At 46.3% G+C, this 60,948-nt stretch overlaps 2 protein-coding genes across 4 annotated transcripts; both read left to right on the top strand.

Annotated features, from left to right (window-relative positions):
- The first annotated feature begins 2,897 nt into the window (after nucleotides 1-2,897).
- Nucleotides 2,898-18,153, top strand: Ceacam20 (CEA cell adhesion molecule 20). Of its 3 annotated transcripts, XM_071604210.1 has the most exons (12): nucleotides 2,898-3,264; nucleotides 5,495-5,572; nucleotides 6,088-6,366; nucleotides 6,791-7,072; nucleotides 8,494-8,772; nucleotides 12,369-12,644; nucleotides 14,297-14,411; nucleotides 14,614-14,699; nucleotides 15,307-15,368; nucleotides 15,940-15,975; nucleotides 16,380-16,502; nucleotides 17,616-18,153. In XM_071604210.1, the coding sequence occupies exons 1-12, from the start codon at nucleotides 3,213-3,215 to the stop codon at nucleotides 17,667-17,669; spliced, it is 1,722 nt and encodes a 573-aa protein (XP_071460311.1). In that variant the 5' UTR covers nucleotides 2,898-3,212; the 3' UTR covers nucleotides 17,670-18,153. The 3 variants fall into 3 exon arrangements, with proteins under 3 accessions (XP_071460311.1, XP_071460312.1, XP_071460313.1); XM_071604211.1 differs by lacking the exon at nucleotides 15,940-15,975; XM_071604212.1 differs by lacking the exons at nucleotides 15,307-15,368; nucleotides 15,940-15,975.
- Nucleotides 18,154-24,575: 6,422 nt separating this feature from the next.
- Znf180 (zinc finger protein 180) lies at nucleotides 24,576-59,394 on the top strand. Its single transcript, XM_071604588.1, has 10 exons — nucleotides 24,576-24,817; nucleotides 27,150-27,230; nucleotides 35,693-35,767; nucleotides 39,904-40,030; nucleotides 41,612-49,609; nucleotides 50,284-50,364; nucleotides 55,668-55,957; nucleotides 56,102-56,198; nucleotides 56,379-56,437; nucleotides 59,145-59,394. The coding sequence occupies exons 2-5, from the start codon at nucleotides 27,180-27,182 to the stop codon at nucleotides 43,351-43,353; spliced, it is 1,995 nt and encodes a 664-aa protein (XP_071460689.1). The 5' UTR covers nucleotides 24,576-24,817; nucleotides 27,150-27,179; the 3' UTR covers nucleotides 43,354-49,609; nucleotides 50,284-50,364; nucleotides 55,668-55,957; nucleotides 56,102-56,198; nucleotides 56,379-56,437; nucleotides 59,145-59,394.
- The last annotated feature ends 1,554 nt before the right edge of the window (nucleotides 59,395-60,948 follow it).

Consider the following 60,948-nt stretch of genomic DNA (forward strand, 5'->3'; position numbering starts at 1 on the left):
GCTGACAGGAGGTTGGGGGTGAGTTGGGGAGGGGCATGGAGTGAGATGCGGGGCTGCTTCTAGGTTAGCGAGTGAGGGCAGTGACTCGGGGTTGAGAGCCAGCTGTCCCCCCCACAGCTGGGGTGCCTGTGGCCTTCCTGGGCCGTCATGGCCAGAACAGAAAGTCCCCTTCTTGGATAGGGCTGGCCGGGGACTCCTGGCCTTCAGCCGGGGCAGTCAGCTGCCCTAGGAGCAGCCGTGGACAGACACCCTGTCCAGAGGCGCCCTCTCCTCGCCCAACCAAAAACAGGAGCGTTCTTGGCCCAGGCTGCCTGTGTTGACCAACTTGAGGTTACTGTGGAGTAAGGATTGGAATCACCCCCAGTCTCTTTCCTTAAAAAGAAAAAAAAAATAATTGTTAACCCTTTCAGCTTGGCAGGCCCCTTCCACACCACCCGCCACCCACCAGCCGCCACCCGCCAGCCGCCACCCGCTACCCGCCAGCCGGCCCAGCACGTTAGGATGCGGGCTCACCTCTCCACGCCTGTCCCTTCCCTTTTCTTTCTCTTCCTTTCCTCCTCCTTCCGTCCTTCCTCCTGGGGATGGAACCCACGAGGGCTCTACCACTGAGCTACACCCCAGTCCTTCCAGTTGTCTCGCCCAGTCACGGAGGCTGGCCTCAACCTTGCCCTCCTCCTGCCTCAGCCACCTGAGTTGCTGGGATGACAGCTGTGCACCTGGGCCTGGCCCACGTCTCACTATTCCTTCACCCTCCATGTGGGACCCACCTGAAGCTGTGGCCCACGTGACCCCAGGTTGAAGTGACATTCAGAAATTCACCATTCAAATAGGAATTCTGACCTTCACTCGCATTTCTCAGAGGACCTGCCAGAGTCCCTGCACGGTCCTGGCTGCGTGGGGGGGTCGTCCTCATGTAACTGATTTTTCTCTCTCACGTCCTGATTCCTGGGGGCCTCTCACTTCCTACACGAAACTGTCCCTGTCCTTACCTGTGGCAAATGTGCTGGTGTGTCTCAGGCACCTAAAACGGCACCCAGCACACAGTAGGGCCACACACATCTCTGCTGAGCTGATTGGGTTGGGAAGGCAGCCCCAGGCGGGGAAGGGGTGTTGGGAGGCCACTTGGGTCCCCCGAGGGAAGACACGATTTGGAGCCAGGCCGTGTGGCTGGGACTTGGCAGGTGACGGGGGAGGTGGGAAGGACCGAGGTTATTCATTTTTACCTGTTGAAAATAAAGCAGCAGCTGTCCTGCAGGGAGGTCCCCAAAGTCCCTCCTATACACTTCTTTGGGACAGGAAAAGATGGAATCTGCCCTGGGGGTTGGGTGGGTGGGCATGTAGGGAGGAAAAAACCCTGGTCCTGCATGAAAGGGTCACTTTGGGAGGTCCATTCCAGCGGCCACTCTGTCCTCTGGGTGGGGAGGAGGGTCAGAGGAGGTGGGACCCCAGCCCAGGGGGACCGTGCGGAGGGGAAGGCGGCAGCCAGGAGGTAGACGGGGTGGGGACCCTTGGATGCTGGGCGAGGGGTGAGGCCAGAGAAATTTTAGAGGTGTTCTCAGCACAGGGGGCACTGAGCTGGGGGCATGTCGGGTGACATGGCCCCAGGATTCACTGACCCAGGTGTGCAGAGAAGGTGGGGCTGGAGGGAGCCCGGGGCACCTGGGGAATTCGGTACCACCACGATTGGGCCTTCGACAGTGCCACATGGGCCGAGAGCCGGGGGGCCAGAACCCTTTGTCCTAGAGACTTGGTGACTTCTCAAGTCACCTTGCCTCCGTGAGCCTCAGTACACTAACTCAACTTAAACCCCGAGATGGATGGTGACATCGCTCACCCTGTTCCACTTCTCAGTTTTCCACCGCGTGTGTGGAAACCAGAGCTTCTCCGTGTTGACTGGGGGTGGGGTCTGCAGAGCCCCGGGTCCCTACAGCGGGGAAGCCTGCTGTCGCGCAAGGGGCTGATCAAGGCGGCGGTGCCTGCTGGGGCCAGCTGAGGGCCGTGGCTTGGAGCCTGGTTCTTCTCCACCGTCGAGTGGCGGGTGCAGCTCTTGATGGCAGGCCTGGCCCTCGGGCCTGCCCACCAGAACTCCCACGGGGCCAGAGGGGCTCCACATGGGGTGCCCCTGGGGTGCCCATAGGGTGCTGTCTTTCTGTGGTCCAGCCCGTCAGAGCCACTGCTGCAGCGCCCGGGGACGAGGGCCAGCCTCAGCATCTTCTCCACATCCCATACCATGTCCTCCTGGTCCCCCTGGCTCAGGTTGGTTGCCGGCTGACTCTGTCCCTGCAGGGCTGGGTCCTGCCTGGCTGTTCCGGGACAGGCTCACCAGGCGCTGCTGCCCGGGCAGCCTGGGGGACAGCGCTGCAGACACTGCTCTTGGCCTGGGGGCTGGGGGCCCGGAGCAGGGCTGGCCCAGGATTCTGGCGACAGCCTTCATCGGGGTTGCGGACCCCCCTCTTCCCGTTATACCCCCATCAGAGAAGGAGAGTCTGTTGGCAAGGTCACTCCTCTCAGTGGGAGGGACTCAACTGCCTCCCAAGGGCCCGCTCCTCCTGCCTCGGCCCCGAAGGCTGGGATTCCAACATCTGAACCTGGCGGACACACAGACACTGTAGCTCAGTTGTAGAGCATTCCCAGGTTTAATACCCTGTTCAGCAAAATAAATAAATAAAAAAGAAAGAAAAAAGTGACTCTCCTGTACCAAACCTTCAGATGTTCTCCAGGTCCTCGCGGAAGCCCTCCCCGGGGCTTTCCCAGCCCTGGCCAGTTGCTTCCTGTCTGAGTTGAGAGCCGTGGGTACGAGCAGGACCTATGTCACACGCACAGTCTCAGCTCATCTGATCTTTACAGGCTGCTCCCTGTGAGCCTGGCATCCAGCCCAGCTGAGCCCTGAGTGCCTGGCCATGATTGTTTTTATTGTTGTTGGCCGTCGTGATCTCAGTTCCTGGTCCTGGGGATCCTGGAATCCTGCTTGCGTGCTGGGGACAGAAGGAAAGTGAGCCCTGGGGTGTGGGAGGGCAGAGGTGAGGCCAAAGTTCCCTCCCCGCCCCCACCCATCTGCCCGGGAGCCACTGTCAGCGCAGTTCTGGGGAGTTTGCCACAGAGCAGGAGGGACGGGAGGGCAGCTGGTGGGCTGCGGCTGGAGTGACCAGCTGTCTGTGGAAGGAGCCAAGGAGACAGAGGGCCTGGCACCCTGGAGCCAGGGCCGGGGACCCATGGGGCCTGCTGACTCCCGGAGCCACCCGTGGAGGGGAATCCTGCTCTCAGGTGAGCCCTGCGTCCCCAGGTGGGGTGGTGGGTGAGGGGCTCCGCGCGTCTGTCTGCCAGGTGTGTGTGTGTGTGTGTGTGTGCGTGTACGTGTGTGTGCGTGTGCGTGTGTGTGTGCGTGTGCGTGTGTGTGTGTGGGTGTGTGTGTGTGTGTGCGTGTGTGTGTGCATGTGCATGTGTGTGCGTGTGCGTGTGTGTGTGCGTGCATGTGCAGAAAGAGAGACAGAGGCAGAGAAAGGCCCGAGGTATGTAGTGGGAGCGGGAGAGACTGGACAGGGAGAGCCACAGAAGCAGAGAGGGACAGAGAAAAAGGGAAAATCAAGTAGAAAGTGAACCAGAGGCAAGGCCAGGGAGAGCTGGGCAGAGAGGGGCAGCCAGAGCAGAGACAGCAGGAAGACAGGGGGCGGGGAGGGGGTACAGAGGGAGGAGGGAGACAGACAGAGAGACCCACAGAAAGCCCTGGAGCACAGACAGGCGGACAGAGTGAGGGGCCCATCCCAGGCTTCAGGACACGGCCCAGGTGCGAAATTCATGCCGAAAGAACATCTGAGATGAGGGAGAAACGAGACTCTCTGGACAGGAAAAGCATTTTGGAGGTGAAGAACTGATTTTGCAGTGGGTCATGGGAAGAGCCGGGACGTTGCCCACCTTGCTGTGTGACTCTGAGGCCAGCTCCTCCCTCTCTGGGCTGGAGGCTTGCTGGCCGACTGGAAGCCCGCGGGGACTTGGGGTCCTGGGGAAGCTGAGAGCGAGCAGCAGGGCCTATGAGTTTCTCTCAAGGCTCGCCTCCTCCTGATGGGGCGGAAGTCAGGACTGTTGGAGACGGAAACAGGAGGGGAGGCCAGGGGAGCGCGTTCCCCAGAGGGAGGCTCCCATCTCAGGCAGGTCTGAGGACGAGGGCCACCGTAGATGTTCTCACGTCTTTTCGTTTGTCCTTGTGACTGTCACGTGAGATGGGAACGATCGGTACCCTCATTTTACAAAAGGAGAAACCGAGACTCAGAGAACATCACTTGTCCAGAAAGATGACAAAGCTGTGATTGAAACCCAGACAGTTTCATTGAGCCAGGGACCTTAACCTCCAATGGCATCAGAGGCAGAAAAAGGCCAGCTCCATCACTACTACCATCGAAAGAAACCGAGGCCGGGGCGCAGTGGCACAGCCTGTAATCCCAGCAGATTGGGAGGCTGAGGCAGGAGGATCTCGGGTTCAAAGCCAGCCTCTGCAACTTAGGGAGGTCCTAAGGAGCTTAGTGAGACCCTGTCTCTAAATAAAAAATAAAAAGGGCTGGGGATGTGGCTCGGGATTTGAGCACCCCAGATTCAATCTCTGGTACCTAAATAAAGAAAGATAGAAAGAAAGATAGAAATAAACTGAGGCTCACAGAGAGCAAGCCCTTGCCCACATCCGTCGAGCCGGTAAGCACCAGAGGCCATATTTGATGCCAGCCGTCCTGGGAGCCCACGCCCGACATCACCAGATGCTGGGAAAAGGGGCAGTGCTCAAGCCAAACTGGGGTCTTTTGAGGGTGGCGAGGGGCTTGGGGACAGCCCCTGTTCACTGGGCTGTGGAGAGGGACGGGGTGTCACACAAGCGCAGCCTGCCACGCCCCAGCCCCCGGCCAGCCTCCATGACTCTGTGCAGATGGGCCACATGCAGAACTGGGAACAACTGCGACCTTGTTCCTTGTCCCTCCCCATCCCCTAGAAGATGGGGAGTGTCCTGGGGGCGCGTCCGAGGAGGTGGCGAAGGTGAATCCCTCCCACTGGAGGTGAGAGTGGAAATTCTCGATCAGGGGCTGCCCTCTGTCCCTAACCTGGGTTCACAGACTAGGGTGTCTTCAGGGCGTGGCAGGCCAGGCTCAAGGTCAGCTTCTGCCACTTACTCTCACGGTCTTAGCCAGAGACATCCCTTCTCTGAGCACCTGCTTTCCTCTCTGTGGAATGGGGAGGACCCCCGTGCACCTCCAGGGAGTAAGGGCAGTGGAAGGGAACACAGTGACCGTGGGGGAGCCCCGGGACAGCTTGCCGAGATTTATTACCCCCCACCCCTCACCCGGGAGGCAGATGATATTTTGCCCATTTTACGGTGGAGGAAATGGAGATTCTGAGAAGAGACAAGCGTGTCCCCAGTTACAGCCCCAGGAAGTGGTGGGCAGGACAAGCTTCTTGGGATGGAACGCCGAATCTGTGACCTCGGCCTCCCTCAATGCCTCCTCTTCCCCTCCAGCCTCACTTCTGACAGCGTGGAGTCCTCCCGCGGCAGCCCAGCTCACCCCCAGTGCCATCCTGCCTGACACCACCTCAAGTGAGCAGGGTGTTGTTCTGTGTTTGGGACCCCACTGGCCACCCCAGGCCCATGGCAGATTCAGAGGTGTGGGCAGAGAACAAGGCTGTCCTCCTGATCTCGGCCTCCACAGAGATCAACCGTCTGGGTTCCGCACCCAAAGTCCCAATCGGATGAGTGTGAGGGGCCCAGGTAGCTGTGTTGGGGACAGGAGCAACGGGGTGGACTGTGGCCATTACGGCTGCAGGAGAGGAGTGTTGGCTGAGAGGGGCTAGGGGGCCCTCAGTGGTGTTGGGACGAGCTTGCTTGTCTTTGCAGCTGATATTGACGGATCCCCTCTCACGTCCTAGATGCTCTGCTTTATTTGCACAATGTCTGAGAGGGGATATAGATCCCGTACCTAGAACCCGGAGAGCCCAGCTCCGTGTGTCTCCTGGCCGTCCTGATCCATCCCTGGATCCCTCTCTGGCTACCCCTCGTTCTCCCCCGTCTGAGTCTCCGCCTCCACCTCCGTCTCTTGCTTGCTTCCTCTGCAGAATCCCCGGACAAGCCCACCATCTCAGTCACTCAGAGCACAGCCACAGAGTACAAGGACAGGGTGACTTTCTACTGTGACACCACGGAACTCCACGTCACCATCCGCTGGGTCTTCCAGAATCAGTCCCTGGTGTTGAACGAGCGCATGCAGCTGTCCGCGGATGGCAAGACGATCACCATCCTCACGGTCCAGCGGGAAGACTCTGGGACTTACCAGTGTGAAGCCTGGGATGCCCTTGAGTTCCAGAGCAGCGATGCCATCTTCCTGGAGGTCAACTGTGAGTCTCCTTCTGTCCCCCATCCCCAGTCCCTTGTCGACACTCAGTTCCTGGGTGCCTCATCCAATCTCACAACCCTAAATCCCAACCAAATGCAGAACTGTCTGTCTTTGAACTTGAACTTGGAACGGTTTGACATCTCTGCTCAGAGGCTACTGGAAACTCCAACGAAATGGCCCTAAACTTGAGCTCCCAAACCTCACGGTCTTGCCTGGGTCGGGCGTGGCAGGGAGCCTCAGCTGGCCCGAGCTGGGCCTTCCAGTCCTGCTTCACCCGGGGACGGAGCTGACGTTAACCCGGAGCCCACACCTCCTTTGCCCATGAGCGGGAGGAGGGAACGGGGTCTTTACGGATCCCGAGTCCCCCTGCAAGAGAGCTGTGGCCGACGCCGTTGTAACGGCTGTCATTGTTCTTGTCCTCCCAGATGGTCCCGACCTTATCGAAATCAAGTTGGATTCAGGTATTCCCAGCGGGGAGGCGGTCGAGGTTCTAGAAGGCTCCACCGTGAACTTCCAGGCGGAAGCGCAGTCCCACCCAGACCCTACCTATTCCTGGATTTTCCCCAACAATTCCACCCTGTCTTCCACCACGGGGACACTGACCATCGACGCCGTGTCCAGGGAGCACGAGGGCATGTTCAGGTGCTTGGTGTACAACAGTGCCACCCTCCTGACCCGCCTGGGTGCTCTTCGAGTCCACGTCCTCGGTGAGTCCCCTTCCCTGGTCCCCCTCTTTGTTCTTCTCAGAATCAGAGGCCCTCCACGTCAGAGGCCACCGGGAGGTCTCATCTGGGGCCCTTGGCCACTCTGTGTGAGAGAGATGCTTGGCTGGGTCTCAGGTGGCCCAGAAAACGTGCCGTGTCCTAGAGAAAGAGTCAGTGATCGCAGTGAGGTCCTCAGGGGGGCTGAGAAAACAGTTAACACCGAGCCCCACCAATACCCCAGAGTTGGAGGGGGACCCGAGAGCAGGCACGTCCCACTTGTCTGGTGGCTGAGTCGCACTCCCACCTCAGGGAAGGACCCGGACCCTGGCTGGGCACGTCCCCCAGGAGACCCTGTTGGCTCTCCATGGCTGTCCACGGCTGGATTCTGTGGAAGAGGGGTTGATTGTCAATGTGTAACACTAACACAACATTCCCTACACACACAGCCCCCCAATAACCACGTGTGCATGCACACTTACCGATACGACACACACCACAGACACACAACTCATATACAACACATGAAACAATGCTGTAGGCACACAGAACGCACACAACACGCACATGTAGAGCATGCACAAGATATGCGTGTGCAACACACTCGATACTCTGCATTACATAACCAAGACACGCAACACTCACACACTGCACACAGACCCACAACCCTCCATACACTCGCACATATTCACAATACTTTAACAACACACAAGACATACAAATTTCATGTACGTGTATACAACGAGCAATACCACGAACACACAACACACTCTCCCGTGAAACGTGAACACACATAACACACAACACACTCAGGATCCACCCAACGTTGCAGACACTTAAGATACATAACGCAGAAAACGTACTGCGTACTGCACCAAATATACACACAGGCCATTCACACCCAGCAAAGCATAAACACAGAATGTACAACACACACCCATAACACAAACGATACCGCAGACACAGCACCCACGATTGCACGCAGAACATATGCACATGTGTAACACAGGCTCACACACGAGGTGTCCTTCCATCCCACCCACACACCTCACTCACAACACACACAACACACACAGCAGGCACAAAACACACATTCACAGACACACAAACGTGCACCACACACAATATTTATATGACACACTTGACCACAGGAGACATTCACGTGCCACATGTACCACACAGTTTGATCCAGAACACACGCACACACACACTACCCACAACACGCACACACACACATACACGCACACATGCACCCACAAGCACACACACACTACCCACAACACGCACACACACACACATACACACACAAGCACACACACACTACCCACAACACGCACATACACACACCCCGGGGATCCCCTGTGGGCCCCGTGTGCGGGGGCGGGGAAGCTTCCTTGAATCTGACCCGTGTCTCCGCGTGTTTCCAGAAAACCTGACCAAGCCTCAGGTGGAGGCCCCGAGCCTGGACCTCGTGGAGACCGTCGGCCCAGTGAACCTGACCTGCCAGACCGCCCATCAGAGGGTGGCGGTCCAGTGGTTCGTGAGTGATCAGCCCCTCCTGCCCAGCGAGCACCTGGCCCTGTCAGATGACAACATGACCCTGGTCATCCACAGCCCCCGGCGGGACGACACGGGGCCCTACGCATGTGAGATCTGGCACTGGGGCAGCCGGGCTCGCAGTGACCCCCTCACGCTGACCATCAACTGTGAGTGGCCCGGGGTGGTGACCGCGTCCCCTCCCTCCAGGTTCTTGTTTCCGCTCACTCACCACGTGCTCCATGCCAGCCGTGAGCCTGGGCGGGGACAAGACAGCCTGCCTGTCCTGGGGGACTTTATGTCTCAGGCAGTGGCTGAGGGACAAGAACCTCAGGGGCAGGGACGGCCCGTGAGGGGGACCGTGCTTGGTGTGTTGGAGGAACTGCAGGAGGCAGGGGAGTGATCGAGGGGGGAGGGGAGGAGGTGGCCAGTGACGGGGTGAGGGCCAGGTGGCGCGGTGACCGGGTGAGGACCAGGAGGTGCTGGCCCCATGGGCCATAGCGGGAGCCCCAGGAGCTCTGAGCAGAGGAAGCGTCGCGGGAGAGCAGGGCGCTGACCCTCCAGAGCTCGGCTCTTGTGCTGCGAAGAGGAAGGTGGAGGGTCAGACCCAAGTCACCAAGAGCCCTTGGCTAGGGGTGAAGGGAGGAGAAAACAAAGCCCACGGAAAGGGGCGCTTCAGCCCAAGCACTGCAAGGAAGGGTGGGGCCGTCTCCAGGCAGAGGACGGCGGAGGGGACAGTGCTATCCCCAACTTCGTCACTGTGTATGTTAACTTGAAAACTGGGGTGGCCCGTCAGCAACCCTCACCAATCGGGTGTTCACCTCCCCCGTCACGGTGGGTGGGGAGCTTCTGACCTGTGTTGGTCTTCTCTGGAACTGTCACCGTGGCCATCCTACCTGGGGGGCTTCATCTACCCGTCAATTCCATGTAATGGGGGTACTGGGGTCAGTAGCTGGTCAGAAGTTAGTGGCCCGAGCTACTAAAGGAATCTTTGTCCCCCGACAAATGGAGACCCCTTGAGCCATGGCCCCTGGCCTCAAGTCCACATCCGGGGGCCCTGTCCGAGGCAGTCCCACGAATCCTTTTCTCTTGACGCATTTCCGATTAGCTCCTTTTGCTTCTCTTTCTTTTCTACAAATTAACTACCACTTTGCTTTCCTGTTTACTCTGGAGGGAGTGTAAAGACCCTCGAGTGATTCAAAGAGCCGGTGACCTGGCCTGCATCTCACGGCTCATTGCTCGCTGCTACAACCCAAGGACAGGACCAGACAGGTGTTGACAGGGACCCGCTGGCCCGTTTGCGACAAGGCAGGGGCAGAAGCAGGAGAGATGGAGGTTCCCGACAGGGGCTTTGTGTTTCCGTCCTTGGCAGAGCAGCCCTGGGGTGGGGTTCAGTGGGAGGCACAGGCCGGGGTGTTATTGGGGAAAATGTTCCTGGCAGGGGCCATGGAGGCCGGGAAGCCATCGGATTGAGAGGCCAGCGGAGGGGGGAGGGAGGGAGGGTGGGATGGCAGCGCTGACGGCAGCAGAGGCTGGGGGTCACCCCTCAGGTCCCCCAGGAAGGGGTGCCTCCCCCGCGCCCCGAGATGCTGGCAGGTGCAGCTCCTGGCAGGATGAGGGTGGATGTCAGCCTGCAGCTGCGCCCTGGGTCCGTCACACTGTTCCCACTGGAGGTCTTCCAGGTGCCTTATGGTGGCCACAGTCGTCCAGTGAGGGGAGACGGGGCTGGGACAGAGCCACCACCGCTGTGGGGTAACAAGAAGCCGTCAGTGGATTCAGGGCAGGGAACTCACAGGTCTGCTGCTGGGAGATGAGACGTGGCACGGAAGGGAAGCGTCCCCAGCGGCTCCAGGGCTGGGGATGTGGCGCAGGGTCGAGCCCTGGCCTGGCCCACACAGACGGGGGTCTATGGCGGGCAGGCGGGCAGGAAGGCGAGCGGCCTCCAGGCCTGTTTGTTTAAGCTACCTAAGGATGGAGAAGCCAAGAACTGGTATGGAAATATTGGGGAGAAGAGGTTTCAGCAGGGAGACAAAGTTGGGGTCCACTTTTTCTATTTTTTTGGTACGAGGATTGAACCCAGAGGCGCTCAACCCCTGAGCCACATCCACAGCCCCCTTTTATATTTTATTTAGAGACAGGGTCTCGTTTAGTGCCTTGCTAAGTTGCTGAGGCTGACTTTGAACTTGCCTCCGTCTCCTGAGCCGCTGGGATCGTAGGCGTGCGCCGCTGTGTGCCTGGCTTTGGGGTTCACTTTTCCACCTGTTGAGCAGCAGGGGTTAAGAACATGTCTTCTCTGTTGCTCCTTCTCCATTCGTTCCTACTTTAATCGTGAAGCAAAAATATTTATTTTGTGTCCTCTGGGCCAGGCAACAGGGCGGGCAGTCAGTCATCACGATTCCCAGTGTCACGGCCTCCCGGGGATGGGAGGTGGGTAAAGCAGGCAAACGAAATACCGAACAATCAATGCTGCTATGTGGGGAAAGAGGGGGGGTTTGGGAGCCCAAAGGAAGCCCCAGACGAGGGATGTGGGAAGGCCATTGTGAGAGCTGAGGTCCCCCGTGCAACTGGAGGATGAGCAGGGGTCAGCAACGCAGCGAGACAGGCCTGGTGGCGTCTCTGGTAGGATCTTGCTCCGGGATGACAGCAGGAAATGTGGAAAGGTGGGTGACGGGGTTGGAGAGGTCTAGGAGGGTCATTCACGTTATGAATGACCTCATCAGCCCTGGACTTTGTCCCAAGGACACTGTGGGGGGGGTCATGGAAGGTTCTGAGCCGAGAAGCCATGGCATCAAGTTTGTGCCCAGGAAGACCCCTCTGGGGGCTGGGTGGAGGTGGAGCCTGGGATGCAGAGTCCAGGAGGGGCTGGGCACAGCGAGGGAAGCAGGTCGGGTCCTGGGGTTCAGATGGGGAGGAAAGAACAGATTCAAAGGATGCTGGGGAGGAGCATGGGCAGGGCTTTCTTCTCCTAGAATATCCCAACAAGACACCGTGCACACGTCTTTCCAGAAGACGGGAAATGCATTCTTTCATGAATTTGAGCAAGGCTTGGCTTCCAGACTCCTTTAGTTGGGATGGAAATCCAACTGCGACTTCATGTACATAGGAGAGCTCGGAGCCAGCGGTTCCCCGCTGGAGTGGTGAAGAAAATTTGCCACATATTTATGTCATTGGGAATCCACAGTATTGGTGCTTGGGGGCTGCGTGCCCAGAGAGCAGAGGCTCTCTGAAGCCTGGTGCCTTGTGAGGTTCCTTGGAGAGAATTCTCCTGTGTAATGGCAATTTCCATCCCATGGTGGGGACCAGTATCTGCTTGTCACACAGCTCAGGACAAAGGGGGAGCATTTCCCTCCTCTTCCACTAAGATTCCGTTCTTTCTTTCTTCCCCCCACTTTTTTTTTTTTTGGTGGTACTAGGGATTGCACACAGGGACGCTCTAACACTGAACTACACCCTGGCTCTTTATTTTATTTTTATTTCGAGACAGGGTCTTGTTAAGTTGTTGAGGCTGGCCTCAAACTCATGATCCTCCAGCCCCAGCCTCCCTAGCTGCTGGGATTACAGATGAACCCCTATCTCCATGTGCCTCCTCCCTACAGTTGATTCTTTTCAACTTAGACAGCCGCTGTCTCCGCTGTCTCCGGGCTGCAGACTGGAATTCCCTCAGTTCCAGCTGAGCAGGGGCTGGGGCGGGGGAAGCACCATTTACAATGTGGAAGAGGGAAGGGGAGAATGGGGTCATTTGGCAGACGTGTGGCTTTGCCTGCAGATGGCCCTGACGGAGTGGAAATCACCAGCGGGTCTCCGCCTGCTGTGGTGGGCACCGTCCAAGGGAAGCTCAACTCCAGCCTGACCCTGCAGTGCCGGGCCGCGTCCCAGCCAGAGGCGGAATACCGCTGGGTCCTGGAACACCACTCAGGGGTGTACACAGGGGAGCAGCTAGTCATCGGGGCTCTGACCCGGGAGCACGAGGGCATCTGCAGCTGCACAGCCTCGAACTCTCTGACCGGCCTGGCCCGCTCTGCCTCTGTGCTGATCCAAGTAGGTGAGTCTCTCCGGTGCGTCTTTCCTTGGGATCCGGGTGGCCTCTGCCTTGCTGGCTCCAGCCACCTACCCTGTGACAGCGAATGTACTGCAAGTTCCCGGCCGGTCGGGAGCTTTGAATCCCAAACCCTCTGTTTCTTGCTGTGTGCCCTGGTCAACTCTGCAGCCTGCTCTGAGCCTCAGTTTTCTTACCTGCAAGTGGGTTTGTGACACCCACCTATCAGAGGTATTTAGAAAGACAACGCATCAGGAGATAGCCCGTGGGAGAGGTAGAGGGATGGTGGAGAGGATCAGGAATCACGTTAATAACAACTGGACTTGTCAAGAACTGTCTTGAGGTCTTGAGAAGGCAGCATAGTGTTGCTAGCTACTGAGATTCACGTCCTGGCTCCAGTACTTACTAGCTGTGTGATCTTGGGCAACTTACTTAACATCTCTGGGTCTCTGATTTATTATCGGTAAAACAAACAATAATTGGACCTATTTCTTAGGGTTGTTGAAGATTAATTAATATTTATAAAGTCCTTATGTTTGTACTTGATATGTTGTTTTTGTTAAACAAATAAAATTATTCTCTATTGAGCCTGTGCTACATGCCTGAACCAAACCTTTCCATATACAGTATCAAAAAATACTTGTTAGGTGCTCTCTGCCAGCCAGTATGAGGCCAGCCTGTTAGCACCTCCATTGTTCAAAGGGACAGACTTAGAGACTCAACCCTGTTGCTGGTGTTTGATTTTTACTTTTTGTACCAGAGATTGAACCCAAGGCCCTTAACCACTGAGCCACATCCCCAGCCCCCAGCCCCCAATTTTTTGTATTTTATTTAGAGATGGGGTCGGGCTGAGTTGCTCAGGGTCTTGCTAAGTTGCTGAGGCTGGCTTTGAATTCTCGATCCTCCTGCCTCAACCTCCCAAGCCGCTGGAATGAAGGCATGAGCCACTGCGGCTTGTGGCTGGGGTTTGAAACCAGACTGGCCGCCTCACAGCGGTGTTCTTTGGTTGCCCACTAAGCTGAGGACCCCATGCAGCTCCCAAATGACCTCCTTTAATCTCCAGTGCAACCCTTTGGTCCTGTGAGTGGACAACAGGCTCAGAAGAGGACCAGGGAGTTAGAGGTTTGATTGACACTCATGGGAAAGTTCCAGATTTTGAGAGAGAGAGCTCATAGAAAGGCTCATGGTGCTTAGTGCTGCTAGATAGCAACGTCTTTCATTGTTGTCATCATTTTTTCATCGGGCACCTCTGATGTGTCAGGCAGTGGATGGTGCTTCTGTGCACCATCCATTTCATCCCCTCAAAAAATATGTGCAAAAATGTGTAGGGTCAGCAATTGACATCCTTGTTTCACATAAAGAAATGGAGACTCAGAATAAAGCTCCGAACCCCCAAGGCATCTCAGGAAGACCCCTTCAGAGCAGAGCCCCTTCCTCATGCCCCTCACCCTCGGCCCTCCCAATCCTGGTGGCTGCATTTGGGCCTAGCTGAGATTTGGACTCAGGTCACTTGACTCCAGAAACAGTGCAGCTGCCCCCTCGTGACTGAAAAGCAAGTATTTGTCAAACGTCGGTGAAGATGAAGCCGCAAGCTTAGGGCTGGGGCTGGGGATGGGGCGAGGGTGTGTCAAGCCTGGGTTTTGGTTTTCTCTCCCTAGATCCGGAGTCCTCCCTGTCGGCAGGGGCCATCGCTGGCATTGTTATTGGGATCCTGGTTGCCATTGCTCTGGTCATAGGCCTGGGCTATTTCTTCTACAGCAGAAAAGCCAGATGGTAAGACTGGGAAGGGGACGGGGCGTGGCCCGCAGGGCCACCTGGTGGGAGGTTTGCGGACCACGGTGCTGAGCCGCGTGCGCGGCCCCTGGGGACTTTAGAGCCCGGGTCGTCGTCTGAGAATGGACGTGGGATATGGATGGAGCTCGTGGAGAGGAGCAAGAGCCAGCGGTGCGGGATGACAAGGGATCTGGCGTTTCAGGTCCTCAAAGGGATCAGCGGATGGCCCCAGCCCCGAGGCCACACCACCCACCTCCGCGCGGGAGCAGGCGACACGGCCCAGTTTCGGTAAGTGACGTCGTGGCCCATGCGTGGGGGCGGGGAAGAGCAGGAGCCGCGAGCTCTGGCCTCTCGTCCCCGCTCTGCCACCGAGGGACTGGGCACAGGCAAGTCCTGACCTCCCCGAGCCTCAGTGTCCCCAGCACTCGCAGGGCGACACCCAGCCCTTTCTCCTTCCTGGGTCTCAGGGAATCTGGTTCATTGCTGTCAAAGCCGGAGCCAGGCGAGCTCCGTGCTCCCTGCTGATCCCAAATCCAGGCTCACGCTCCGCCTGGACCCCGAGCCTCGAGTGCCCTCTGCTGGCGACACCTTTGCCCTCTGTGGATCTGGGTTTCTGGAAAGATGTGCCAGGCCCCCTAGAGATTGCCGGGTCCAGCTCCACTGATAGAGAGGACACCTGGGACAAGCAGAGACCAGGGCGGGGACTTAAGATTTCTGTCCCCACGGTGTCATGGAGCAGCCTTGTGTGACCCAGAACTTGGTTTCCAGGACGTTCCCTGGTCAAGCTCCCCAGAGATGTAAGGGGGAGAACTGAGGAGGTGGGTCCTGGACAGACAGCCCCTTCCTGTCCAGCTCTTCTAACTCCAGGTCTGGGCTGGGATTTTACTTCCTCTAGACAAACCAAGGCCTGTGTATGACAATATACCCGAGCCCCAGGGACAGATCGGAGCCAAAAAGGTGGGTGTGCTCCAAAGGGACCTCAATGACCCTCTGACTTTCCATCCCTTCCCAGACCAGCAGGGCGGTCGCAATTCTCTGAGGGCGGGGGGCTGGTGTGATCTCTGGCGGACCCCCAGGGCCAGCTTGGGTCTCTGCATCTCCTCCTCTGCCTTCTCCGAGGCTCTCAAGACCTTCTCTGCCTGTTCATCTCTTCTTCTTGTCTTCTTGCTCTTTAATATGACAGTGCCCAGACTTGGTCCCTCTGGGAATCAGAAGGGACATAACTACCTCCCCCTCCCCCTTTCCTATCCTAGGGATTGAACTCAGGGGTGTCTGCCACTGAACCACCTCCCCAGCCCTTTTTATATTTTATTTTGAATCAAGGTCTTGCTAAGACTGGCCTCTTGCTGAGGCTGCCCTTGAACTTGAGATCCTCCTGCCTCAGCCTCCCAAGAGGCTGGGATTACAGGCCTGTGCCACCTCAAAGGAATTTAACTACCTTTGAGGCCAAATCTATTTCTGAGAATTTCCGGGTGTGGCCCCCATCCCAAGCCCTGTGATCTCTCCTTACTACTTTATTTTCCCCTAGAAGGTGCCATCAGGTCTCCCAGAGCAGTCCTATGAGGTATGTGGGCCCAGGAAAGACATCTGAGAATTTTCTGTGTGTCAGGCCTGAGAAGCCGTCTTCTCTGAACCATCTGTGGTCCATTGCAGGGTCATGGATGGGGAGAAACGAGCCCTGGTCTCACAGGGAGCTGGGTCAGACTGGCCCCTCTTGGTTCCTTCTACCTCCAGGGCTTGGGATGGGTTGCCGTGGGGGGGGGGGTGCTGGATTCTACATGCTGGGGCTGGAAGTGGGAGAAAGGACAGAGTCTGGGCCAGCAGAGGCCTGGTCCTAACCCTTCTTCCTCCTCTGACTCTCTGTGAGAAGCTGGGTGGACCCCGTCCTCTCTCTGGGTCTCTGAGGAGCGTAGTTGGTATCTTCCAGGAAAACGACGTCTGCTGATAGATTTCTCTGCTCACTTGCAGAAGGAGCCACCTTCAGCAACCCCCAGGGACCAGTCTCCCAGCCCCAGGAAGCCACCACCCAAACTTCCGATGCACGCATTGGTCCCTCCCCTACCAAGCGAAGACACAGACGACAGCTATGAGGTATCTGGTGCCCCTCTTCAGACACGTGGAGAGTGGTCACCCTCCGCGTCCTTCCCCTACTGAAGGGTCTGACGGGGTGAACAGATTCCCCTCTGAAAAGCCTTTCACTCCCGTCCACCGGTTCCCATCGTCCGTTTCTGATTGATCCCATCCATCCCTTTTCAGCGTGGCCCGTGTACTCCATCGGGGCTTCCACAGAACTCCTTTTCACTCGTCCATTTCCTTTCTATCCATTTAACTTTCCCCCGTGTCCCTCCGTACCCCCACCCCTTACCCCCATTCCACTTAGTGTTACTCCAGTCCACTGGACCCTGCTCCTTCTCTCCTGTCCTTCTCCACGTCTTGGATTCCATCCCACTCCTCTGCGTCCCCTCCACCCTTTCCTATTTCATTCCTTTCCGTTCAGTCCACTCCTTTCTGTGACACTGAAGGTGCTGGCCAAGGCTCAGGTCTCATCTGGGGCTCGACTGGGGGACGGTCTGCGTCCCAGCTCACGTGGCTACTGGTAGCCTCAGTTCCTTGCAGGCGGTCCGAACAAGGGCCGCAGTTTCTTACTGACTGTTGGCTAGAGACCACCCTCAATCTTTTGCCACATGTCATTTTCCATAGGGAGCTCACGACTTTGCATCTGGCTTTTTCAAAGCCAAGATGGAAGATGTGATCTTATGTCAAGGATCACATGGGCTGGGCTAAGCTGTGGCTCAGTGGTAGAGCACTGGCCTAGCAAGAGCGAGGCCCTGGGTTCGATCCTCAGCACCACATTATATATATATGGAATCACATGGCAAAATCATCACATCCTGTCACCTTTGCCATACTGTATTGCTTAGTAGCGGGTCACAGGTGCTGCCCTGGAGGGGAGGAATTCACAGCGGCACAGATGTCAAGAGGTCGGCATTATGGGGTCGACTTAGAATGTGTCTGCCACAGTGGGGAAGAGTGTGGGCCGTTCCAGAAACACAGAGGTAACAGGGTGACTGTAGTGAGAAGAGACCTTTGGAGTTTCCAAGGATGGGAGAGGAGCGTCCAGGCTGCTTGGGCCCCAGACCACAGCCAACTAGGCCAGAAATTCACAGCAGGCAAGGGGACCTCACTGTTCTCTCTGTTTAACAGACACTTGTGAATCCGGAGCCCGACATTTACTGCCGAATCAACCCGTCGGTCTAACGGAAGCAGACCTCTTTTCTTCAGAAGTCCTGGAGAAACCACCCTCACTCATGCCTTCAGTGACCTCAGGGACACCTTGTTCCAACATCGAGCCCAGCCATCCCCGTCGCCTCTGCAGACCTTGCAATGTTCTACTCCAGTGTGTGGGTCGGGCCTCAGAACCTGGCCCTCACCAAATCTCAGGCTTTGGACTCATGTTTTCCTAAAAGCCTCAGGGACAGGGGAAGGTGACGGCCCTGGAACTGGAAGTGGAGGGCCGGGCTCGAGGCTCAGCAGCTGCGGGTACCACGGTTGGCTCTTGAGGCTGAGCCAACGCTGTTGGTGAACCCAGCAGCGGGGGAGCAGCATGAGCCCACGGCAGCCAGGGATGTGAGGGGACATCTGCAAGGGCTGGACAGGCGGTGGCCTTTCGAATCATTATAGAGGATCAGGACAAGGAGCTCCTAGGAAATGACGGGAAGAAAACGTGGAATGAAACAAGGGATTGAGGCTCCTGGGGGAGGGGGAGGGGAGGCAGGAGATTCTGAGATTTCTTAGGGGTGCAGGGACGGAGAGGGTGAGGGGGAGACGAGTGAGGAGGGGAGGAGAATTCTGAACTTTGTTGCCAGAGCAACTGCGTGACGGGCAGGTCACTGGGGAGGGTCAATGTGGGACAGGGAGGGAAGAGAAAGCTTGGATCAGCTAAATTGAGAATCAGGGAATCAGGTAGGCGATGGTTCCTGAAAGTCTGGGGCCATCAGGGCTGGAGACACACATCGAGAGTTGTCAGTAGGATTTAAACTTACGGGGTCCCTAAAAACACCTAAAGGGATTCAGAGGACCCAGTTCTTATGCCCCTGGTTGCAGCTTTTACAGAAAAAGGATAGAGAGAGAAACCAGCAAAGGGGAAAGGCACAGAGGACCCCGTGCACAGATTTCCAAGTGTTTGTGGTCACTGGAGTCACGTGGGAATCCCCAGCAAGATGTGTGACAACATGTGGTAAGCGTTGGCCACCAGGGAGGCTCACCCAAACCTGGGCCAAGTCCCATCAGCACCTGTGCCTGGGTGACTGGCCATCACAGCCTTCGCATGCAGTCCCTTGACAGACCTGCAGGGCGGAGCTCCAGGGCTCAGCAGGCAAGACACCCTGACCACGTAGAACCCGGCAGGGCCAGTGCTCAGGAGCCGGCCACAGGCTGATGGTGAACACGGCCTTCCTTGGGAATGCACAGGCCTGGTACATTACGCCAGAGAGACGGGAGGAAGACAAGAGGATCCGCTGGCGGCTGAGTCGAGGTCCATTCAAGGCTGTAGGAGAGATCAGCTAAAGGACTGGGGAGGAAGAAAACCAAGAATGTGAAGTCTTGGAAATTAAGAAGGCGTTCCCTGAGTGGGTTTAATCTTTGGAGCTGTAAGACTATAATAATAATATTAATTCAGATTAAAAACCTCATTATTAGATGTGATTCGGAACATCAGTGTCAAGATCTTAATTTTTTATTTAGGTACTAGGAATTGAACCCAGGGGTGCTCTACTATTGAACTACATCCTGACCCTTTTTTTTTTTTTTTTAAAAGACATTTATTTTTTAGTTGTAGTTGGACACAATACCTTTATCTTATTTATTTATTTTATGTGGTGCTGAGGATCGAACCCAGGGCCTCACACATGCTAGATGAGCGCTGTGCCACTGAGCCACAATCCCAGCTCTCCCTGACCCTTTAAAAATTTTTGAGACAGAGTCTTGCTAAATTGTGTAGGCTGAGCTGGGCACAGTGGCACATGCCTGTAATCCCAGTGACTCGGGAGGCGGAGGCAGGAGGATCAAGAGTTCAAAGCTAGCCTCAGCAAAAGCAAGGTACTGAGCAACTCAGTGAAACTCTGTGTCTAAATAAAATACAAAATTGGGCTGAGGATGTGGCTCAGTGGTTGAGTGCCCCTGAGGTCAATCCCCAGTAACCTTCCTCGCCTGAAAAAAAAAAATGTGGAGGCTGGCCTTGAACTTGTGATCCTCCTGCCTCAGCCTCCCTAGTAGCTGGGATTATAGGTGTGCACCACTGCTCCTGGCCAGTGTTACAATCTTAAATGCTGAAACCCTGGGAATTCCTCCCCCAATATCCAGCGGACAGGTCACATTTTCCCTGTATCCTCACGCAACTCTTCACTTTGTCTTTCTAGCACATGGGTTCATGCCCTTCTTGCTCTTCAGTGAATGTTAACTCTCACCCAAATCCTGGCCTCAACACCTCAGTATGAAATTTGGGTCTCAGCCAATCTCCAAAGAGCCAATAGGGAAATCTTTGGGGCAGACGGGCATTTGTTTAGAATGGGTTCATGATCCTCCTGTAACATTCAGGTGAAACCAGGATTTGGATTCCTGGAAGTAAACATTATCACTTTGTGAAAGGGAGAAAAATAAAGAGACCAAACAAAAGACAAAGTCGGTTTTAAATTAAATATTACTAATGGTTTATTATCTTAAGTGGAAACATTGGCAAGAAAAATAACTGAAAAGAAAAAAAGGAAGATGAGCTAACAAAGCATCCTGTTACGATTCTGTCCTCTTTGGACTGGTGGCTCCGTCTGGGAGATCAGCTTCCTTTCCCACAGCCAGCAACACAGCATGTCTGTCTGTGTCTTAACTCTCTCCGTCAGACTTGGAGAGTTTCTTCTTATATCTTGTATTTATCTTCCTGAATTTATTTGCAGGCGTTTTTTTTTTTCTATGATGAATAAACACAAACCTTTTTGTATCTTGTTTGCGAACTTGGTGTTGCTTATATAGAAGAAAGATCTCGATGGGGAGACAATGGGTGATATATTGTAAAAGTCGAGTTTGGACTCTAGAATCAGATTTCCTGATTTGAGCTCTACCCCAACAAGACAATTGAGGGTGAGTTGCTTAATGTCCCTGGGCTTGTTTCATATTCTGTAAAATATAAATAATGGTTCCATCTTGTAAGACTAATGTGTATCTAGACAGGTAGATATGTACACACCTTGCTTGAAACAGTGCCTGGCACATAACTGTTTGTTTCATATTCAATGGTTTTCTAAACTCTTTTTTTCATCTTTTCTTTTACTTATTTTTTATTTATTCTTTAATATGTTTTATTTATTTTTATTTGTTCTTTAATATGTTTAGATATACCCGACAGTAGAGTATATTTTTACACACTGGACATACAAGGAGTATAACTTCCATTCTTGTGGTTGGACATGATGTGGAGTCACACTGGTTGTGTATGAACATAGGGAAGTGATGTCTGATTCATTCCACTGTCTTCCCTTTCCCATCCCCCTCCCTTCTCTTCATTCCCCTTTGTCTAATCCAATGGCCTTTTATTACCCCCTCGACATTATTGTGTGTTAGCATCCGCGTATCAGAAAGAACATTTGGACTTGGTCTTTTGGGATTGGCTTATTTCACTTAGCATGATATTGTCCATTTCCATCCATTTACCAGCAAATGCCATCATTTTATTCTTCTTTATGGCTCAGTAATATTCCATTGTGTATATATACCACATTTTCTTTATCCATTCATCGTTTGAAGGGCACCTATGTTGGTTCCATAACTTAGGTATTGTGAATTGAGCTGCTATAAACATTGATGTGGCTGCATCACTGTAGTATGCTGATGTTAAGTTCTTGGGTATAAATGGAGGAGTGGGCTAGCTGGGTCAAATGGTGGTTCTATTCCAAGTTTTCTGAAGAATCTCCATACTGCTTTCCATAATGGTTGTACCAATTTGCCAGAAATGTATGGGTATACCTTTTCTCCCACATCCTTGCCAACATCTAAACTTTTCTTGATGTTTCTTTTAGTTAATTCTCTTGGGTCTTTGGTTACTAGCATTTGCTATCCGCTGTACCCAATGGTTATAACATATATCTATTTTGTATTGAAGTTTTGTTAAAAACAACAACAACTCTCTTTAGACAGATACTGAATATTGAGGGCTAAAATGAAATGATGATCTAGGGTTTGCTTCAAAATCACTGTGGGATGAGGAGAGAGGAGGTTATGGTCTGAATTAATCAATACAAGTAATAAATTATAGGATATAGATTAAGAATATAGATAAATAGTGAGTAGAGCCATCACCATGGCTACTCCTCCATCTTCATGGTTCCCATGTGAAACTCTTATATAAGCTGTTTTTTAAAAAAAGTATTTAAAATTTGTTTTTCTGTGCTTCATGCATCTGTAATGGACTTGAACCCAGGATGTGGCCCACAGCTGCGCTCGAACCCGGGACGCGGCTGTCTGACTGCTCTGCTCACTGCTTTTCTTGGCCCCTGGACCCTGTTGCTTGCAATTCACAGGTTCCTCAGGATGTGGTCTTCTTCCCTAAAGATTGGAACCACAGACAGCCTGGTGCGCGTCTATCAGAGGCCTTTTGGGCCTGGCAGAAGTGTCCCTGGCCAGGAAAATATAGGTAAAATAAAATTCTTTGATTTGTTCCAAATTCGGGCTTAGTGTGTTTTGGGAGCCGTCGCCTCATAACATGGAGACCACAGCCCAGGTGGGGCGCAGAGGAAGCGAGATTGAGTGGCAAATTATTTAAGCTGGATGACAGGGTTTGTTAGACTCATCTCTATAGTTTTATTTTGAAATCTGCAAGATAAAAAAGTTAAAAAACAAGCGCTGTTGTTTGGGTCTTAAGTATCCCCGGAAGGTTAAAGGCTCGGTCCCCCGAGTGGCAGTGGAGGGGTGGAGTGTTCCAGGGGTGTCCGGTGGGAGGTGGTGGTTTTTTTGATACTGACAGTGCAACCCAGGGGTGCTCTGCCACCAAGCCACATCCCCAGCCCTTTTTATTTTTTATTTGGAGACAGGGTCAGGCTAAGTGGCGGAGGCTGTATCAAACAAGCGATCCTTCTGCCTCGGCCTCCAGAGCAGCTGGGATCACAGGCGTGAGCCATGGTGCCTGGCCCTACTGGGGGTCTTCTGTATGTCATTGGGAGTGAGCCGTCGGGGGGGGGGGGATCGTGGGATCTAGCCCTTTCCTCCTTTTCTCTTTTGCTCCTGGGCCATGAGGTGACCAGTTTTACTCTTACGTGCTCCTGCCAGGTTGTGGGGCTTTGCCACGGGCCCCCAAAGCAAAGAAGCCAATTGATATGGATGAACCCGCTAAAGCTGCGATCCCCAAACAACCCTCTTCTCTTTATAAATCTCAGGTGTTTGTTCAAATGATGGGACGCTAACCCGGTAAGTGACTTACTTCAAGGCAAGAACCAACATCACATTTAGCGGCCAACATTAGCAACACGCCTGTTAAAAGGAGAACACATCTGAAAATAGTAGCCAGCACCATCCAACAAGAAAGAGAATATCCAGGTAAAAATACTGCTCAGGAAAAGATAGACTTATTGCCTGCTGTTGCTTGTTTCACTTGAAAAGCCAAGAGAATCAACTGGAATTCCATAAGAATTAAAACATGCCAGGAGCCGGGGGTTGTGACGTAGTAGCAGAGCATGTGCCGGGAACATGTGAGGCACTGGTTTGATCCTCAGCACCACATAAAAATAAAATAAAGGTATTATGCCCATCTACAACTAAAAAGTAAAAAAAAGTAAAAAAATTCTAACAGGTTAACCAGACACAAAACAAATATATATGTGTATATGTATTTTTAAATAATCAACCACAATGACCAATAAGAAGCTCTACGTATAAAAGAATACATTTAAAATAGCCATAATTTTTTGTTGTTAAATGTCAGAATTTAGGCGAAGTAAAACACAGGAATGCTTTGAAAAGCATTTTAAAAACAAAACAAAATAGCATGTTTTTATACAGGAGGGGTCCAGTTTTCACCTTTCTCCCCGGTGGGCTGGAAGTGAGCACCACAGTGACCCATAGGGTAAGGAGGTTGGTGAGATGTTACAGTGTGCAACACAGAGCCAGGGACCCTCATTCACTCCACAAATGTTTAATGATCATCCGTTACATGCCAGGTACCTTTTGTTGTTGTTTTTTGTTTTTAATTGCTGGGAATAGAGCAATGACATAGACCCAAATTTTTTTCCCCAGAATTTCATTTTATTTATTTACTTTGCAAACACTCTACCACTGACTCCAGCCCAGATCCAAATCTTTTTCTTTATAAAATTGACATTCCAGACAGATAAACAAAAGACCAAATAAATTCCTGAAATGTAGTGTTGGATAGTGAAAAGTTCTCTAGAGAAAAAGAATAATAATAAAGATGAGGGAGAAAGCAGGAGCGTGAGGGACCTGAAAGATTTGATTGAAAATTTATAGCGGGGGTCAGGCAATGCCTCCTAAGAGAAAGACTAGCACCTGAACACCAGGGTCAGAACCACGTGATCTCCGAGAGAAACTGCCTGTCGGGCAGCAGCAACCTGTGCAAGGGCCCTGTGGTGGGAGTCTTCTTAAGCTAATTGGAGAAGAAAGCGGCTTGGAAAACAGACTGGAGCCGAGGAATAGAGGAAAGTAGGGGTGGGGGGAGAGGAAAGGGGAAATAAATCCTTAGGGTCTACAGCTAGAGAAAGACCTCAATTTAAAATACAATAAAAGGATTTTTATTTTACGAAGTACACAAACATCACATTCTTGAAGGGTCCTCGACGGTAACACGGGCCGTCGTAAGCCTCCCAGCAGGGGCCCAGCAGGGTCCCCGCTGATGCCATCGGATGGGCGACTCCGCCGAGCGTTTAAGCCCGGCCAGTCGGCCACTAACCGCACGCCACTGCCCCGGCTCGGCCTCCGGGTCCGGTCCTCTCCGAGCCCCGCAAACGTTGCGGTTGGTGCAAACCCTGAACCCCTGCGCCGCGCTCCGGTTCCGCCAGGCCCCGCCCGCCTTCGAGGAGCGGGAGCCCCGCCCGCCCGCCTGCCGCTGAGGCTTCTGGGACTTGTAGTTCCCGCTCTCCGCGGCGGTGCACTTCCGGGTTCGGCCAGAGCGCAGCCATTGTCCCGCGCGCGGACGCCTGTTTAAGGCCCCGCACTACAGCCCTTAGGAGCTAACTCGGAACGGCCTTGTGGATGCTGACTAGGGGAGGGGCCAGATTAGTTCAACCCGTCTCAGACGTGACAAAGAACCGAGGCAGGGGGCTGCTTAACCCGAGAGCGTCCAGTCACAGAGCCGTGCGGGGAACTGAGGCGGAGACTGGCCGGACCTGAGCAGCGGGCCCGGACCCCAGGTCGGTGGGGCGGGGGCGGGGCAGTGCTTGTCTGATACGCGCATGCGCAGGGCTTCGGCGGGAAACTGGAAGAAGTGATGAGTGGGGGTGGGCGTTCCGGCCTCCTAGTGGGTGGTGGTTTAGCCTCGGTCGCGGAGGTTGGTAGAGACTTTGAGGCTCATGCGACTGGATTCAGCGCGCATGCGCGGATTAATCAGGCGGGGTTTTTATTTGGGTTAGGTGGATTCCCAGGTGTGTGAGGACCGGGCAGGGATACGGGGGAGGTCTTGAAAAATCCAGCCATCCAATGCTATGCCTGTTTAGTGGCTGGCTTCCCGGTGCCCAGGTTGATGAAGTACTGAATCGCAGATTCTGGTTCCTGGAGGGAGGGGCTGTGCCACTGTCCTTACACCCCTGAGCAGGGGATTCTGGGCAGGTAGCTCTGGGACCCTGGGCAGACACTGTTCTCGCAGGCTTGGGGACACCCGTGCTTGGTGGAGAGACCTTGTTGGAGTTGCAGGTTCTTCCCCAGGAGAAGCAACGTTGTTCAAGGAGCTCTAATAGGCAGCAGAGTTCCAGGTTGAGGATACCAGGGGCAGGCTTTGGACAGAATGTTCCTGCATACACTGGGGGTATCTAATGGGAAGCAGGAATTGGACTGATGATCCTGGACCCGTGTAGGATAGAGCAGAATTCTAGGACATTCAAGTTCTTGGAGATGCTGGGTTGTCGGTACAAAATCAGCCCAGGAAGGACTGAGCTGCAGCAGCTGCCATCAGATGGACAGCTGTGTGTGGGGGGAAGCAGGATGCTACTAGCATCAATATGAAGTCGGTGTTGCCAGGACCTTTGCTTGGGCCACTCTGCTTGCAAGCATGAGAATGCTTACGTTGGTAGAGGGACAGAGTCTAGTCTGCAGACATGGGTCTGGAAGGGACTGACTGCATGACAATCAGGCTGTCATGTTTGGGCAGGAGGAGATGAAAGGATCCGGTTTCCATAAGAACATCTCTAATTGGGCTTGAGAACCCCCAGGTGGCAAGTGCCCAAGTCCTGGGACTGATTCTGGAGCAGTGCTCAAGCTACTGCTTAGATGTTCTAGTGTTTTGACTGCAGCCAGGCAGTGGGGCAGGTGACCCCAGGACCTGGGGGGAGGCTGGTGAGTGTCTGAGGTATCCCAGGTACTTTGAGATGTAGAGTGAAGGATGCACGTTCTCAGCTCAGGAGCATGGACTCCACAAGGCCCCACACTGGCAAAGGGCCTGGGTCTGGGTGAGAACCTGCTCTGTAAATGTGTGGGTGTGCCATGGAAGCAAGGAGCCTAGGGGTGGCCTCTGTGCAGTGGCTGCTGGGGTGGAGGCCTTGAGTGATAATCTGGAGAGGTGAAGTGGTGTGTAAGGAGATACGGAGCACGGAGGGATGGGGTACATTATGTGGGATTTGCCAGGGGCTCTCTAGTCTCAGATGCAAAGACATCTGATTGATACAAAGACAACTGAGTTACTGAGGTGCACTTTCTGGGTCTGGGAAGTGCAGCCCTTGACTGGCATGTGCTGGCGTCTGCCAGAGGTTCCCAGTCCTAAGCAGACTCAGTTGCAGTTTCAGGCCCAAGAACACCCAAGTTGGCAGAGGAACCAGGTCAGAACTACAAATTCAGAGCCCAACAGGGTGTTGGGTGAGCATCTGTGTAATGGATGCTCTGGTAGACAATGGTGGGACCCTGACCTGGCTGCAGTTTGGACTCTGAACATACGCTTTGACATTTGAGCAGAAAAGGGAGGCCATCTTCAAAGAGTTGCTGGAGGGCCAGGCCAGGCTGCTGGAAGGGTAGGCTGGGTGTTTGTTACTGAATCAATTCCTGGGAGTGGTGGCGCTGTGTCACGAACTTCATGCATGTAGTCAGTGGGTGTGATTCTGGGACAGGAGAGCCAGAGCCCTGCGGCTGGTCCAAGACAGAGGACCTGGTTTGAGATTGCAGATTCAGGTCTGGAGGGCAGAAGGGTATGTACTTGGGGGTTCTCCAAGTGGTAGGTGTTTCCAGAACCCAGTGGAACAGGGGAGGAACTGATCTATGATGCAGATTTTGGTGGTAGGTAGAAAACCTGTTTGGGCATGAGGTGGGCTTACAGGAGGTGGTAGTGGAGGAGCTGGGTTGGAGCTGCAGAGGCTTGGCCTGCAGGAGGACTGAGGGACTCTTGGGAGGAAACCTCTAGGAGCACATTTGACACGGGGAATGCATCCAGGGATTGGTGGCTAATCCGGGGGCCAGGTTGGTGTTGGGGACAGCAATGTCAGCAGATGTGCATGGGCACGCTGTATGATGCTGTACTCAGGCCTTGTCCTCTCAATGCAGTTCAGTACCCGGCTGTGCCTGGAGGACAGTATGGAAGGGCAGGATGAGAAGCCCCCAGGACCCCTTAAGGCCTGCACACAGGTGAGTGGAGCCACTGTTCCCCCAAGAGCTCCAGAGCTTGCTCCTCCTCGGGCCCCACAGGCTCACCCTCTGGGTACTCCTTGTAGCATTTTAGGGGCTTTGGTGGCCAGGAAGCTTTTTTTAAAAAAAAAAGATTTAAATTTGTTTTAATTAGTTACATGACAGTAGAATGTGTTTATTTATGCACTTTGATATACATAGATGGGATATAATTTCTCATTTTTCTGAGTGTACATGTTGCAGAATCATTGGTCATGTAGTCACATATATACGTACAGTAGTAATGTCTGTTTCATTCTACTATTTTTCCTATCCCCACATCCCCTCCCTTCCCCTCCTATCTCTTCCCTCTACCTAGTGCCCCCTGCCTTATTGTGAATTAGCATCCACATATTAAAGAAAACATTTGGCCTTTGGTTTTGTGGGATTGGCTTATTTCGCTTAGCACAATATTCTCCAACTCAACAATATACTGGCAAATGCCATAATTTCACTCTGCTTTAAAGCTGAGTAATATTCCATTGAGTATATATACCACATTTTCTTTATCCATTCATCTCTTGAGGGACACCTAGGTAGATTCCATAGTCTAGCTATTGTGAATCGAGCTGTTATAAACATTGATGTGTCTGTGTCACTATAGAATGCTGATTTTAAGTCCTTTGGGTATAAGCCAAGGAGTGGGATAGCTGGGTTAAATGGTGGTCCCATTCCCAGTTTTCTGAGGAATCTCCATACTGCTTTCCATAGTGGTTGCACCAATTTGCAGTCCCACCAGTAGTGTATGAGTGTACCCTTTTCACCACATCCTCGCCAACATTTATTGTTACCTGTATTCTTCATGATTGCCATTCTGACAGGAGTGAGGTGTAGAGTAGTTTTGATTTGCATTTTTTTAATTGCTAGAGATGTTGAACACTTTTTCATATATTTGTTGATCAGTTGTATTTCTTCTTCTGTGAAGTGTCTGTTCAGTTCCTTAGCCCATTTATTGATTGGGTTATTTGTTTTTTTGGTGTTAAGTTTTTTGAGTTCTTTATATATCCTAGAGATTAATGCTTTCTCAGAGGTATATGTGGTAAAGATTTTTTCCCAGTCTGTAGGCTTTCTCCTCATGTTAGTAATTGTTTCTTTTGCTGAGAAGAAGCTTTTTGATTTGAATCCTTTCCATTTATTGATTCTTGATTTTATTTCTTGCGCTTTAGGAGTCTTGTTAAGGAAGTCAGATTCTAGGCCGACATGGTGAATATTTGGGCCTATTTTTCCTTCTGTTAGGCACAAGGTCTCTGTTCTAGTGCCTGAGTCTTTGATCCACTTTGAGTTGACTTTTGTGCAGAGAGATAGAGGTTTAATTTCATTTTGCTACATATTGATTTCCAGTTTTGCTAGCACCATTTGTTGAACAGGCTATCTTTTCTCCAGTGAATGTTTTTTAGCATCCTTGTCTAGTATGAAAGAACCATATTTATGTGGGTTTATCTCTGTGTCCTCTATTCTGTACCATTGGTCTACAAGTCTATTTTGGTGCCAATACCATGCCACTTTTGTTACTATGTAGCTCTGTAGTATAGTTTAAGGTCTAGTATTGTGATGCCTCCTGCTTCACTTTTCTTGCTAAGAATTGCTTTAGCTATTCTGGTTCTTTTATTTTTCCAAATAAATTTCATGATTGCTTTTTCTATTTCTATGGAGAATGTCATTGGGATTTTAATAGGAATTGCCATAAATCTGTATAAAGCTGTGGTAGTATGGCTATTTTGACAGTATTAATTCTGCCTATCCAGGAGCATGGGAAATCTTTCCATTTTCTGAGGTTCTCTTCAATTTCTTTCTTTAGTGTTCTATAGTTTTCATTGTAGAGGTCTTTCACTTCTTTTGTTAGATTGATTCCCAGGTATTTTTTTTTTTTTTTTTGAGGCTACTGTGAATGGAGTAGTTTTCCTAATTTCTCTTTCAGTGGATTTATCGCTGATGTATAGGAAGGCATTTGATTTATTGGTGTTGATTTTATATCCTGCTACTTTGCTGAATTCATTTATTAGTTCTAGAAGTTTTCTGGTGGAATTTTTTGGATCTTCTAGATATAGAAACATGTCATCAGCAAATAATGATAGTTTGAGTTCTTCTTTACCTATTTGTATCCCTTTAATTTCTTTCTGTTGTCTAATGCTCTGGCTAAAGTTTCAAGGATGATGTTAAATAGAAGTGGTGAAAGAGGACATCCTGTCTTGTTCCAGTTTTTAGCGGGAATACTTTCAATTTTTCTCATTTAGAATGATTCTGGCCTTGGGTTTAGCATAGATAGTTTTTACAATGTTGAGGTATGTTCCTGCTATCCCTAGTTTTTCTAGTGTTTTGAACATGAAGGTGCGCTGTATTTTGTCAAATGCTTTTTCTCCATCTATTGAGATGATCATATGATTCTTGTTTTAAGTCTATTAATATGATGAATTACGTTTATTGATTTCTGTACATTGAACCAACCCTTCATTCCTGGGATGAATCCCACTTGATTGTGGTGCACTTTCTTTTTAATATGTTTTTGTATATAATTTGCCAGAATTTTATTGAGAATTTTTGCATCTATGTTCATCAGGGATATTGGTCTGAAGTTTTCTTTCCTTTGTGTGTCTTTGTCTGGCTTTGGCATCAGGGTGATACTAGCCTCATAGAATGAGTTTAGAAAGGTTCTCTCCTTTTCTATTTCATGGAATACTTTGAGGAGTATTGGTGTTAATTCTTCTTTGAAAGTCTTGTAAACTTGGCTGATAATCCATCTGGTCCTGGGCTTTTCTTGGTTGGTAGGCTTTAGATGGTGTTTTCTGTTTCATTACTTGAAATTGGTTTGTTTGAATCATGTATGACCTCCTCATTCAGTTTGGGTAGGTGATATGTATCTAGAAATTTGTCAATGTCTTTGATATTTTTTATTTTATTAGACTATAAATTTTCAAAATAGTTTCTAATTATCTTCTGTATTTCAGACGTCTTCGTTGTGATATTTCCTTCTTCATCTTATATTTTAGTAATTTGAGTTTTTTCTCTTTTTCTCTTCACTAGCATGGCCAGGGGTTTATCTATTTATTTTTTCAAAGAACCAACTTTTTGTTTTGTCAATTTTTTCAGTTATTTCTTTTGTTTTGATTCATTAATTTCAGCCCTGATTTTAATTATTTCTTATCTTCTACTGCTTTTGGTGTTGATTTGTTCTTCTTTTTCTAGGGCTTTGAGATGTAGTGTTAGGTGATTTATTTGTTGACTTTTTATTCCTTTAATGAATGCACTCAAAGTAATAATCTTTCCTCTTAGTACTGCCTTCATAGTGTCCCAGAGATTTTGATATGTTGTATCAGTGTTCTCATTTACCTCTAAGAATTTTTTTCTTCATCCTTGATTTCTTCTACTATCCATTCATCATTCAGTTGTATATTATTTAGTCTCCGTTTGTTACAGTAGCTCCTGTTTTTTATTTTATCATTGATTTCTAATTATTTCATTCCATTATGGTCTGATAGAATGCAGGGTATTATCTCTGTTTTTTTGTATTTACTAATTTGCTTTGTGGCATAAGATATGGTCTATTTTAGAAAAGGAGCCATGTACTGCTGAGAAGAAAGTATATTTGCTCGTTGATGGATGAAGTATTCTATGTATGTCTGTTAAGTATAAATTATTGATTGTATTATTTAATCCTGTAGTTTCCTTATTTAGTTTTTGTTTGGAAGATCTGTCCAGTAGTGTGAGAGGTGTGTTAAATTCACCCAGTATTATTGTACTGTGGTCTGTTTGACTCTTGACATTGAGAAGGGTTTGTTTGATGTACATAGATGCTCCATTGTTTGGGGCATAAATATTTATAATTGTTACGTAACAATTATATATATATGTATATATATATGTGTGTGTGTGTGTGTGTATATATACACACACACACTGCTTATATATACTTCCCTTAGAAGTATGAAATGTCCTTCTCTGTCTCTTCTGATTAACTTTGGTTTGAAGTCTTCTTTATCTGACATGAGAATGGAAACCCCTTCTTGTTTATGTAATCCATATGCATGATAAATTTTTTCCCATCCTTTCACCTTCAGCCTGTGAATGTCTTTGCCATGAGGTGAGTCTTTTGAAGACAGCATATTGTTGGGTCTTGCTTTTTAATTCAGTCTGCCAGTCTGTATCTTTTGATTGATGAGTTTAGACTGTTAACAAGGTTATTATTGAGATATGATTTGTATTCCCTGTCATTTTGATTTATTTCTGGTTTTTGATTTGTCTTGGTTTCTTATTTGCTTAGAATGTCCCTTTAGTGTAGATCCTCCTTTTGCTGGTTTTCTCATTTTTCTCTTGCCCCCCTTTTTGGGAACTTGAGGCCGGGAGCTGGGGAAGCCACCCTGATGCCCAGAAAAAGGTATTCCGTATCTGAGTGGTCATTTGTGTCACTCCAAATTTACCTGAGTGACCTCGGTTCAGTAGCCCGTGCTGGCCGGGGACTGCAGCCCGTGCTGCAGTCATTAGTCTCATTGCTGTTCCCATTCTGTAAACTATGCAAAGAAAAAGTGCCCTTTTATGACAGAAAGAGGTGATTGTTGAACAGAGAGGATCATTTTTAAATACTCTAGAGACACAGAAAGTGGGCTAAAGGCTTCTCATTCTGTTTATACATCTCCAAACCTGCGTTAGTCTCTAATCCTATCAAGAATTCAGAGAACTTTTTTGTGCTCTTCAAAAATATACAGTTCTTAGTATTAAATTCACAACCCCAGGGAGAGGTATAGAGATATGGAAATAATACCAGAGGACAACTTTACTGGTTCAGAAAGGGTCCAATCAAAACAGGAAAACATGAAGGGCAGAAGAGCTGAGCTCTGTGCAATCTGGGAACACTTCATGGAGGAGGTGGTGTTTGATCTGGGTTTTCAGTGAAGTTAGACTTTGAAGTGGGGCAGTGGAAAGGGGAGGGGTTTGTATCACACCATCAGTGGACCTAAATGAGTTTGCTAAACTCTTTTACCATTAATTTTTGCACGGGAAAAATAGACACACCACTCCTTCAGAAAAGTTTGGATGATTTTGTGGAAACTGGGATGTAAATACAGGAGGCATTCCTAAAACACTCAGTAATTCAAAGTGTGTCAGAACCTAAGGGAAAGGTTGGTGAGTGTGTGTGTGTGTGCACACACACTTATGTGACAAGCTGGCTTTGAGCATTGAGTTGGTTGTGAGGAGGTTCTGGAAGCTGATGCATTGAATTTTCTGGGGAGAAAGGCACCAACAGAGGTTTCCTCTACTCAGAGGAGGGACTCGAGCTTAGCAGTAAGCTGGTAACTTCAGGGACCATGGGGACAAATGTGAAGGCTCAGGTAGCATTTCATGTCCTTTCTTGTATACTCATTCTATAGCCAACACATTTACACCCAGCTCCTTTGCATCTACTATTAATTAAAACACATGAAACCAGGATAAACAGGACAGAGAAGATCTCAGCTCTCAGAAACTAGAGGATGAATTGGGTAAAAATAACTGGAAGAATATGTGTGATGCAAAGGGTCTTTGTTCCTGCTGAGTACCTGCTGAGCAGGAAACATTGTTTCTCAGTTATGTTTCTGAACTGATCTTAGCTGTTCCTACACACACACACACACACACACACACACACACAACTAACTGAAAGAGTGTGTAATAATTTAAAATACAAGCTAGTGTTTATAATTTTTCTTTTCTTGAGTAACTTTTCTCATTTCCCAGGTAGAGTTAATTAACATGTGGCCACAAAATTGTTAGAATTCAACTTCAGCCACTTTGGTAGCAAGAAAAGACATGTTTGTTGTCGTCGCACTTTAGAAATGTTGATTTTCATGGAGGCCGTTTCCATGATGGATAGGGCAGTTCCAATAGCAGTTTGGGGTCAAAGCCTGTGGCTCTCTTAGATCATCTGTGGCTTTGTTGTGGTTTTGGCATTGTGAATTGTGTTCAGTTTTGCTCTTTGGTGTTTTAAGCCATTTCGTAATGGCCATGTAACAACTTGAAGCAGTTCAGCCTCTCTGTCGGCTTGTGCTGTGGTGGTGTAAGTGGCTGGCTCAGCGCTCTTGGCACTGGGCCTTCTTCCTATTGCAGCAGCTCCTGCTCTTTGAATACTCATAGTTAACCTCAGGACCTGCCCAGGAAATAGACAGGGGCGTGTTTAGATTTGGAGAAATCCTTTCCTGCCTCTACGCACTAATACTAGCCATTTTACGTAATCCTCCCCACTGTATTAGTGAAACTATTTCTAGATGGTTAGGGCGTTATGGTTGGGTATAAGGTGTTATCCCCCCAAACTCCTGTGCGAATACAGGAATATTCAACAGTGAAATGATCAGATTATGGGAGCTGTAACCTAATCAGTTTGAATGGGCTGACTGGGTGGTAACTGGGCAGGTGGGGCATGGTTGGAGGAGGTGGGTCACTGGGGTGGTTTGCCCTGAGAGATGGATCTTTTCTGTGGCTGCTTGCCCTCTGCTTCCTGGCTGTCATGAGGTGAGCAGTGCTCCTCCATCCCCTGCTTCCTCCACGATGCTGCGCCTCAGGCCCAGAGCAGTGGAACCAGTTGACCATTGACTGAACCTCTGGACCAAGGGCCCACAAACGCTTCCTCCTTTAAGCTTTTCTTCTCAGATACTTTGGTCACCAGGTACTGAAAAGCTGATTACCACAAGTGGAAATAACCGGCACACCTCTGGGAAAAATACAACAGTTTGTTTCCTTTTAGTTTCTGATTCAAGAATCAATAGCACTTGCTTCCAGTGTCAGAAGATTTGAGGAGAAAGTATACATGAATGGACTGCCACTTGACAGGTCCAGTTATTGCACCCTATAGAGAGAAACTTGAGGAAGCTACAAAGAATGATCTTGTTTCAAGGTGATTTTTTTCAAGAGAGAAACACTTTTGCTGTTTTCTGGGTATTTAATGAAAGAATAAATGCTTTTGAAAAAACATTGATACAGTTTGAAATGCACAGTGGCCCCCCTCTGTATGACTCCTTCAAATAATAGCTGCTTTAAAAAAAATTTAGTTGTAGGTGGACACAATACTTATTTAGTTATTTATTTTTATGTGGTGTTGAGGATCGAACCCAGTGCCTCACACATGCTAGGCAAGTGTTCTACCACTGAGCTACAACTCTAGCCCAAATAGCTGATTTTAATGCTTTGAAGAATGTTCTTTTTGATAATTGCTCAAAAAGTTTCCTCACTGCAATAATGAAATTATTTACCCTGAAATAATTTCACTATTGCAGTGGGAAGGAAGTGAAAGTAGCTAGCATAATGTGCATAAAGGCGGGAAAGGATTTCTCCACATCTAAACACACCTCTGAATATCTACTGCACCTATTGAAGTTAACAATGTATTCAAAGAGCAGCATATTTATATTTTATAAAATTCTATTTATCTTATATATATTGTTAACTTTTCACTCAGTGCTATATTATAGACATCTTTCTTTTTTTTTAAAAGAGAGAGAATTTTTTAATATTTATTTTTCAGTTTTTCGGTGGACACAACATCTTTATTTTATTTTTTTATGTGGTGCTGAGGATTGAACCCAGCGCCCCGTGCATGCCAGGCGAGCGCGCTACCGCTTGAGCCACATCCCCAGTCCTGTAGACATCTTTCTATCATTTATTACATGTAAACCAGTTGGATGCTAAATAGCATTTGGTTATCTAGATGAGCATAATTTATTTACTAGCTATCTACTAATGGATATTTAATCCTCTCCCATTTTTGCTATGATAATGTAACCCTTTAGTGAGCATTCTCATACTGCATCTGAATATGCTTTCTGTTGTTTCCCAAGGATACTTACAAGTAGATTTAAAGATATTGATATAGTTAAGCATATGTATAATATATGTGTATACATATATATAAAACAAAATGTATAAATGTATGTAAGCAATATACGTGTGTGTGTAATTTTTTCCCCAGATAATTTTATTTCTTCTTGGTTGAATTGCAAGCATGTTTTCATTTGTCCATTTTCCTGATGAGGCTACCATTTTCTTACTATTTTGGAGAAATATACATACATACATACATACACATACAAATATACACACATATATGCTGTAGTCCATTTTATTTCTTTATAATTTCATGATGCAGGAATTCAGGCAGGGCTCAGCTGGAAGTGCTTTTGTTCTGAGTAGTATCTGGGGTCTCTTCTGCATTTAACTGCCAGCAGGGCTAGCCTGGAAGATGCACAGAGATCTCATGCTCACTGGGGTCTCAGTGTTCCTACAGGTATCCCTTCTCTCCACAGGGTGAGCTTGAGAGTACCTGTGGGAGGGAGCAGACTTTGGTAGGTGGGACTTGTTGAGATACATGGTATGTCAAGTCCTAGTGACTCAGAGTGGGAGCTCTAAACTGTGACTCAGTTCTCTGTTTTCTTTCTTTCTTTTTTTTTTTGACTTCTCAGGACTCTCTCCTTCCTCAAGAGATTATCATCAAGGTTGAGGGAGAAGATGCTGAGTCACTGGCCATCCCATCCCAGGTGAGGTAAAAAAGGCCTTTCTTTAGTGAAAACTCCACAGGTCAAGGGAACATTTGAAAGAGAATTTAAAAAAAAATATCAAAGAGAAAGATTAAAATGACTCCAAAGGGAATAATTAAGATGGAAAAGATAAAGAGGGCCCTGGGTAGAGAGGAACAGAATAAGGACTGGCAGGTTGCCAAAGCAGACATTTCAGTGGAGGAATTGGTCCCACATCATCAAATAACAAGAGTAAAAGGGGAAATGGAGCAGGTAGAGAGGAGCAGTCTGCTGTATTGCCTGGCTGCAGTAGGTGTTGTTGGAAAATCCTCAGATCTGGTGTATCAGCTTAGGAGTGAGCTGCTGAAAAGCAGTTCCAGGATCAGAGAGCTGGGCTAACCATAGGAACTGATGACTGATGTGACAGTCCCTGTGTCATGCCAGCTTGAGGTTGCATCCCAGCTACCAACCTTAGGCACAAATATGCATGTCTCTTAACTTTCTTGATCTTCATTTGAAAAATGGTGCTGCTAATGGTATTTTCTCACAGGAGCCTAGTGAGAATTAAATGTGACCTGTTAAGACACCACCTGACACCACATCTGGGGGGGTTCACGAGGTTGCTAGGACAGAGCTCCAGGGAGTGAGGAAAATGGCATGATTTCCCCTGTAACCAGGAAGACACATCCTCCTCTTTGTGCCTACATTCCTGGGAGCAGGACCATCTCTGCTGCTCGACCAGCACGCTAGCTTCATACTAGAGGTTCTAAACATAGAAGTTAACTAGTGAGATCAAGATAAAGACACATAAACTCAATTTACCTTTTTCTTGCCCAGCTAAGAGACGGCCCTTCCCAGCTCCTGCCTCGAGCCACCTGGCGGTAGTGAGGTTTACACAAGAGACCAGCAGGAGAGAGGAAGGAGCACGCCAGAGACTGGGCTTTTATTGGGAAACAAAAAATTCAGGGGAAAATTCCATCCAGCGAAGGTCGAGGGGGACAGCATTCCAAGGTCAGTGTCAGTGATTGGTTTTAGGGTCAATGGTCAGTCACACCCCCACATAGACAGGCTCTCGAACCTAAAAAGGGTGGGGATAAGCTCTGACACAGTTGGCCTGAGTGCCTCACACCCAGTCAGGGAGGTACCCAATGACGTGTGAGAACGGCTTCCCACAACCATCCTTAGTTTTTGAGGCCTCTGGAGGAGGGGATGGATGGGGAATGGTTGGTAAAGAGATTGCAGCTGCAGGAGTTCATTGTTACAGAATTCTGAGGGCACGGTTGAAGAGTTGGAGAAGTTTTGAGGAGCAGGAAGTTTGGGTAGGTGAAACAATTAAGTGGAAGCCAGGTGTGATGGTGTGCACCTGTAATCCCAGCAGCTTAGGAGGCCAAGGCAGGAGCAAAAGCCTCAGCTAAGCAACTCAGTGAGACCTTATCTCTAAATAAAATACAAAAAATAGGCCAGGGATATGGCTCAGTGGTTGAGTGCCTCTGAATTCAAACCTTAGTCACCCCCCCCCACACACACACAAAAAAAAGAATTAGGTGGAGTGGAAGTATAGAAAAGCCATATTCGCTATTGATGGACTTGTTCAGATGGGTATGTGATACATCTTGTGTGATTCAGGTGAGAAATGAGGACTTAAATCAGAATTTGGGTGAGAGTTATTCAGAGACATTAGAAAACCTTTTATACCATTGATTCATTTATTGCAATAACTTAGTACATTAGATTTAGTATATTTAATATCTACTGTACATTAACACTATTGTTAATCACTGGAATCACATTTGCAAACTGTAAGTACCTTCTTCCTGTCTTCATGGATCATGGCCTAGTGACACAAATGTCTGTTTTGCAAATGATGAGAAATTGTGGTGGGTCTTAATGGTGGAAGTCCATAGACCTTTGAGAATGGATAGCTAGTATGTAGAAAGAGGGGTACTAATTCAGTCTACTTTTATTTATTTAATACTTGAAAAATCTTTAAAAAAAATTTTTTTTTAGTTGTAGATGGACACAATACCTTTATTTTATTAATTTATGTGGTACTGAGGATCAAATCCAGTGCCCCTGCATGCAAGGCAAGCATGCTACCACTGAGCCACAACCCCAGCCCCTTGAAAAATCTTAATACAAATGGTACATATGCTAAACTGCAAAGGGGAATGTTAATTAAAAGGAAGCATGGATTGATATTGATTGTGAAACAGGAATTTAAAAGATCAATTTTGTTGACATTTGTGGCCTGTAAGGAAAATCAAAGGAGACACAGAGACAAGACGCAGAGGCAGGAAAGGGAAAGAAAGAGTGGCTCCCCTCCAAGCAGCTGCGTTTATTTGTATCAAAAGTAACCCAGCTCGTTAGTGCCATGACTACATTATTATTTAGTATTCCTTTAATCCCAGGTGCTGGATTAAAGGAATACTAAATACTGAGGTCAAAGTCCAGGCTAATTAAAACACAGAGCCCTTTTCTCCAAGGATATTACCATAGAAATTAGAAATTGCACCTGTATAGTTATCTTACTAGCTTCAAGGAGAAACTGCCGGGCATTCCACGCATGGGAAACAGAGTGCCAGTCCTCCCCCTCACCCAGAGGTGCTCACCAGAGGAACCCTTTCCTGTACATTCCATGGTCAGAATACCTACACTGGGCCCTGACTTAGAAAAATGCTTATACAGCAGCATTTTGCATATAGTTTCATGGGATTCAGGATCATGTATCTTATTCATGAACCACAGCTTAAGAACACAGTGATTAGTCAAATGTCCTTGGGTAAGGACAGGTCACCCTCAGCACTTTTTTTTTGGATCAAAATTTCTGCCCAGTAGTCTTGGAAACAGGCTCTTTCTTGCTTAGAAGAGGCAGCCCAAGAGACTCCATTTATATGACAGTAATACAGTGACATCTCCTAACTGAAAATCTTGCCCATAGAAATAGAAGTGTTACCTGAAGACTAAGGTCTCATGATAAAAAGTCACATTGGCTGTCTTTTAATCTTTCAGAGTTCTTAGACTGAAGAATCAAAATAGAAACTGCAAGCCTTTGCTGTTTGTTTAGTAAATTTTGCTTATGATTTTTCATATAGCATCACAGTTAATTCTTTCAGCAAACCAATGGTTTGGGTATAATTATGCTTAATAGAGATGGAATAAATTCACCATTAAAAGAGATTGTGAAGGGCTGGGTGTAGTGATGCAGGCCTGTAATCCTAGTGTGTTGGGAGGCTGAGGCAGGAGGATTGCGAGTTCAGAGCCAGCCTTATCAACTTAGTGGGGCCCTAAGCAACTTAGGGAGATCTTGTCTTTAAATAAAACATTAAAAGAGCTGTGGATGTGATCCAGTGGTTAAGTACCCCTGTGTTCAATCCCTGGTAAACCCCCACCTCAAAAAAAAAAAAAAAGATTACAAAATGACCAAAAACTGTATATATGTATGTATTCACATACATATGTGTGTGTTTCTGTGTGTAGATATATATATATAAGTTGATACCTAGTAAAACTTCTCAGAATTCAGAATTCTAGTTCAGATTTATACTCTATAGATGAGAAAACCTAAGTCTCTTTTCTTCTGAATTCAGTGTTATTAAACCTGTACATACTGCTTTTCATTAAGATTTATATTTCATTCTCTGTCTCAGGCATTAGCAAAGTCCAGCTTGTGGGCAAATCTAGCCCACTGCCTGATTTTGTAAATAAAGTTTTATTGTGATAGTTAACACTCACTTGTGTATTTTTTGTAATTGCTTTCGGTTGAATAGTTGTGATAGAACCTGTGTAACTTCCATAGCCTAAAATGTTTACTATCTGGCCTTTGACAGAAAAAAACATTTTTTTTTGAGGATTTGGAAGGGATTCATAAGTAGGAATTCACCATACAAAATTGAGAATTAATGTTTTATAAGGTGGAAAGAGAAAATAATTTTTGTTGGTTCTTATCTGGAATTCGTTTTTGGGGTTGTAAAAACAGATCCAGCATCCAAAACCCAAAGGCATCCATACACCTTGACTATAATCCTTTGACGCTGACAATCTCAGGACAACTGCCAGGTCATCAGATTTTCCTACTAACATCTGTCAAACATTTCCTTCTCCATGAACATTGAAAGGAAATGATGCCCAGCTGAGCAGGAATGTGTGTCCTGTTTTAGGAAGAAGTGAACTTCAATATTGTAACTGTGGACTTTACTCATGAGGAACAGGGTACTTTGAACCCTGCTTATAGGATCCCAGACAGAAGTGTGATCCTGGAGAACCACAGGAACCTGGTCTCTTGGGGTAAGTGTATCATCTTCCTTAATGAGGCTGTGTCTCTTTAAATGTTTTCACATCCCTGTTAAGAGCTGTGGGTTCAGCAGCCAGAATGATTTTTGTCCACACATAGGTTGTGTTTGTGCTCTTAATTTCTAAAGAAGATAAAATTTGATTTGTAGGGTAGAAAAGGTACAGTTTCTTGGGCTTGAGCTTGTTCAGTCTTAGTGATTCCTAAAGTCCAAAGCCTGGGACCAAATTCTTCAGTGATTCTCTTTTGTCCCAAGCCTGGAGACCCAAAGTCCCATATATCTTTCCTCAACAGCTTTTCAAACCAGACACAATCTCCTAGTTGGAGTGAGGAAAAGAGTATAAAAAGAACTTTCTGATGCATATGTCCATTTGAGATCCAAACATGTAGAGGTCATTGTAGGTGTAGAAGGTTTGTTTGAAAAATCCCTGTAGGAGATGCCATATTTTCCCCACTCTCCTAGTGGACTGTACATATGATCATTCTTTCTAGGTGTACTTTTCATTGCATTACCTAATAACCACCAAGGCCTCTGTTTTTGAGCATCCTTTCTTGGTTGGAATCACAGGAATCCATGGGCCATATTATAAGATATTTAGGGAACGGGGATAATAGTGCCTCATTCCTTTTTCTGGGTTCATAAATGTAGTTTACATATAGACTATGGTAGCAGGTTTCACGCCTCCAGGAATTCCTAGTAATGTAGCTTCTAACCTGTTCTGGTGAATATATGCCTGGAACGAATGAGTGTGGGAACGACCTTCTGTTTCTTTGCTAAGGATTGCAAGATGAGGCTGAGATTCTGTGTAGAAAGCCACTCCTAAGCTATTTAGCATCTTCACTTGGCCTTGAGCCAAGGAGATTTCGGTCTGGCATTGCAAGCTACTTTGTGGCCCCTCTCACTTATTGGATTATGCAATGCATATGACTTCAGTCTTTGCTGGGCTAGGAAGGCTGCTCTTGTACTTCGGAATTTGGTGTGACCCATTGAGCCTGGACAGCCTACCTCCTGCCTTATTTGGTGAAGAACATTCAATGGATAACCTTTGAAGTTTCCTCATGTATAATAAAGCAAACACAGGCTCCTGCTCTCTCTTTCTCTTCCCAGTGTGGAAACTGGACCTCTAAGGTCGTAGAGACCCCCTCCCCACTGCTTTCCAAAATTATTTCCTGTGTAGTATGGTTTCTTCAATGCTTCTTTTTCTTAGTTCAATTTTATAGCCCACCTACCTCACACAGAGAAGACCCAAATTCCATTGCCCACACGGCACTTGGGTGAGAATTCTGTATGTTCTGCATAGGTGATCTTATTTTGGAATTGGCAGATACTTGGTATTCAAAGTCTTGCTCACCTAGACAAAACTAAAAATAGTTTCATTTGAATGCCCTGTTTTACTATTGGACTGTGGGAATTTGGTACTTAACTGCTTATTTCCATCCTTTTGCTTTTTCAACCCAGGTTTTAGGTCCATAGCTGATAACAAATCCAGTTTTTTCATATTTTTCTTATCAGCTTTATTCCTGTATTTGAGCTCTAACATTTTTTGTCTAGGATGTCTTATTTTGCTTTCTTTCAGACTTGGCAACTGCACTTGGAAGGAGAGAATCAACTTCAAAACAGATCATTTTTGATGTGGAATCATCCCCTGGAGTAAAGATAGAAAGCTTGACAAGAGATGATCCTTGGCTATCTTCATGTGAAGAAGTTCATGATCATAAGGATCAGTTGAAGAAGCAACAGGAAAAGCAAGAGAGACTTTTTCAGGAAATGGCAGTCACTCAAAAGAAAGCTATTATTCATGAGAAGGTTTGCAAAAGTGATGAACTTGAGAAGAGTGATATAAATCCCAGCTTTCTTTCACTCCCAGTGATACCCATAAGAAACCATTTTCATAAACATTTGTCACATGTTAAAAAATCTCATTATAATTCTGTTGTAAACAGTCATCAGAAGATTAATGACAGTGAGAAATTACGTGAAAATAATGAATGTGGAAAACTCCCTCAGAGCGTCCACCTTATTCAGTTTACAAGAACTCAAAAAAGAGATAAGTCCTATGAATTTAGTGACACTATTCAACCTTTTAGCCACAGCGCATCCCTAAATATACATGAAAAAATTTATGCAGAAGGTAAGACCTTTGATTTTAAGGAATGTGGGCAAGTTTTGAACCATGACATATCCTTTAATGAACAGCAGAAAATTCCTGTTGAAGAGAGTCAGTATAAATGTAGTAAAACTTCTCAGAATTCATCCCTTGCTCAAAATATGAGAAATAATTCTGAAGAAAAACCTTTTGAATGTAATCAATGTGGGAAAGCCTTTAGCTGGAGCTCACATCTTGTTGCACATCAAAGAACTCATACAGGGGAGAAACCTTATGAATGTAATGAATGTGGAAAATCCTTCAGCCGGAGCTCCCACCTTGTTTCCCATCAAAGAACCCATACAGGAGAGAAACCTTATAGATGTAATCAGTGTGGGAAATCCTTTAGCCAGAGCTACGTGCTTGTGGTACACCAGAGAACTCATACTGGAGAGAAGCCTTATGAGTGCAACCAATGTGGAAAGTCATTCAGGCAGAGCTACAAACTAATTGCACATCAAAGAACACATACTGGAGAGAAGCCCTATGAATGCAGTCAATGTGGGAAATCATTTATCCAGAGTTATAAGCTTATTGCACATCAAAGAATTCACACTGGAGAAAAACCCTATGAATGCAATCAGTGTGGAAAATCCTTTAGTCAAAGTTATAAACTTGTTGCACATCAGAGAACTCACACAGGGGAAAAACCTTTTGAATGTAATCAGTGTGGAAAGTCTTTCAGCTGGAGCTCTCAGCTAGTGGCTCATCAAAGAACTCACACTGGAGAGAAACCCTATGAATGTAACGAATGTGGAAAATCTTTTAACCGCAGTTCTCACCTTATTATGCATCAGAGAACTCATACCGGGGAAAAACCCTATGAATGTAACCAGTGTGGGAAATCCTTCAGCCAGAGTTATGTTCTTGTTGTGCATCAGAGAACTCATACTGGAGAAAAGCCCTATGAATGCAGTCAGTGTGGGAAATCCTTCAGGCAGAGTTCATGTCTTACTCAACACCAGAGAACTCATACTGGAGAGAAACCCTATGAATGTAATCAGTGTGGGAAAACATTCAGTTTGAGTGCTCGACTTATTGTACATCAAAGAACTCACACTGGAGAGAAACCATTTACATGTAATCAGTGTGGGAAAGCTTTCATTAATAGCTCTAAACTTATTAGGCATCAGGCAACTCATAATGAAGAGAAATCCTATGAATATAACTAGTTTGGAAATTTATTCCATTTGTTTTTAAAAATTTATTTTAAGAAAGTGCATTTGGTGGGAAGGACTAGTGTAAAATGATGCATGTGGAAAACCTTTTAGTTAACCCTCTTTTATTGTATATCTGGAAATCCATTTTCAAGAAAGGAAGAAAGCTGTGAACTACATATTTTAACTTAGCAATTCCATGAGCAGCGTCAGACTTGGCCCTTATGTACATCCTACAGATGTAATAAATACTGACCCTTTTCCTTGCAGATAGCACTCAGATCTGAATCTGAGAGACAAAACCAGTTAGGTAGACCTTTCTCCCCTCATAGAGTAAATCAAATGCTTGTTGTAGAGAAGATTGAAAAAGTGTTGTAGTTCGTAAAACTTAGGCTGGAAAACAGTTTTTCAGAGTATCATTCTACTACTTAAGTTCTCCATTAGATAGTTTGGGATCTGTTTTGTATGGTGCTTTGTTACAAGTGAAGATTTTATAAACATTAGGAAATTGGCCATGATACGAAATGAAAAACAGGACAAAAATACAGAAATTTTCTTTTCTAGAACCATAATGATTTTTGTGTATAGATTATAATTGAAAGGGATTATGGGTGCATCTAATTGATATTTTGGTTAATGTCAGGTTTTCTGGAATTTATGCTGTTTTGCGACAACAAATGATATAATGAGTACAAGTTAGTCAAAAACAACAAAAGGCACAAAAATTACCACCTTGTTTGACCATTTAGGAAAGACTAAACAGCCAGATAGCAAAGATCCCTCAGGGTTCTGAAATTCCCATTTCATTTACCATGAGTAGGCTGCTCCTTAGGACTTGGATTCCCAGGAATGTTCTTTGTTGAAAATAATTCCTTGGGAGTAATGCATAATTGGAATTTAGACCAGAAAGGGTCTGTATGAGCAGTTGAGAACATGTGGGCAGTACAGGGAGTGAATGAGCTTATTTTCATATATTCAGAGCAGTATAAAGGAGCACTGTTTCTAAGTGGGTTTTTTCCTCCCCATGTTTGGTATTATTATTTTTTTCTCTGGAATGTGTTCCTAATGTGAGGGTCCCCTGAGTGTGTGTGTGCGCGCGCGCGTGTGTGTGTGTGTGTGGTGCTATTCTGGCCGAGTGCTCTTCATTTAAATTAAGCCTGCAAGAATGCTTTCTAGTCAAGCAAATTTTATAGGTACTCTTCAGTTTTTAAGATTTGTTTCATATACCTTCATGACCCTTGTCCCTGAATCATGAATTCTGATCCTGTAGGTAATCATATGCCGAAAGCCTCTGTTCTTAAGTAATTACAAAATAAATGGAGAGATGAACTGAGAGCAGAAAATAGAGGTAAATTCTTTGGAGAAAAGGAAGAAAACCTAAAGTGATATTTGGTAGGGGTAATTAGTAATATTCTGTCCCCATGAAATGACCCTTGGGAACCATCTCTTTGAGGAATAAGCCAGAGCATGTGCCAAACTTGACAGTGACAGAAAGTCTCAGGGGACAGTTGTTAATGGCGGGAAACCTTGCTTCTATCCCAGGAGAATCGACTCTTAGTTCCATTCATTGACTTTTGGAAAGGACATGGAATTGTAGAAAATCTTAGTTTAACAATGAAACCTAAATACTCTCTTCCCCCAATGATAAAGGCAAAGATCTCTGATTGTATAAATTAATATAAATACAGATGGGTTAAAAATTAGGGCTCTGAAGATTTCAAGTTTTGGAAGTGATTTATTCCAAAGAAATTTCTTCAGTAAATGAAATATTTCATCGACAATGTGAAATTTGTAAAACTGTAAAAACATTTGAAATGAGTATTTGTGTGAGTGGTTGTGTGTGTGTGTGTGTGTGTGTGTGTGTGTGTTTTCTGGCTACCTGGCAAGGTTGAATATGTGTGTCATGTTTGTGTCATAAATGTATCAGTTCTTAGGTGGTGATTATGGTTGCCAAGTGTTTGAAGTAAAATAGATTTTAATAATTAAAAATTTGGAATAATTTTCTGTCATTTATTTAATAATTTTCCTTTTCAAGAAAGGTGTGATAATTCCAAAATGATCAATCAAAAATAAAGAGAAGTATCAACATACCAAAAATATGAGTTAAATTTCTTAGCCTAAAGTTTAGGGCTAAGAAAGGGTATTCAATAACTTGATTTTAATTACACACACATGACTGTGTATACATTCACACACAGACTGAGCATCTCTAATCTGAAAATCTGAAATCTTAAATGCTCCCAAGTCTAAAACACTTTGGGTGCCAAAATGATGCCACAAGTGGAAAATCCCACTTGTGGGATTTGTGTGACAAGTTACAGTAAAAGTGCAGGCATACTTAAATTACCTAAGTTATAGTGTAAATTGTAAAATTGTCAAGTGTCTGTGAAACAAATAAATTTCATGTCTAGACTTGGGTCCCATCCCCAAATACCTCAGTATGCCTATGTGAATATTCTAAAATCTGCAATTCAAAGTACTTCTGGTACCAAGCAATTTGGATAAAAAATATTGGAACTCTGTACATATTTTACAGGCCAGATTTCATTTCTTTCATTTTACTCAGTATAATTGGAAATAAAAGTGATGGAAGTGTTTTTAATATCTGGATGTTAAGAAATCCTCTTCTAGAACTAATTTTTCAAAGAGTAATTCAAAACTGAATTTAAAACGGCCTAGGAATTATCTACAACCATACTGCACTAATAAAACATGTGTAAAGTAAAAACTGCCCAGGAAGCAGGAAGGTGACTCCTCCAACCAGAAGCTTTTCCTTTGGTTCTGTATTTGGTTAGTTCACATTTTTCTTCACCACAACTTGCCTTTTGAGAGGACAAAGGACATATTGACTCCTGCAACACACTTTATGGCAGTGTGAAACCCTAAGTTTGTTAATTTCTGAACTTTCTGCATTGTTGAAAAATGTCAAGGATATGCCATTAACCTGAATTGCTAGTTTATTTAAAAGTGACAATAATATGTACAGGTGATCATAAGTGGATCTGTTGAAATTTTAATAGTTGAGGAAAAGGTTAAATAGCACAACATCTACAAAAAGGCCAGAAGTTTTTTCCTGATGAAATTTCAAATTCATTTATCTGGTGTTATCATTCTCTAATAGTTGTATGAACATTCCATTATTGATACTCGGTATATGTATTATTATGTTGCCCAAGGGTAGAGGGAGTTGCAATCTTTTTAAATAATCTCATGCTTTAATTAGATGCAAGTTCAGTTTGCTGATAGTATTGATCATCTAGATTTGTATGTAACACATCAGTTCCGAGATGTGTACCCAAGAAGTAGAGCACTCAAGTCACCACAGCTTCCCCCATGTGGTGCAGCCTCAACCTGTGCACAGGCATCCTGTGTCCCACTAAGGAAGATAGGATGATGGGATGGGAAGACAGCATGACACTGGGGTATTGTTCTCTGCACTGGATAAAGTCTAGTTGTACGTTTTGTTTTTTATTTAAAAGGAAGACTAATGTTTCTGACTTTAAATGAAACTAAATTGTGGCTTTTTGTGATTATGTATGAGACACTCAAATTGTTTAGAAAACATTGAATTTAAAAACTTTTTAAAGTAAAATATGGTGACTAGGTTACAGCTCAAGTTAAACTGTAAACAGCAACCCTTACAGGCTGAGCAGCCTCTCAGGTCACATCTTAACCTGTGGACCTATCTACTGTGCAGCAGGTGATATGGAGCCAGGGCTCTTTGGTGAGCAGCTTACCTTAAGGCCGAAAAATTAAAATGGACTTAACATTTATGGCCAATAAGTAACACTCTCAGAGACATCTGTGTCATGTTTTTTAGGCCACAGGGGCAGGAACGCTGATCGTTGAGAAAGCCTTAGTTATGGACACATGGGTCAGGCTAGGTCTGCAGGATCAAGAGTGCTAAAGTGCAAACTGGGATTCTGATAGTTCTCACAAAAGACATTTAATATTGATCAACCCAAAGTGTCCTGCATGAAAGTTGTTAGCAGTTATTGTTATATAGTCTCTGTAGGAAATGGAACCTTTTCCAGACTGATTGCAAACTGTGGGTGTTTTCACACATTGAAAGGAGCACCTAAAGGTATAGATTATCGCCCCTTATTATCTGGTACTAAAGTTGACCTCTTCATTACTTGTCTTTAGTGGGTAGGTGTGTGGGCTGCATGAGGATATAGATGTGATTAATAAACAGACTCAACTCCCTTGGAATATTTGGTCATGGTTATCATTGAAGAGATGGGTAAAATGTTAACAGGGCCATCCTTTGCTCTTTGTTAAAACGTAGGAAGAAAACAAGGATGAAAAAATTTTTTTAATGAATATAGCTCATCCCAGCACAGGGGGGTAGGTATGGGGCAGACAAACATAAATTCATCATTCAGGAGACAAACCTTAAGGGGAAGAAATACAGATAACAGATGTAAAGTAGTAGATGGCCAAGGGAAGATTAGGGACTCGGTGTTTTTAAAATGTCAAATATAATTATTCCTGCTTCCTGCTCCTCTTCACTCCTGGTCCAAATCCTTGCTCATGAGGTTCTCGAATATTTAGAACACAAAGAGTCATATGCCATATAATGACACTTCAGTCAGTGACAGGCCACATATACAATGGTGGTCACTAGGGTGACATCGTGTAACTACACTCTATGATGTTGGCAAAAGGGCAGAATCACATAACAATGCATTTCTCAGGACATACACTGATTTTTAAGCATCACATGACTCTGGGGAATAACAAGGAGTCGGCATTAAAATAACAGATAATTTAGTTCAGTGTGAGGTAGGATAGAGGGAATGAGGATGGATAGAAAGGAGACTAACAGGCAAGATAAAAGAAAGTAATCTTAAATCCTAGAAGTTTCACGCGCACTCCCACCTTTATTCCCCAAGCCTGTTTCCTCCAGATCAAAATTCTTAAAAAGCCCTGAATCTTAGAGTATCGTGAGTCTAGTTAGTTGATACCTACATACATTGCCAGCTCTCTTTAGATTAAATAAAGCAGAGGGAAATTATTGTGAGACTTATGCAGAGCCATAAGATATGGGTATATATCAAACATTATCAACTGAATGACATCAGCTCTTGATCCTGAAAGAACCAGACCATTGTGACCAGCCCTGTACACCATGAGAATTGAGCTCCCCAGCTGACATCACTCGCCCCCACATACTTCTAAGTCTCACTGTTTACAAAATTCCCTTTAAAAAGAAGAACCCACGATCAACAAAGTGTGGAGTGCCCTCAGTCCTTCTCACTTTGGGTGTGTATCCTGCTCTATTTCTTGCTTTCTGGAACAAATCTTGCTTTCCTAAGTGAATCTTTGTTCATGCCTCTTTTGACACACTCTGAAATGCCTTTCTGTGGCATAAGTCAAGAACCTGCCAGGGCCACTGAATTTGGTACATGCCTAGAGGCAGAGGATCTCAAGTTCAAAGTAAGCCTCAGCAACTTAGTGAGGCCCCAAGCAACTCAGCAAGATCCTGTCTTAAAACAAAATGGGCTGGGGATGTGACTCAGTGGTTAAGCGCTTCTGGGTTCAACCCCTGCCCCCCACCCCCAAACCCTGCCAAGGCTAAGTTGAGATCCCCTTCTCCCAACAAACCTTTTCATTTTCATGGATGGTTCTTAAACCTTGCCATGCATCCAAATAGAGAAAGGGAATTTCCTTTTACAGAGATTTTTTTTGCATCCCTGGGGCTCAAGGAAATTCACAATGACTCTCCTGATCCTAGAACTACAGCATGAGAACCATAGCAGCAGTTGGTTTTAAGTGTTTGAGAGTGGAATTAATTTACATTAATTTGCTTTTTCTTAATGTTAACGAAGTTGAATGTGGTTATTAGTCATCTGCAGGTACTCTTGGAGAAATGCCTGCTAGTGTGTTTTTGCCCGTTTTCTAATTTCTGATTGGATTGTTTAGTTTTGTACCGTTAAGTTATTTCTATATTCCAGACACTAGCCCTTTATTTAACATATGATTTTTTGGAAACATTAATTGCTTGGAAACCAATTTATTTAGGTTGTGAATTTATAAAGATTGTGCCTCTGTGGTGTTCATGGTGGGATGTGTGGTTTGTAAATTTTTTCTTCCAGCCTGTAATTTGTCACTCCACCCTCTTTACAGCGTTTGTCTGTTGGAGCCTGAGGAGACCGCGCACCGCAGAGGGTTGTGGGAAATGTAGTCCGGGCCCTTCAGAGGCGCGCACTTCCGTTTCGGGCCAGCACCGCAGGGCGGTTTCTTAAGTTCTGGGAGTTTAGGTGGAGACGTGAGTCTGTCTCCCTGTGTTATGCCGGGGTGGGGGTGGTCTTTGTCTCTCAGGGACAGTCTGGTCTCTAGCAGTTGGGGGAAGAGGCGGCCTGTGCGGGAAGGTCGGAGCCAGGCGGTTTCGACGAGCGAGGGCTGAGGAAGAAGCGTTGGAAGAGGCGGCACTCGGACCCCACACTTGGAAAGGGCACTTTGAGGTCGCTCTGCACCTCCGCTTTGAGACCGGCGTCTCTCAATTAGGAGACTCAGAGCCCAACAGTGGGGTGTTGATGCTGCCTTCCGTTCTTTCAGGGGGGCACAAGTTGATTTCTCCTTTTCGAAGTTATTATGCCTTGTGCATGTTATAGGCGATGTTTGGCCTGTCTGGTTGCTGGCTCTGGTGTTTGTAGTTCAGTGCAGCGCCCAGGTTGGATTCCGCTATCAATCGGGGAGAGCCCAGCTCAGAATTCAGATCTTGAGACTTGATTCTCATTCTCTCCCGAAAGTCTCAGTGAGTGCAGTCCTGTAGGCAGTGCAGTGTCATGGACCTTTCTCTCTGGGTCTTGTAGGGCCCTTGAAAGTAGTAGTAGGGACAGATTATAGGAAGGGGTAGATTACATCCATCTAGCACCTGAGATTTCCCCCTGTGCTGGGAATTGTGATTAAATCATCTTACAGTTCATTTTTGTTCCACAGCGTGTCTTCTTGGGACTGTTCCCAGAGAACTGCATTGAGGAGGAAGAAATAACCATTGGACTCTTGATATTAGAGCTCTAAGTGAGTAGAACTGTAGTTTCTTGTTGTTTTGTGGCAATGCCAGCTCTTGCCAAATGGTAACCAGCTTTCCTGACCTCATTCTTCATCCCATGGTTTTTGCAAAAGCCCTTCTAAGCCCCTTGGTTGCTTTCCCCCCAGAAGTGGGTTTCTTCTAAGGGTGGAGAAATTTGCAGCATCTGTGTTTAGTGTATTCTCTCCATGGCTCCTTCTGGTGGTTCATTTGATCAGTAAGTCACTCATGGTTACTTTCAGGGTTGTGTTAGGGAAGAAGTGATGACAGTGACCGCAGTGGTATGCATTAGCTGAGGGCTTATTATGTGCCAGGTATTATGCTAAGGCTGTCACTGCTGTACCCCTTGTTTCTAGAACAGCCTATAGCATATAGTAGACCATTAGTAAATGTTTGAATGAATACATACATATCTGTTTAATTTGCTGAGCAGCTTTGTAAGTTAAGCATCCTTAGGCTCATGCGACAGATGAGAATGCCGAGGCTTACAAAATGATAAGAAACTTAGTATGACCTGAACAGAAATCAGGGGTTTGCATTTGCACTTCCTTCTGTATGCATCTCATCTCATATCTTTGCACAGCTGATTTATTTTCATGCAGTCTTAGAGTCCACCTTTGACACCTGATTTAATGTTCCCTTTCTCATCCTGCCACCTATGTTCCATCTGACAGAATATACATTCTGATCAGTAAACAGGAGTCAATCATGTTCATTTTGTTTTCTTTATTACTCCTTTTTTGATCAAAGGTGTCCTTACCTGCAGACTCATTTCTCGCTAGCTGCCTGCACTGATGAGATGAGCTGGATTCAAAAGAGTTGGCTGCAACATTAAGCTAAGAAAACATCAAGAAACCACGCAACACATGGACATGAGTTTCTCAGATTAAGGGCAGGATGGCTCTGCAACCTTAAGGCGTCAGCTTTCATGCTGGACAGCGCTAGAAAGAGAGCGTGCACCTGGAATCTTTATTTTTATAGGAGGGACACACACAAAGGAGCTTAGATGGAGTGTTCTTCACCCAATAAGGCAGGGGATAATGTTTCAGAGGTGGAGTCTTGCTTTGTGATGTCTTGTGGTCAGCAGATTGATTGACATCTTGGCAAGTCACACCCATCTCAGGTGCTGTGTGGGATCACAGGCAGAGGGAGAGGAAAGGCGCAATTGTATTGCACAGCTGAATCGGCGTGCAATGCCAGACCTGTCCCCTCATATAGCTCTAATGCACATAGCTCACACACACAATCCATGGATGGCTCGCGACTCTCATTAACAGAATACAAGCACCATGAGTGCTATTACTGTATACATCTTATTTAACTATCCTATTCATCTTATTTACTGCAGTATCCCCAGTGTTTCCTGTGGTGTCCAAGATTTAGCAAAGCACTGAATGTATGTTTGTTAAATGAGTGAATGCTTATATTCTTAGGTTAGTGCTGGGTTGGATGAATAACAGGATAATAATTTATTGAGGATTTTCTATGTGCCAAGTACTAGACTGTGTGCCCTGTTCACATTTGTGTGTGTGTGTGTTTCTATGTGTGTGAGAGAGAATTCTTTCAACTCTGCAACAAGAATCATTACTTCATTTAACAGAAGAACAAACTATTAGAGGTTTATGTCACTCTTCCAGTGTTGAAATAAACTAACTATAAAGTGACTGAGCCAGAATTTGAATCCAGGCTTTTAACAGCTCCAGTATTGAGAGACAAGAACTTTAGCTTTCAAAATCCTATTTCTTCTTTCACTATATTGATTAGTAACTTCATAATTTACCTGTTTCTCTCGAACTTCAACTCCAGACTCATATTTGATTTCTCCTATTCATCTCATGTAGTTATTCATCTAGTCTTGTTATTTCTACCTTTGCAATGACTCTTGCTCCAATTACCACTCTACCCCACTGCCTCTGTTCCCAATTATTTCTTTTCTTTTCTTTGGTACCAGGTATTGAACCCAGGGACACTTAACAACTGAGACACATCCCCAGGCCTTTTTGTTTTTATATATATTTTTTGAGACAAGTTCTCACTAAATGCTGAGTTTTTTAGGGTCTTGGTAAGTTGCTGAGGCTTGCCTCGAACTTGGGATCCTTCTGCCTCAGTCTCCTGAGTTGCTGGGATTACAGGTGTGCACCCAGCTCACCCCCAGTTTATTTCCTCTTTTTGGCCATGTTTTGAGTTCCACACGATCAAGGACTATATCTTTCTTGATATCCAAAGCATCTGATACATTGAGTTTCAGCACACACCTGTGTCTTCCCAACTAGAATGTTTGCTACATAACAGAGTCCTTTTCCTATTCCCCATTGTATTGCAAACACATTCAGGATAGTACTTAGCATGTGCTTTACTAAATAAACAAACGGGGGAATAAATCTATTTTATTCTAAAAGTGGTATCAAAAGGATCCAGGTATCAGCAGACTGAGTTCAGGTTATTTCCATTCTCCCATTTAGATATATTGAATACCTGATATTTTCCAGGAGCAGACTAAATCTCAGCTTTCATAGAACTCACATTCTAGTGAGTACAGAAAGATAGTGAGCCAAAAAAAATAGTTGGCACATTAGATGAGTTTCGTGGAGAAAAAGGAAACAGAGCCTGGGTTTTGGGAGTGCTGGCAGAGGGGCCTGCAATGTTAAGTGAGAAAATCAGGAATGAATTTCACTTAAGCAGGTGGTCCTTGGACAGGGATCCACAAGAGGTGAGGCCCTATGGACACCTGGGAAAAGAGTTGTAGGTGAGGGAACAGTAGTGAAGGCGCAGAAGTGGGTGCACAGCTGGTCTATTAAAAGAACAGTCAGGCTGGGCATGGTGGCACATGCCTGTAATTCCAGTAGCTTAGGAGGCTGAGACAGGAGGATTGCAAGTTCAAAGCCAGCTTCAACAGTGGCGCGGTGCTTAGCAGTTCAGTAAGACCCTGTCTCTAAATAAAATACAAAATAGGGCTGGGAATGTGGCTCATTGACTGAGTGCCCCTGAGTTCAATCCCTGGCACCCTCCTACCCCCCAAAAAAAGAACAGTCGAGGGCTGTAATTGTTACTCAGCAGTAGAGCACTCATCTAGTATGTGTGAGGCACTGGGTTTGATCCTCAACACCACATAAAATTAAATAAATAAAGATATTGTGTTCAACTACAACTAAAGAAAATTTATATATATATAAAAGAACAGTCAGGAGGCCACAGGAGTCTTAGTGGAGTGAGGAGGAAGAAGAAGAAACAGGAACTCGATTTTTGGGAGGCCAGACAGTGTAGGGTTTTTTGGCCATCGTAAGGTCTTTGGTGAAAGATTTTTGAGAGAAGTAAAGGCTTTGGCTGGAGAAGTAACTTGACTTCAAAAATGACTGACTGCTGTGTAGGAAGTGGACTGTGAGGGGCCGGCAGCAGAAGCAGATAGACCAAGTTGCAGGCCAGCGGGGTCATTCAGGCAAGGGAGGGTGGTGATTTTGTAGATGGTCATAAAAGAATGTCAGATTCTGGTTCTGATTTAAAGGTATTTGGTGATTAATTGAATGTGAAGTGTGAGACAGAGACCTCAAGGATCACTCCAGATTATTGGCCTGCTCATTTGAAAGGGAGAAGTACCTCTAGAAGCAACTCTGGAGATTGGTTTTAGCCATGTTAAGTTTGAGGTGCCTTTTAGATACACAGGTGGGCATTGAGACACCAACCTGTAGATGATATTTGAAGCCATAAGGTGAGATGTGATTACCTCGAGAGTGAATGTACACAGATGGAGAAGATTTCATCAACTCAATCTAGAGGCAGTCCTGACTAGTAGAGATCACGGATATGAAGAAAAATCACAAGGAGATTTTTGTAAAACTGGGAGCTTCAGGGAACCATGAAAATTAGCCAGTCATAGGAAGCTGGGTCAACTTAGCAAGTGCTACTTGAAAATATGGTCTCTGGACCAGTTGTGTCAAATCACCCTGGAAACTTGTTAGAAATTCAGATTTTGGGGCTCCATGCAGGGCCACCAAATCAGAATCTTTGCAGTCGAATTCCTGCAATCTGTTTTTGTAATCATGATGATTATTAAACATGTGAAGTTTATAAAGCGCAGTCCTACAGGTTCCTGAGTATGTGAGTTTCAGTGACATTGGCATGGAGGTCCTGTTGTAGATCCGGACTATGCTCTTCCCTTTGTCCTCTGTGAAGGAAGGAAGGTAGCCGTATTCCATACTTGCTTCTGAACAATTCCTGGAAATATGTCAGAGCATGAACAATCAGAAAGGTGCTCCTTAGAGTAGGCTGAGCGAAGGCCTGATACAGATGGTTAGAATAAAGGTGGAGATTTGAGCTCCTGAAGTGGTCAAATTCAGGGAGTCTCTTAGAGTGGACAGCCCAAATATGTGGATCTGTTCATCTGAACTTGTCCTTGAGGTTTGAATTTTGAGAGAAAACAGGTCAGGCAAAGAGGTAAGGGAGGGGCCTCATGCTCAGTGTCTGCATTGCAAACTGGCCAGCCCCAAGCTGGTTCTAAAAGCTCTGTTGACCTCCATGTCATATCCTGTGGATGGAATTGCTTAAGTGAATTCAACATGACAGACCCATGTAAGGGAGAGAAGGCAAATAAAGCAAGACAATCCAATCCCCTGGATGATAAAATACTTAAAAGGAGTGGCTATGTGGAAGGTGATAACCATCAATTTAAACAAGGTGTTACTAGATCCCAGAGTGACAGTTGATTCTGGTGGTGTCAGGAGATATTTCACTTGGAAAAGGAGTTGTTGAACTGAAGTCCATGGGTATATAACTCAATGTGTTCATGAAATTGAGCAGGAAAAGAAGGTACATGGTTTAATTGAAGATTATTTTTTTCTTTAATTATGATTGCAGGTAATAAACTATATAGTATTAGCAATACCTGTGATTTTGTTAACCATCTAAATCATAAAGATATTTATATCATTCTCTAGTTTCAGATATTTTAAACCATTGTTCAGACTCATTACTTTTGAAATTAATTTGTTCTTCATATTTAATGTGCTGATAAGCACATACTTGGTGCTTTAATACTTTTGAAGGTTGTATTTCAATATTAGCTTTTTAAAGAATTCTGTGTATTTCATTTTATGCATTTAAAACATTTTTTTCTGAGAAGTCCATGAGTATTACCAGACTACCAAGGGGATCATGGCACCAAAAAGGTCTAAAACTCTAATTTAGAAGGCAGTGACTAATCTGTATCCTGAATTTTAGGATCCTTTTGAGGATCAGGGTGTATTTTATTTTTTATAAGCCCCACAATATTGCATTAATAAAGCTTTTACATTCTCAGTTTTTCTTCAAAGGACATAGGTTCCATATGTTCGCAGGATCTCCCAGCCTTCTGATGGGGCCCTAGGCCTCACAGTTGCTAGACCTTCCCAGTGACATATTTGGAACTATCCTCAGCCATCTGCAGCATTCTGGGCCCCTTGGACTATGAGCCACTGCTCCCCGCCCCAGCAGGGACTGTACGTCACAGCTTCTCAGCAGATGTCCTGGAGCCTACTGAATGAGTAGTTCCCTGAGGTGCCCTACTGGGGAGCCTAAGCTTTGGGGCCCAGAGGAAAGGACTCAGACAAGGTATAAAATTCCCTTTTGAGCCCACAGGTCCCCAGAGCCTGGGGACCAATCAGGTACTCTGCCTTCAAATGTCTGCTGGACCAGCTTGGTCAGAGTTTGGAGAAACCCAGGAATGAAGAAGGCCTGGGTCTTCTGTTTCCCCAGTTTAGGAAGATGAGAGAATAAATAAAATCGTTGCTGCTCCGAGAAAACCTAGGAAAAGAGACCATGGAGATTTTGACCTCCTGCCATGAGGAAAAGGGTGAGAAAAAATTAAGGGGTGGGGAAGGGAGAATTCCAGCTGGGTGTGGAGGGAAAATTAAGTGAATGGGGAGTCGCCTGGGTTGGGAAGAAGCCAGTCTGTGAAGTGGCACCTCCCCAGGTGCCTGCGGAGTCTGGGAGGTTGAGGCAGACACCAGCCTGCTCCCCTCTCTTCCTGCAGCTCTTCCTTCTCAAGCCCCAGCCCTTTCCCAAGACAGCAAAGACCAGAGCAAGTTCCAGGTGGGTTGAGTTTTCTTTTCTTTCAGGAATACCCCCTCAGGCATCAGAAAGTAAACCTATCTCCCTCCCTTGGTTAAAGGAAAAAGAAAGAAATTGTTGGGTGAGTACACCTCATTTCTCATTGCATTTGTCCACAAACAACTATGTGAGAGAGACGGTATGATCCTGTTTTAGAGATGAAGAAATGAGTGGTGAATCTTGGAATAATTGAACCCAGGTTAGAATGACTCCGTCATCTGCCTCTGAACTACAATAATAGTTTCATGGTGGGGCCTGAGAGGCAACTCTCCAAATAACAGGTCCTGCTTCTCTGCCTGGGTTCTTCTCTCTGGGATGTTTCTCTTATTCATTTATAGATATAATAATCTCCATGGGTTTTAGTCAGCTTTTGTTTTGCTGTGACCAGAATACCTGACAAGAACAACTTAGAGGAGGGAAAGTTTATTTAGGGCTCACAGTTTCAGAGGTCTCAATCCATAGATGGATGACTCCATTGCTCTGGGCTCAAGGTGAGCCAGCACATCATGTGGGAAGGGGCCAGCAGAGGAAAGCTGCTCAGATCATGGCAGGTTCAGGAAGCAGAAAGGGGTGCTACAGGGATTGGCAGGAAGAACAACCCTCCTCCAGCCATTCCCTACCTGTCTGCAGTTACCAACAGTCAGTCCATTCAAAGTAGGATGGACGATTAGGCTACAGTTCTGATAATGTGATCATCTTACCTCTAAATTATATCTGCATTAACAGGAATAATTTAAGTGTCCCCTTGTGGGGGGACACCTCATATCTAAACCATAGCACCATGTAATATCTGCTACCAAAAAATACCCCATGAACAGTTAAAAGACAACATATTGGGGCAAAAAATATTTCATCTACAACAAGGTTTTAATATTCTCATTTTTAAAAGATGGGTAAAAATAAACACCTAAGCATTTTTGTTTAGGAATGAAGAAAAAGAGAAAAACAAATGATCAATAATCATGAAAATATGATCAGCTCTCATTAATTAGAGTGATGCCAGATTGAAGCAAGGTGTGATTCTTTTCCTAGCAGGTGGCCTAAGATTTGAAAGACCAGTCTTCACCGTGTGGAGTGTGGAGAAACAGGTGCATCTGCACAATAGCTGGGTCATTTCAGCCTTTCTCTAGTCCAGATTTCCCGTTCTAAGAATTTATTTTACAGAGTGATTGCTGAAGCATTCTTTATAACAGATTTAAAAAAAACTTGGTAGGAGGGACTCTGTGTTCATGCATTGTGTTGGTGGTGCATTATGATTTTATTCATCTGTCACCTAGATCCTAAGCTGCTATCAAGGGAGGTAAAATATATGAAAATATTAGGATGTGGAAATATGCTTTATTCTGGTCAGTTTTTCCAGAAAGTTCTTTTGTGTTTATGGTTGGCTGTGTGTCATTTTCATGGATCACACTCTATTTCATTTGATGTTTTCTTCTGTTAATAAGTTCTTTTTCTGCCTAGATGTCTATTATTACTACTTTACTTATTCACTTCTCTTTAAACTCCCGTTAAATAGAGAATATAACTTCTGGATCTATCTTACCTGTTCTTTAACTTTTTTTTTTTTTTGCAATTTTCCATTGTGCTCTAGGAGCCCAGGAGCCTGCCCTGCTTCTCCCCCCACTTTTTTTTTTTTTTGTCCCAGTGATTGAACTCAGGGGCATTTGACCACTGAGCCACATCCCATACCTACTTTTTATTTTATTTAGAGACAGGGTCTCACTGAGTTGCTTAGCAACTTGCCGTTGCTGAGGCTGGCTTTGAACTTGTGATCTTCCTGCTTCAAACTTCTGAGCCACTGGGATTACAGGTGTGTGGCACCACACAGGGCCGTGCTTTCCATTTCATTGGCTTGGTGTTCATTCATTCTGCTGTTTAGTTATCTCTTGAGTTCTTTTTACCCTATTCATAGCAGAATCTTTAAAAAATATTTTATTATACATGAACACAATATCTTTATTTGTTTATTCAGTTTTATTCATGGCAGAAGAGCATGGCAAGGAAGGCAGCTCTGGAGATGGTGACCAAGAAGCAGAGAAAGTGAGGGGGGAGCCAGGAGAATAAGATATAATCCCCAAGGACAGGCCCCCATGATTTACTCTCCACCTCCCCACAGTTACCACCCAGAAGTCCATTCAAATTAGGACAGACTGATTAGATTACATCTCATAATCTGATCATTTTACCTCTGAATATTAGCGCAGGAGTTTTTTTGGGGGGCAACTCATATCCAAATCATAACACAATTCATGTTCTTCCTATTTTCAATTCCAAGGTGTCTTAGTACTAAACACTTTGGCCAATATGATTGAAGAGGGTGTGTGGCTGAGATCTATTGTATTTTACAGTTCCCTGGATAGTAAGTGTGATAAGCACCTTGTCGTGTTTATTGGCAGGTCTGTATCTGTATTTTCTCTTCTCTGATATCTATTGAAATGCTTTTGCTCATTTTTTTACTTATTCATTATCACAGTTTCAGTGGCTCTTTCAATAGCAGGGTTGATAACAAACGTATCAAAAGTGAAAAGTTGTTTATTAGGTTGTAATTGAAATTATTGGCACCAAACATTAATAAACTTGATTTGACTTGCCAAATTGAACAAGTTTCTGTTTTCTTGTCTCCTTGGTGATCCCAAATTTATCTCTGTATAGTGAATGTTTGTGTTCATGATGCTTCTTCACATTTTAGGAGCCCTTGACCCTCAAGGATGTGGCTGTGGTCTTCACCCAGGAGGAGCTGGGGCTGTTGGACTCTGCCCAGAGGAAGCTGTACCAAGATGTGATGCTGGAGAACTTTAGGAACCTGGTGTCTGTGGGTGAGGGGAACTTCTGTGGGTAATTGACACGAGTTTATTGCTGTGTTCTTATTCCCTGGAAGGAAGATGTTTATGGTCTTTAAATCCTTTTTAAAATAAAACTTAGTTTGGGCCTGTAACAAACTGCTGTGAGACTGGGTGACTTATAAACAGTAGACACTTACTGCTCACAGTTCCAGAGTCTGGAGTCTGGGATCAGGATGCCTGCATGGTTCAGCTTTGGGTGAGGGTCCTCTTCCATGTTGCAAAGTGCCAAGTCCTCATAGTATTTTCACATGACAAAAAGGGGTAAGGGAGTTTTCTGGATCTTTCTGAGGGCACTTAGTTCTATTTATGAGGGTTCCACCTTTACACCCTTATGACCCAGTTACCTCCCCCAATCTCACCTCCTAATACCATCCCACTGGGGTTTAGGATTTCAGCGTGAGCTTTAGAAGGACAAAGACATTTAGTCCACTGCACTGTTACAAAGCAGTTTAAAAAAATTTTTTTTGTAGTTATAGATGGACAGCATGCCTTTATTTTATTTATTTTTTATGTGGTGCTGAGGACTGAACCTAGTTCCTCACACGTGCAAAGCAAGCACTCTGCCACTGAGCTACAGCCCCAGCCCCATAAAACAGTTTTATTTGGCCAATCCAGTCCTGAATATTTCCCTTGTTTACCCTTCAGAGGCCTGAAGTTCATGGGATTAGGATTGCATTTTCAGATTATTGTTTGCTTCGCCAAAATGTACCTAAGCCTTACATCTTTTCAGTGCAACAACCTTTTAAATCTGAGAAATTATCACATGTGAACAAGACAGGGAGACCTGGGCAATGGATAGAGAGACTCCAAGAGATGCATATTTAGGTGAGAACAAGAAGCCTAGAGCTCTTGGAGATAGCATCCTGGCTAGGCGTGGGTGGGCAAGCAGGTGATGGCCCTATGGCTTCACTTATCCTACTCACTTCCTCTCTTCAGGGAATGGCAGCTCAGAGTGGATCAACAATCTCTGGACTTTCTTGACTCTGATAGAAACAGCCAGACATTATAAGGCAAGTCAGAGGCAGAGAGACCATTATAAAATATTGAGAGTTCTCTGATGTATTTCTCATTTGATTCTAGTACTGTACAAGTCCCTGGTTATAAAATTCTTGTTACCTGAACCCTAAAAGATTTTTAAAAAATAATGTCAGAAAACCTGGGCAAATTTTTAAAATCACCTGGGACTGTTTGGTAAATATGACAGTCAGATAGCTCACATGCAATAACAGGCACATGTTGATTATTTTGTGTCTTCGTGCCCTGATGGTACTGTGTGGAGTCCTTATTAGCCGCCTCAGAGGGTGTGTGGCTGGTGCACTTTGCAAGATTTAGTGCTTTGTTCCCTCCCCAGTTTCACTCACATGACCAAATTTAGAGTTACCCCCAGGAGGCAGTGTAGGGAGAACCCCTAGTGAGGCTCTGAAGCCATACTTCCAGTGCCATCTCCATCACTTCTCCAAACTATGGTGGAGTCATGTGCTAGGCTATGAACCCTTTCTTTGCTGAGTGTTGGCTTCCTCATCTGTAAAAGCAAGATCATATGGGTTCCTAGTTTGTGTTCTTGGGAGGATTCAGTAAGTCAATGCATAATGATGAGGAAGTTTTTCAGCTAACATGTTAAATGCAAGAGAAATTTAACTAGGTGTCCTG

Source organism: Marmota flaviventris, chromosome 18 (assembly GCF_047511675.1).
Source record: "Marmota flaviventris isolate mMarFla1 chromosome 18, mMarFla1.hap1, whole genome shotgun sequence".
Lineage (NCBI taxonomy): Eukaryota > Metazoa > Chordata > Mammalia > Rodentia > Sciuridae > Marmota > Marmota flaviventris.

Coding starts and splice junctions, on each gene's coding strand:
- Znf180 (XM_071604588.1), top strand. CDS start 27,180: ATGGAAGGGCAGGATGAGAAGCCCCCAGGACCCCTTAAGGCCTGCACA. Junction 27,231..35,692: donor CCCTTAAGGCCTGCACACAG/GTGAGTGGAGCC, acceptor TTGACTTCTCAG/GACTCTCTCCTTCCTCAAGA. Junction 40,031..41,611: donor CAGGAACCTGGTCTCTTGGG/GTAAGTGTATCA, acceptor GCTTTCTTTCAG/ACTTGGCAACTGCACTTGGA.
- Ceacam20 (XM_071604210.1), top strand. CDS start 3,213: ATGGGGCCTGCTGACTCCCGGAGCCACCCGTGGAGGGGAATCCTGCTC. Junction 8,773..12,368: donor CCTCACGCTGACCATCAACT/GTGAGTGGCCCG, acceptor CTTTGCCTGCAG/ATGGCCCTGACGGAGTGGAA. Junction 14,412..14,613: donor TACAGCAGAAAAGCCAGATG/GTAAGACTGGGA, acceptor CTGGCGTTTCAG/GTCCTCAAAGGGATCAGCGG.